Here is a 72,089-nt window from a genome sequence, read left to right on the forward strand (position 1 = left end):
GCCTACGTTTGTACACATGTACAGTTGACCGGTCAAAGTTAGGTATTTTTCTAAATAAGTTCAAATGTCATCATTTATCTAATTAAGTTTTAAAAAATGGGTAAAAACCTAAATGTCCCTTGCAAAAAAACCCTCCAACTACCTTCTCGCAGAAGTACCTCAAAGGCATCTTCCCTAGAATTTTATGGGACTCATCTATGCAATCTCCCTGTGTCTTCCCATGTCGTCCCCTCTTACTCAATCCAACAATGCTTACCTTTCCACTTGCTTTTCTCAAATCCTCCTCTGGTTTGCTTTCTTCTTCTTCTTCTTCTTCTTCTTTCTTCTTCTTCTTCTTCTTCTTCTTCTTCTTCTTCTTCTTCTTCTTCTTCTTCTTCTTCTTCTTCTTCTTCTTCTGCTTGTGACTCTCCGCCACCTCTTCTTTCTCCTTCCGAACTTCGTCTTTTTTCTTGTTGTTGGTTCCTTACATCTCCCCAATCCTTCACCCTCTTACCGTCCACATGTACCAAGCCCGCCCCTGTCCTCTCCGCAACCATGAAGTTCATCAGACTGGTAATTCCTCTTCCTATCCACCAGCTCCCTCATCTTACACATCTTGTCTCCACCGCCACCGCTGTACCTCTATAGATACTTCAGCTCATGATACAAAACTTGGTCAGCACGATCGAGTACTTCTCCTGATCAACCATCAGATCTCAGGAAGAATCCCACCAGTCGATGGAGCTGGGTGTTGAACACTGAAAAAGCGAAAGAGAGTGTTGAGCTTCAGGGATGCAAAGAGCCGTTGAGCTCAAGCTGTCGAAGAGGCAAAGCCTAGAAGCAAAAACAAAAAGGGTTTCTTCTTTCTTACCATTTCGAAGTTACAGAAGCTGATATAATATCAGAAAAGGAAAAGGAAATAAATACATTACAGCTGTACATGACACGTGTACAAAATATAAAATAATAAGCATTGTTTACACTCTAATACTCCCCCTCAAGGTGGCTTGTAAATGTCCTTGACAATCATCTTGGACAACAAAGAAAAAAGCTGAGTAGAAGGAAGAGGTTTAGTGAACATGTCTGTTAACTGGTATTGAGATCGAATGGGAAGTAACTCTTTCACGAACAAAATGATAATCTATCTCAATATGTTTAGTACGTTCATGAAAGGTGGGATTAGAAGCAATAGGTATCACCGCTTGATTATCACAATATTACAATGCAGGAGATTCAACCTTGACTTGAAAATCTTGAAGAAGTTGCTGCAACCAAATAAGCTCACTGGTAGTAGAAGAAAGAGCTCTATACTCAGCCTTTGCTGAGGAGCGAGAGGCGGTGGTCTGCTTTTTGCTCCTCCAAGAGACTAAAGAATCACCAATAAAGATGCAAAAACTTGTAGTAGATCGGCGAGAATCAAGGCATGATCCCCAATCAGCATCAGAAAAAGCCCACAAACAAACTGGAGCACAAGCATCAGAGTAAGCTCTCAGCTGCAAGGAAGAAGTAGAAGAAAACAACAACCCTGGACCAGGACTGTTCTTGAGATAACGAAGCAGGTGATGCACTACCTTGAGATGAGGAAGTCGGGGTTGAGCCACGAATTGAGTGAGCTTGTGAAGGGCAAAAGTAATATCTGGGCGAGATAAAGTGAGATAAAGAAGTTTCCCAACAAGCCGCCGATAGTGTACTATATTGGGAAGCAGGTCACCTTCAGTGGTAGTTAAATGAAGTTTTGGATCCATTGGAATAGTAGTTGGTTTACAAGCCAAGTAACCTGTGTCTTCAAGTAATTGTAAGGTGTAATGGTGTTGAGAAAGCACAATACCTTGCTTGGACTGAGTAATCTCAAGACCAAGGGAGTGCATGAGACAACCAAGATCCTTTAGCTTAAACTGAGTATGCAGAAACTGTTTGAACTCAGCAATAGCATGAGATGAAGGACTAATAAGGATGATATCATCCACATAAACCAATAGTGCAACAAAAGAGGATCCATAAGCTTTTGTGAAGAGAGAGTAATCAGATTTCGATTGAAGAAAGCCAAAATTGATCAAAACTTGAGAAAATTTTGAATACCATTGTCGTAAAGCTTGTTTGAGACCATAAAGTGACTTGTGAAGCTTGCAAACTAGTTTGTTGTGAGATGAAGAGGACTCCCCCTGTTGAAGATAGCCAAGAGGAAGATCCATATAGATTTCCTCAAAAATATCACCATTTAAAAAGGCATTGTTGACATCAAGTTGAGCTAGATGCCAATTATGTGAGGCAGCAAGATCAAGGAGAACCTCCACAGTTACTAATTTTGCCATTGGAGAAAAAGTGTCAACAAAGTCCAAACCTTCTTGTTGTGTATAGCCTTTAGCTACCAAACGAGCCTTATGTCGCTCAATAAAACCATCTGATTTAAGCTTGATTTTATAAATCCATTTGCAACCAATGGTATGCTTATAAAGAGGCAGAGAAATGACGGTCCAGGTGTTGTTTGCTTCCAGAGCTTTCAACTCATCACACATAGCCAACCTCCATTCAGGACACTTCACTGCTTGGTGATAGTATTGAGGTTCAACCTGAGAAGATACACTGAGCACAAACTGTTTGTGTGAATCAGAAAGGGCATAATAAGATATGTAGTTAGAGATCGGATAAGACGTAGAAGGTGAAGCAGATGTAGAAGAACCAGTAAGTAAATTGCAATGATAATCCTGCAAGTAATGAGGTGGATGAGTCTTCCTGGTAGATTTTTGAAGAATAGCATCATCAGAGGTGGAAGGAACAATAGCTGGAATATCATTAGTTGGAATATCATCAGTTGGAATATCATCAACTGGAACATCAGAAGTAACAGGTGAATCATGAATCTGTAAAGAATCAAGTTCTGGAATTGAATGAGCTTGTATGGAGGAGTGGGGCAGAACCAAATCAGGAAAGAGATCAATAACTTGTAATAGTATGAAAAGGGAAAACTTCCTCATGGAACACTGCATCTCTTGAAATAAAAACCTGTTTTGTCCCCACATCATAGAACTTATAACCTTCACACCAGCCGGATAACCAAGAAACACACAAACCCAAACATGAGGGTGAAACTTGGTTCGATGAGCAGTTTAGGTGGAACCAAAAGCTAAACAACCAAAGACTCGAAAAAGAGGATAATCAGGAGCTGTGTTTTATAACAAATGAAAAGGTGTGTTGTATCGCAAAAGAGAAGAATGAGTTCAGTTAATCAAGAAAACCGTAGTAAGAATACAATCTGTCCAAAAAGAGATTGAAATTTTGGATTGAAAAAACAATGACCGAGCCACATTCAAGAGGTGTTGATGTTTTCTTTCACAACCGAGTTTTGCTGAGGCCTTTCTACACATGAAAACTGATGCAAAACTTCTTTATCTTGAAAAAACTCAACAAAAGATAACTCATGGGCATTATCAGATTGAAAAACCTTGATTTTGGCAATAAACTGAGTAAAAACCATATTAAAAAACTTCGGTATCATAGAAACAGCATTAGAGTTAGTCTTCAACAGATAAATCCATGTAAATCTAGTTCAATCATCAACAAGAGTTAAGAAAAAAATGATGACCAATATAAGAAACAGTTTGATATGGTCCCCAAATATCACAGTGCACAAGATCAAAAAGAAATTTTGACAAATGATTATGGGATTCAAAAGACAGCCTACGTTGTTTAGCAAGAGGACAAATATAACAAGGATCTGACTTATGTAATTTAGTTACATCACATTTCAACTGATCTTTCAAGGAATCAAGTTTCTTAAAAGAAATGTGTCCTAGCATATTATGCCAAACATGAGCTAAAACATTGTTAACAAAAGCATTGGAAACAGAATTCAAACATTGATCACTAAGAACATAGAGATCTTGGACTTTGTCACCCTTGTCAATCATCCTCTTGGTGGATAGATCCTGGATAACAAAACAATCAGGAAGGAAACTTACTGTAAGGCTAGATTCAGTAACTAAAGCACTAACAAAGATCAAGTTGAATTTGAATTGAGGGACAAACAGTACGTCTTTAAGCATAAGGTTAAAATGTAGTTTAACATCACCAGCAAAATGGACCAAAATTTGAGAATGATTGGGCAAAGTAACTGTAGTGTGAGAAACAGAATGCAAGGAAACAAAAGCATGAGCTTGAGAACAAATATGTCGAGTAGCTCCTGAGTCTACAATCCAGAATTGATGTGAAGAAATTAGAGGATTTAAAGACACAAAAAAAAAATACCTGCCAGGCAGTTGGTTGTAGAAGATTCCAGAGCAGTGGTGACCTTTGCTGAGCTACTCAAATGTGCAAAAAACATTGACATTAGCTGCTGATATTGATTTGAGTTCAAATTTTGAACAAAACTCCCAATAGAATTAGAACCTTGACTATCATCAGTATTAGAAACTTGATGAGCAGCAGCATTAGAATTGTTGTTGGTTTTGGATTTAGATCCAGGCGGATAGCCATGGAGCTTGTAGCAATGATCTATAGTATGTCCAGGATTCTGGCAATGAGTACAATAAAACTTGTCCTTTTTTTTATTCTTGGAAGCACTGTAATTGGAATGAAATTTTTAAGAGTTTTGAGAACCAAATTTAGCAACTTCTGTTTTAACCGCAAATGTCATTGTACCAGTTGGAGTGTTCGAATCAGAGGCATGAGTAGTCTTCCTTTGCTGTTCTTTTTGAACAATCAGAGAAAAAACACGATTAATAGGAGGCATCGGATCCATGATAAGCAACTAACCATGAACTTGGGAGAAAGAATCATCAAGTCTCATTAAGAAGGATATAATATACTTTATATGATGATAATCAATAAGGTTTTTAATTCCACCACAAGAGCACTTTCCACAAGAGCAATTAGGATGGTAATTACTCAGTTCTTCCCAAATAGTTTTCAGCTTTGTGAAATAAATGCTAACGGAATTCTGGTCTTGACGCAAGTTTATCAATTCTCGTTTAAGCTGAAAAATAAGAGGTCTATTTCTCTGTTGAAAACAATCCTGAAGGTCTAGCCAAATCTCTCGGTCAGAAGCAACAAAAATAATATTTGCAAAAATTTCTTTGGAAATCGAATTCAAGATCCAAGAGATAACCATAATTTTTATTCTGAATCCAGGAGTTGAGCAAATTAGAATCAATACCTTGAGGTTTAGGAATGGAACTATCAACAAATCCCACTTTGTTCTTCACAGATAAGGTGATCAACATCGCTCAACTCCAATTGATGTAATTTTCATCGGTAAGCAGCTGCGAGACAAGAACTTGCCTAGGTCTATCAGAATGATGAATATAATAGGGATTCAAAGGTTCTTCAATGGCAGAACGAGTCGAACTGGTACGAACACTAGAATCGGAAGCACTCGTTGATGAATAAGTCGCCATTGAGTGATGAAATAACCACGAACCGAGATTTCCAGATGATGTAACCCGATAACAAAATAAAGATGTCCAATTTAGGAAAAATTAATTGATGAACCTTGATAATGGACGACTGTTGAAATCGACAGAAATAAACTCCCCACGAGTCGAGGAGGTATCTGCGACAGAAATGGTCACCAGATAGCTTTAATCACTGAAATAAACTCCCGATAACTTTAATCGCTGAGCCCCTTCCTACCAGAGATAAAAACAGAAACTCCTTTGTCGGAAACGATGAAGGACTCATCGGGAATAGTCGCCGAAATAGGTGAGAGAAACTGAGAAATGTCCATCATCGAAAAAAAATTGTGCAGAGAATGAAGAACCAGAGAAAGAAGAGAAGCATCATGGATGCAAAGAACCATTGAACTCAAGAAGATGAAGAGGCGAAGAGCCATTGAGCTCAAGCCGTCCAAGAAGCAGAGCCAAGAAGCAAAAACACAAAAGGTTTCTTCTTTCTTACCCTTTCGAATTTACATAAGCTGATATAATATCAGAAAAGGAAAAGGAAATAAAAAGATTACATCTATGCAACGTGTACAAAATAATAAAATAATAAACATCGTCTACACTAATAGAGAGCGAGTCGCAAGGTATCTCAATGTCGTCGTCGGCGATGGCGACGGAGCGGGGGTTAGGGAAGTGGAAGGGTTTCAATGGACGGGAAATGGATGGAGCGCTTGGGTTAGTGTACGATTTGGGGTCAGAGGATTCGACCAGAGGATCTGCACGGAGGAAACGATGGGGTGGGTGGAATAGGAGATGGCGAGGGATCGGAGCAAAGGCAGGCATCTGAAAAACCGGAAAGGAGGGCTGTTAGTTTGTTGAATTGCAGGAAATGGGGAAGTGGCAGGAGCTCGGAGTTGCAGAAATCTTCTCCAGCCGGAGAAGCCCTAGCCGACGAGTTGGAGAGAGAAGCTAGGACGAAGAAAACGAAGGTGGCAAGAAACACAGGGATTTGAGCCCGACCCCATTTTTGGGCTGACGAAGACGGGAGAGCTGGAGAAACGGATTAATGTCTGCTTTTTAACTTTCTTACGATTTGGTCTTGTTCTGTTCACTAATTAACTAGGTTTGGTTAATCACGTCCTGTCAGCAAGTGGATCAGATAAATGAACATTCCGTACCTTCATTCCGTTTTTTATTATTTCAAACAACAGCCAGATGCATTCTCGAGAGCCACACCTTTCTCTCTCTCAACATCGTCCACTCGCTTATAGAGTCTAACCACACCTGCTCTGCCCTCTGAAACTCTAATGGCGATCTCTGTGCCCAGCAAACTCAATCTCTCTTCATTTCCGTCGGCTTTTTCGGCGAAAAAACGCGCTTTGCTTGTCGCTCGTTGTACACCGCTCCAACAATCTATTGAAGAGGTACTTCGTCCACTTACTAGAATCTTCTGCCCATTTCATTCTGCTTTTCTTATCTACTTTGATTCTGATAAAACATTCTTATTGTTGCCCGAAACTTATGCAGTTAATTATCTGTCCCATTTCAGAAAGAATCATGATATTTTAATTCTTGGATCTATGATATGAAATCATGAGATTTACGTTTCTGTATCTACAACATGAGTTTCAGATGATGACTTTCCTCAATTCAACATAATGTACTTAATAGTATTTCTTTTTGTTCATTATGTTTTATTACCAAGTCAGTCAGAGGCAAGGAGATTGTGGCCAGAATGGTTGATACTCAAAAAGTGATTCTAGCTTTGTCTCTTGTTTTTTACTTTTGGTGTTTTTTTCTTTAGATAAATATTTCATGTTTCTATGCGAAAACAGATATAAGTATGACCTGATTTTTGGAGAAGACAAATTCTGATTCATTGCGACGAGTAATTATAAATGTTCATTAAGAATATATTTCTATTTGTATTTTGTTATCTTTAGATTGGAATCTTTAAAATAGAGGGAATATTTTAATTTTATTTCTATTTTGTTATCTTTCGAAAATAGGTCTTTTGAAACTTCCAATGAGAGAAAAAGAAAACCTTAGTTTTCTGGTCTTTGGTCTCTTGATACGAAAACTTGAATATTTTTTAATAATGTTAAGCAATTGGCAATCAATTCGCTGATTGGTCAAAACTCAGTTAAACTAAAAGTTCCATTAGAGAGCATGAGGCAGACAGCACAGCTTTTTGTTAGGTCTACGGCGATAATTCTCAATCAGAAGTCACTGTAACATTCAAAGCACTTGATGTTCTATACATGGGATACTAGATCATTCATAGCGCAGGTAGTTTGCTTTCATGGTTGTCTCCAATAAAAATATGTGGACAACCGTATTATAGGAAAATGGTTCAACAACTTCAACTTGAAATGTACATCAAATCAAGACGTCAAGTATACATGTTGTTCTGTTTTGTTTCAACTTTGCTGACTATGTTTTGTTATGGAGAAAAAAGGGTTCTAGTTCAAAGAGCAACTGTTTTTTTTTTTTTTGGGGGGGGGCAAGAACATTCAGACTTCGGTCAAGCAATCTGTGCTACAAACTAGTTTTCATGTGGTAGGTACAGTTTACTCACCAATCATATTTTTTTTCTGAATTTTCATCCTTGGTCTTCCTTTCTTATATATAAACCTGTATCAATTTTAGTGGTTTTATCAATTCTTTATATTTTAATTAGGTTGATCCGGACCAGTGGGGTCCAGATTGGGCTCTACATTTCTGTCCCATTTATTGCACAAGTCAAGTTTGATTGACCCACTTAACTACAGATTTAGTTCAACTAAAGCAAAGAAAGCCCAATTGTCTCTGCTCTCCTCTACCAAATGTATCAAATCTGCTCATTAGCATTAAAAAGTATTAAAAAAATGGTATTAAAAAGTTATAAGGACCATATATACGCTCCACATTTTTAAATATTTCAAACCAGATCGGTTTGGTCTAGTTCTTACTATTTTGGTCAATTGAATCAGGACCCATCACATCCTGGTGTCATACCTGAAGCTGACCTGGTTATTAATTAGATCAGGTAGATGAACACGAACTTGACCCATTTATAACTAGGGCTGAGCGGGTCAAATAAAAGGTCTGGTTACTGAGGTGGATCGGATTTTGCTTCCCCTCGTGCTAGCAATCAAAAACCTTTCCCCTTTGGGTCCTTGCCCTGCTCTGTCCTCGGCATTTGTATTTTCCTCCATTTTTTACTAGATTTAAATGGAGGAATTGGCAGGGCTTTCTGAAACTGTCTGAATGGGTTTCTGCTCCAGCAGTTGGTTCCTGAACTCAGGTAATCATTATGTCTCCAGTTCTTCTTACTTCATTTTGTTTCTCTCTCCTGTTCTTGATTTTAGGTTGATCTTAGTCTTTACTTTTTCTTTCAACTGTTCCAAAATTTGAGGCTCTACAAATAGCAATTCGTGCAAGTAATGGGTGATAAGAATTTCAGCAGCCAATATCTGCTTCAGCTTACTTTCTACAATGTTTGTCTTCTGGCTACTGCATTCTGGATACATGGCATTCTTCCATGAACTTTACTGGAATTATTAACCTTTAAGAAAACTTTAGGGTTGTAGAAGATAGTATACTGCTTTTTTGTTCAGTAATTAGTCGTATTGATTGCCAGATGTTATCCATTGATAGTCCAAAAAAATAATCATTTCAATTTCACAACCTGGTTAGAAAGTGGATCTTTTTGGCCGGGACTAATCATCCAGCCTGTTGCCTCGTCTGCTGGATTGTGGAGATAATTTGGCAATGGGAGCCACAACGAAGAGGAGCTGGAATGCCCATACATGTTGAACTTACCCGACTAATATCTTTTCCGGGTAAACATAAGATGCCTGGGTTAGCTCATCAACTTTTCCTTGAGATTCAATCTGAAGGAGTGGAACCTAGGTGTGATACTTTGTCAGCTTTGATGGTCTGCTACATCTATAATGATTTCTTCTCCCAATCGCGGGCCATTTGGGATGAAATTTTGAATAGCTCTTATGTGCCCGGGCTTGAAGTGATTCAGCATTTAATTGATTCTTATGGGAAGGTGGATCGGTTTCATGAGATGTCCCAAGTCCTGCATGAAGTCACAAGCAGATACCCTGAACTATGTTGTATGGTTTACCCGTTGACCATCTTGTGCTTTGGAGAATGTGGGCAGCTTAAATTCGTGGAATATGCAATGAAAGAGATGATTTCAAGTGGTTTCAAAGTCAATTCCACCACTGGAAATGCATTTGTTAGGTACAATTCTCTTTTTGGGTCTATTACTGAGATGGAGGCTGCTTACTTTCGGTTGAAGAGGTCCTGAATCCTTATAGAGAAAGAGGCAATTAAGGCTATGACAATTGCCTACATTAAGGAAAGGAGAGTTTATAAGTTAGGGGAGTTTTTAAGAGATGCTAGTCTTGGTAGGAAGAACACTGGAAATCGCCTGTGGAATCTCCTTTTGCTCTCCTATGCTGCTAACTTCAAAATGAGGTGCTTGCAAAGAGAATTTTTTAATATTGTTGGAAGTGGATTTTCACCTGATCTTACTACATTCAATAAACGGGCATTGGCATTTTCCAGGATGTCCATGTTCTGGGATCTCCACTTAAGCCTCGAGCACATGAGACATGAGAAGGTGACCCCTAATCTCGTCACATATGGTTGTGTGGTTCATGCTTACTTGGAAAGAAGACTGGGAAGAAATCTGTCCTTTGCTTTGGACAGAATGGATCCAAATGCTGTTCTAGTCATCTCGACTGATCCCATAGTCTTTGAAGTTTTTGGTAAGGGGGACTTTCATTCAACCTCCGAGGTTCTTTTGGAGTCCAAAGTTAAGAAGGAATGAACTTACTCCAAGCTGGTAACGATATATCTCAAGAAGCAATTCAGGGCTAACCAGATCTTTTGGAACTACTAAATAGTTGTCAAAGAATCCTGGTGGGGTGTACATTTGAAGGCTTTGGTAATTTGGTCTGTCCCATTTCGGCTACACAATTTGTTCTCTGCGCAATTGTGGATAATAATGGAGATACAACTACTGTAGTTATGAATCATTTAGAAATGGTGACCCTCTATGTTCTTCAACAAACTAGAAAAGGATTTAAAAAACAAAAACAAATGTAGTTATTGATTGAGGTAGGAGTTTCAGTACCAATATTTCTTGTAAGATTTGAGTCTCTTTTGTATTCGTAAATCCATAGACTTTTGTCCCATGTCATGTTCATATGCAGGTCAAAGAAATCAGCCCAATATGCTCCCTTTTATATAAGTTTTTGGTTTGGGATTTTTGTAAATTAACCCCTTTTTCTAGTTGTTAGTTCTAAAATATTACTGGAAGATGATAACAGAATTTTATGGAATGTTCTTTGCTTTCATGCTAGTCTCCCATAGAGAAACTTCTTGGCAATCATATAATGAAATGGTAAAAATGGCTTCAAGTGCAAAGTCACATCTTGTCAACTATTCATTTAGTTCAGAGTTCTGTTTTCTTATAACTTACATTTCTGCTGATCTGAGTATGTTCTATTGAAAAAGGGATTGGGAATTCTGTGTGAACCATGCAATGGCAAAGGATGGTTGCTCTGTAGTTTTTGTCAAGGACAGAAGACCAATGTGAAGGCTGACAACAACCGCATTTACCGCAGATGCCCATCTTGCAAAGCTGTAAGCCTTGTTTTTTCATTTGGATAGAACTCGTAATGGTGAGAGATGGATAATTGAGTTTTGATCAATTATTTGATCTCTTTCAAATTCTTTTTTCACAGTCATTCAGGCTTTCATCGAATATCTCTTTGCAGATTGGGTACGTATTATGTGCAAACTGCAAAGTCTTCAAGTGTGTCACCTTTCCAGACTTTGACGATGGTGAACTCTGATTCATTTCAATTCAGACCTTCCTCGTCAATCTTAAAAACCATCCCCACAGAGGCTTGGTCAGTTTTTCCGTGTAATTAGAAGAATACCATTGAAGGTTTTCTTTCTTAAAGATTTATTCTAACATGCTCTGAACATGAAGAAATCAACGATTAGCATCGAAGGCTTGCATTCGAATCGGGTTTTTAATGCCCTCCTGTCCTCATCTATACTCGGCAAATCGAATCATTTTTTTTCTTCAAAATTTCCCCTTCTCTGCCAAACACAATTCTCCGAAATTGAGGTTCTGTCAGAGATGAGAGAACTGTAAAACCACCCTAGGTGTCTCTTTCACCACTGTTCTGATTATCTTTGTAGCTTGAAAACATCAGCCGCCATATAGTGCGGGTTTATTACTTGTTTTAGCTGCTTCACGCTTCAAAACCCTCCCATTAGGGTTTCTCTATTACGGACTCCAGAACGATCCCGTCGCTCGCGCTACCCCCGGGAGAGGGCAAATGGAAAAACCAGCAATACCGATCGCGGCTCCTCCGACCCCGTCGGCGTCTCCATTGCCTGGGACGAAACCAACGACAGAAGTGCAGAGCAGAAATGCCCCCACCGCCGAAGAAGTGATCGCGCACTATGAGGCCCAAGGCGTGGACTCCAAGGAAGCTCCATTGAAGGCAATTGAAGACTTGCAGAACGTTCTAATCAAGGTGTTGGGGTCTGGTAGGGGAAGAAAGGATAAGTTCATGGGCGATACGATGCGGAAGCTGGACAACGTGAACACACGACTAGCCATACTGGAGATGAAGATGGAATCCAAGCCAGGGTACGGCGAAAGCGTCGCCATTGGGGTCGCCTCTGGGTTGGCTGCTCGAGGGATTGGGAACGTAATGCCCCAGGTTCTGGGGGCATTGGGGCAGATGTGGGATTCTGTGAAGAGCTCGACAAGGTCGACATGAATCTCTCCTGAGCTCCGCCTCCGTTCATCCTTTTCCCTGCTACATGAGTTACTCTTGTGCTGGTGCGAACGCAGGTGGGTCAGTTTCCTCGTTCTTCTGAAGTTTGCTCGATCTTTTCTTCCCCAGGAAGCTCTGTAAGTCTGTTTCCTCGTTCTTCTGAGGATTTTTTCTTGCTATTCTCAGGTTAATTTCCCCAGATTATCATTTAAAGTATCAATTGGTATCGAAGTGGCCATTCCTCGGCTGTGATAGGACGACTAGGGTTTAGGGTGTAGGGTGTAGGCTTTAGGGACCAAAAACAAAAGAGACGAAGAGAAGAGACTGAGAGAGGGAGGGTGCGGGAGAGACCAAAATTGCGCCGGATTCCCGAAAATAAATTGTGGTGATGATTTTTGGGTTCATTTGATTCATCCACATGAATCAGACATTGGTGCTCCACTAATGATGTGAGTAATGTGGTTAAAGTTTATCTCTTGCATCAAGTTGACTAACTCACCCTTTCTCTTTCACTTTCTCTTGAAACCCTATACCTCCTCAATGATGGGGTCTGGTTTCGTCTGCTAATGGACGCCCGTGTAAGCGACTAAACCTTGTTTGAATTATATTAAACAATCTAAACGCTAAACCCAAACCGAGAACCCTAAAAACATTAAAGATAACCTTAAACCCTAATCCCTATTAGCCCTAATTCTAGAACCTAAACCTTATTAACCCTAATTCTAGAACCTAAACCCTATTAACCCTAATTCTAGAACCTAAACCCTAAACCCTAGACCTTAAAAGCCCCAAACCTTAAACCCAAAACCCTATCACCCCAAAATTGATAACCCTAAATTTTTTTGAAAAAAACCCTAACCCTACATCCAAAACCTAAACCCTAAACCTTAGACCTTAAAAACCCTAAAAGCCTCAATCCCCATACCCTATCACCCCAAAAACTGAGAACCCTAATTTTTTTTTAAAAAAACCCTAAACCCTAAAAGTATCATAAACCCTTAAATACCGAGCACTAAACCCTAAATACATGAAACCCTAACCTTAATCCCGAAATTAAACCCTATAAAGACGAAATTGAACCATAAATACCATAAACCCTAACCCTAAATCCTACAATTATGCAATAATCAATACAAGTTATGCATAGAAATTAAAATTAAATCAAATACAACACTAAATTAATCGGAAAAAATTAGGGTTTAGGCTTTTCTTCTGAAATTTGTGGAAAACTGAAGCCCTAGGGTGAAATCGAAGCCAAATTGAAGTAGAATAGAAGAAATCAACGACAAAATATAAAAAATTGAAATAAATCGGGAGGTATTTTGGGAGAAAAAAGAGTAGCGACAAGGAGAAGGGAGTGGGAGGCAGAGAGGGAGAAGATAGGGATGTCGAGAGGGATAAGAGAGGGAGAAGCGAGTGCAAGGGGGAGAGGGGGAGGTCGAGAGGACGTTTGCAGCAAGAGGGAGAAGGGAAAGGGAGGTTGAAAGGGAGAAGGGAGAAGCGAGATGGAGGCCGAGAGAGAGGAAAAAAATTTGAAGGAAGAAGAGACGAGAGGAGGAGACCGAGAGAGGGAGGGTGCGGGAGAGAGACCCAAAAAAAGGAAGAAGAGACGAGAGGAGGAGACCAAGAGAGGAAGGGTGCAGGAGGGAGACCGAAAAAAATCGATGAGGGTTCAAAGCGTCGCGTCCGCTTCATCCGGATGATTCGCAATATACTACGGAATCCGAATTCCCAAAATTAAACTGTGGAGATGATTTTTGTGTTCATTTGATTCATCAACATGAATCGGATGTTGGTGCTCCAATAATAAAATCAGGAGATGAATTGAGTAATGTAATTGAAGTTCATCTCATGCATCAAGTTGACCCCCCCCCCCCCATTTTTCTCTCTAACTTTCTCTCCAAACTTCCCGTCCCTTCTCCTCTCTTTGAAATTTTTTAAATTACCAAATGCCCTTGTGAATTTAATTTTTCCCTCTCATATCTTGTAAGTTATAAAATCAATCCCCCGTAAAAAGAAGAATTTAGTCCTCTAAGTTTGATTAAGGTATACCTTATTCCTTGAAAAGATCGGGATAATACTTCTTCATCTCCTCCTTGGATTCCCATGTAGCCTCTTCCACTTAGTGGTTTTGCGAGTTTAATTTGGGTATACCTTATTCCTTCTTAGAAAGCACAAGACATTGAAACCAATGAAAGAAGATAATAAATGAAGAACAGTATTATGTCCAACGCAAAACCAAGTAAGGATAAAATAAAAATATTGCTCTATTGGTTCTCCAACCATTAGTGATTGGAAGCATGCAACCAAAAGAGAATTCCAATCACTAGACCTGGTGGAGTAAAGAAATAAAGAGAAAAAAAACAGAAAGGAGGGACGTTAAATACTCTGACCAATAATATCCAAATGACAGTCATAATCTCTGCCCAATAACATCATCACTGACAATAATGCTCTGCCCAATAATATCATCATTGACAAGTTCGAAGAACAGAGAGCAGATAGCAAGTTTATTGATAAATGACACTTGAAGTGAAGACAATATTTTAATAACTACCGCACCCTGAAGACAATATGAAACACTCTGTCAAATTACAGAAACACACCTTGTGAAGACAATAAATACAGAAACACTGTTTCCGAACTCAGTGGAGGCAAGCAATCAAACAGTGTAAAGAATTAAAGAACTGAAAGAAATCGTCCGATGATGCCACGGCAGTAGTAGGGAACATCCAGCGGCGGCAGGTCATCAAAGAAATCGTCCGATGATGCCGAAGCTTCGGACGAGGACATTCTGTCAAATTCGGAGGACGAAATTCCTTCTTGATCTGTGGCTATCAGAGTCCTCTCAAACTCATGAACTCGTCGTGTAAGTGAAACTCCGTCGACTTCCGATTCTGGCGAAATTCCTTCTTGATCGTTCACCATCAGAGTCTCAATATCAAGAAGGCATTGTTGTGTCTGGTGCCACTCCGTCAACTGCTCTCTAGAGGCCGCATTGGCTTCTTGTTCCTCTCGATTGGCGACGATGCTGTATTGCTCCAAGTCGATCTCGTGGAGGCAGAAATGTTCGTCTTCCACCGTCTTCGGAATCATGTTCGTCTCGCCTTGGAGGTAACGGTGGATCAAACCCTCGTCTCCGAAGGAAAAGGGTCTGCCGGCAGGAGAGAAGGCCACGACAAGGAGTTGAACGCCGGTACGAAGGGAGAATTCCTGAGCTTTCTTGAACAGTCCCTTCTTCCGCTTGGAAAAGGTGGCTTGCAGAACTTGTCGATCCTCGATCCTTTTCATATCCACCTTCCTCTTCCCCATTGCCTTTCTTTTGTTGCTCTCGCGTTACGCTGCTCTGCTCTCCTCTCGCGCCAAAAGTTGGCGCATAAGAAATAAAATGAGATTTCCGTTCGGATATGCGAAGCTTTATAGATACATAACAACGGGAAAAACGTGTTACTTAATCCGTGTTAACCCGGTGTCAAGAGACTCGACTGAGCCATTGGAGTTGACTCAACGCATGTTATTCTAAATGGAGTCTTTTAGTTATATTGAAAATTAGTCAATAATTGATTGTTATGCACTTGTTATTTTCTTTTATGTATTCTATATTGATTACAATGATTAATTAAATAATTATTTATTACATTAAATGGGTTAATTGGTTGATTAATCCAAGAGTTATTTAATTACATAATTAGACTATAGCATGTGAATTGGTTAATTAATTAATAATTAGTAAATAATTTATTCAGTTAACTAATTATTAGTTACATTAAATATTTTTTTATTTGTGTATATTTATTTATAATATTTAAAGTATAAAAATTTTTAGACTTGTGAAATACTTAATCATAATTTAATTTTAGTATATTTTTTAGATTTAATTATATTTTATATTTATATTTTATACTATTATTCTTTTTAAAAAAGATTTTTTTTCCATTGGAGGGTTTTCCCGCTTTTGTTAATAGGAAAAAGTTATCTAGGAGAATCAAAAAAATTTGTAGGTATTATTGTTCAATCTTGGTAGTTAAAAAGAGAAAAAAAAATATAATGAAAATAAAGAAGAGAAATTTGAGAAGAAATATAGAGGAAATAAATAATAATAAATTAAAATTAAAATAGAAAGGCTAAAAGAATCAGAAAAAAAGAAGGAAAAAGGAAAAAAAAAAAAAAAGACATAAACTTTTCCCTTCAATGCAAATCAATGTCACTACTTAGTTACCTAGTTACTAAAACCATATGGAGAGCTTATAACATTGATGTTTTCAGTGAATGTCCTTCCTGCGACTTTTTTTGCTTAAGTTGATATTTGATAACACTTCCTTTGGCTTTGGAATCTCAATCGGGACCTGAGAAAGCTTTTACCGATTAAAGTAAAAATGAATTACTTTTTCATGTAAGTGTGCTCAAAGGAAAGTGCAATAGAAAATGTTTTCTTATGTTAGTGTGCACAATAAAAAATGTAGTGGAAACAAGAGAATGAGTTTATTCATAAAATACACTGATAAATTTAACGTTGATATTTAAAATTTTAATTAACAAAATAAAAAAAATTAATAATTAAAAATAAATATTAGTTTAATTAAATATAAAAAATAATTTACCTAAAAAACATAGTTACTTTTAAAATATATATACTTAATCAAATAGGGCATTGTAAGCAAATTCTTATTTTTTACAATATCTTAATTTAGTAATTTAGCATAATATTAAAAGTCATTAATATAATAAGTAATTAAATAGGGTATTTTATTAATAAATTAATTTTTATTTTAGTTTAGTTTAAATTAATACAATAATTACAATTTAAAATAAAACTATTAATTTAATTAATATTAAAATAATGAATGCTTAAAGAAAAATGTTTACTTTAATTAATGTCTAGATACTTGATCAAATTCTTACTTTTAAAATATCTTAATTATCACTCTTAAATTAGAAATTTAATATAGTATTAAAAGGTGATAATAGGTCCATAAAATAGGACCCGCAATGGGCAGAGAGGAAGCACCCACTATCAGGTTCCTATAACGTATCAAAATTTAAACAATTATACGAACCTGATAGTATCAAAATTTAATTTTTTTTCTTCCTGCTCGTTGTTATTGTTGTCTTGCGTCCACTAGTATCTTTGCTCGTCACTGTCTCTGTTGTCGGACTCGGTCATCAATCTTTATGCTTTGTTAAGGTCCTCGTAGTAGCATAGGTATTGATAAAAAAAAGTTGTCATCTCCTTAATACGGACGAGAAGAACTCCTTAAGAAAAGAGTCCATGGACGTCACTCCAACTGAGATACCAATATCATAACCGAAGATGAGATCACCGGAAGAGGCGACAATACAGGCCCAAAAGACGTAGGAAGTCATCTTCTCTAGGTAGCGCTTCTGCTGGCCATTGGGAGCAATTACGACAGAGCCCGCCATCAGAGAAGGCTAGAGAACACTCAATGCTGCTGGTGTCAGTGAGGAGAAGAGGACACGACTTGATTCTTATAGAGAAGACATATCTCTCGGTTGCTTGGGTCTTCCTTGGTCTTATGAGTTTTGCCCCATCTTCTAATACACTTGGATATGTCATTCTTCTTTGGTCATGTGGGCTTGGGCCCTATCTTCCAACACTCCCCCTCAAGCTGGGGGTGAAAGAATAACATGAACTCCCAGCTTGCTGCAAATGATGTATAAAATCTTTGTATAAATTGGCACATCTTCCAATATGCCTTCACCTTCGAACAATGTAATGAAATATTCTAGATTATTGATTTCCTGATTTTGCTTCTATATTTATTTATTTTACCCTTTTAAACAACAAGTGAAGAATTTTATTGAGAAGCCTTATAATGATCATATTCCCTTAATTGAAGTAAGCAAGTTTGAAGTTTAGTTTTTTTATTTTTTCTGCTTGGGGACTCCTAAAAGATTATCCACATCATCCACTCACATAAAAATAATTCACGCCAATAGCGGTATTCAAAAATGGTTATACTATCCCCTTGGTTTAATTTTCTTCACTTCAATTTCCTTTTTCGCCATAATCCAGTTGGCCTCTCTTTACACACCATACACTTCGTCACCCATCTCTTTGTGACTTAACCCAATTAAGATTCCATGTGTTTGGATGATAAAAGACACAATTATGTAGTTCGGAGAAGCAACAGCAAGGAGAGCACTTGAACAACTCTTATTAGTAAACTTTGCATCTTTGGGGTCAGCCTCTAACCTTTGAGAGACATGAAGGCCTATTGTCAAGATATGATGCACCTTAGATGCCTTGGAAGAGGCGAATTTCTTTATAAATTGCTCCTAAGAGCCTCCATTGACAGGTTCCTTTAGATAGTACACACTCAAGGTGCAGGTGAAGAAGAAATTGGGTTCTATGCAATATTTTCCGTCAGTAAGGCAGCCTCACTCGAAGGGGAAATGAGAAGAATCTTCATGCACGAATAAGCAATAAGATTAGACCGAGTTGTATAAATGTGTTTTTGCTAGGTATCCGATTGGTCTCCTCAGTGTTTGCCCATTTCTAGACTCTCTTAAAGGATTGTTTAGGCTTTGAAACAAAATGATGACTCCAAAGCACTTTGGCTCACCTTTCCTGCACGGTCTACCATTTGTAACCCTCTCTTCGCCTCAAAATTCTACTAGCCCATAGCAACTTAAAAAAACAAACAGTAGAATTTTGGACAAGTGGAAGTTCAACCCTACTAGTCCGTAACAACCTAAGAGGTGGAGTAACAATTACAAGAATGCCGACAAACTAAAACTTCACCCATAAACTAATTGTAACAAAAAAAACCTGGAAACCTATTATACCTCTACTATTACTTATTGAAAATGAAACATGAAATTTTAGAACTTATAACATTTTAGAACTTAAAACAATTCTATTTTAATTCACACCCTTTGTTCAAAAAATCAAAGTTGAATTCAAAATTAAACATGCATAAACAAAAGTAAAACATGAAATTTTCCCAATTTAAATCTAAAAATAAATTTTAAAAATCAAAGCTCAACACACGACCTTTCATGTCTAATCCAAAAAGAAACATAAAATTTCAGAAACCTAGTGGCTTAAATCCGACCTCAAAACATCCTTTTCTTCACTAAATTTTCATTAATCTATAAAACGAACCAAAAAAAAAGTAACACTGCAGATCAAACAAACCAACAAGAGAAAACAAGAAAATAGGAAGTGGCGATTTCAGATTCGACCTTACCTCTTCCTCCTTTTCTCCCTTTCTCCTTCCCTATAGTTTCTTCCTCTCTCCTCCCTCGTTGTTTTCCCGTCTTTCTCCTATTTTCTTCCTCCTCGGGGCCTCCTCTTTCTTTTGGGGGGTTAGTCAACAAAGGGGGGGTTAGTGCACATGACTCAGGACATGATATTCATGCGCATTACGCAATTCATGTCCTGATGTCGTTAGGGAGCACCGAAATTCATGTCATGTACATGAATATACATAACTCAAGAGTTCATGTCTCAATACACTTTCCGCCCGATTTTGAGAATCATCTACATGACTCTCACGCGGGCTCTCTCTGGCTCAGACCGTCTCGCTCATTTCTCCTCATTTCGTTCCCGCGGCCCCTCTGTCGTCTCCCTGAACCCCGAGCTCTCTGCTCCCTCTCTCGTCTCAGTTGTCCCTCTCCGGTCTCCCTCCCTCGCTGCAAACGTACTTCCGGCGTCCTTCTCCTTCTCGGACTCGCTCTCCCTCTGAACCTCCCGCTCGCTTCTCCCTCTCTCTTATCTTTCTGTCTCTTCTCCCTCTCTTCTCCCTTTCGGCATCTCACTCCCTTCTCCCTCACGCTATTATTTTTTCCCCCAAAAGACTTTCCAATTTCTTGAGATTTCCCCTGTTTCAGTTTCGATTTTCTTCAATTTTGACATTTGGGCTTCTCGGCCTTCCTCTCTGCGTACCGTCGGAGCGCCGCCTCTATCGGCGTTGCCTGCCGCCGTCGCCATTGCCCACTGGCCCGTCGCCGTTGCCGTTGCCCGCTGGCTCGCCCCTGAGGAAGACGACGATAGTTTAAAACTATCGCCATCAAAATCATTAATTTATCAAATTTATTTATAAAATAATTATTTTTATTTATTTAATACATTTGTTTTATAATTATTATATTAAAAATAGTGATTTAATAGTCATAATTAAAATATTTTTAAAATAAATATTTGATAAATTATTTTGGCATAATTATCCAATTGCTATAGTTAATTAAATCAATGGTTTTAAATTTTGTGATAATATATTATTAATTAATAATACATAAAATATATTATGTACAAATATATAGTGTGTTAAATTTATGATTAGATCAATTTTTTCTCTTAAATTATTCATTTTTAGGTTAAAGTATATCATATGTTATTAATAACTCCACGTGTTACTTTAATTTTTTTATTTATAACGTTATTTATTTATTATTTTTAATTAATCATGTACGTATTTCTTTGGCTCATGTAATTACCATATTAATACATAATAAAATATCTAATTCAAGTAATAAATATATTAATATATTTAATTATACATTAAATAATTTATTCGTGTAGTAATAATGGTTGTTTTACCTAATTAGGTTTAGAGATTCTCTTGTTTTTTATGTTTTTTTCATGTTGGGGCACTAACATTAGAAACTGTTTTCCAGTGCACATGAAGTCGTCGACACTAACACCAAGTGCGAATATGATCTTCATGTACATGACTGACATGAACTTGATCTTCATGTACCCCGCAAAATGAAAATTTGAAGTTCAACTTCATCTCCTGCTTCAAATTTATTTCATTCATCTACATGAATTTTATCTTCAAACTTGATGTTAGTGCAAACGAGTTCATGTGCACTGGAAAACAGTTTCCAGAGTTAGTGCCCCAACATGAGAAAAATATAAAAAACAAGAGAATTAGTACATTGTAACAGTATACTTAATTAAAATATAATACTTTAGGTCAAACAAACATGATTACTACACGAATAAATAATTTAATGTATAATTAAAATATTTTAATATACTAATTAATTAAATTAGATATTATATTATTTAATGAATGCAGTTTATTGTACATTAATACAGTAATTACGTGAGCCAATTAACTATACACATGATTAACTATAAAAAATAAACAAATAACGTTAAAAATAACATAAACGAATGTAATAAGTTCAGTTATTAATTTATTAATAACATATGACATACTTTAACCTAAAAACGAATGATTAAACAAGAAAAATTGATCAAATCATAACTTTCACACAATATATATATTTACATATTATTAATTAATAATATGTTTCCGTTAAATTTAAAATCATTGATTTTATTAATTAAAAAATAGGTTAATTAAACCAAAATAATTGATCAAATGCTTGATTTAAAAATATTTTAATTACCACTATTAAATCACTAATATATATAGTAATTGAAATATATATATAATAAATAAATATATTTATTTTAGTAATAACACAAGATGGATTTTTTACTTGGTATTAATTAATAATATATTTCCACAAAATTAAAAATAATTAATTAATAAAATACATATTGTAACTATATTTTATTTACCAAACTTAAATATCTAGTTTAATATAGTAATAACATTTAATAAATAATAAATAAAAAATATACAACTTTATTGATAACCTAAAAAAGATTATTCTAATAACGAATTCGTGCCTTTAATATTAAAATCATCAAATTACAAGTTTAGTACACAACAATCATATAAAATAAAAATATTAACCATAGCAATAAGTCTTGCAACGTCATAATTCAAACATCGTCATTAATACATAACAATCTTCCCAAAGAAGATAGTGTACTTAAAACGCATTACAAATATTTTCTTGCACAATATTTAAGCCACCCAACCCGCTCTTCCACTGTCAACTCCATAAACATAACCTTCTTACTTGGCTTTTCCAACCATTCAAGAGTGCAATACTTTACGTCGTCTGACAAGTCTAGGATTTCCCTGAGGGCTTTGATCCAATCTCTTTCGATATTGCCCTCTTTAGGCTTCTTAACATCATTCAATGTCTGAGCAATACAGTTAACTGCATTAATGAATCTACCAGTGTCATCAGTGGACACTTCGCGTCTCTTTCTATGACGACTTGAAGATGATGGGTTACGTCTTCAAGATTGCTCAGCTGTCTCCATTTCTGCTAATGAATGACGATGGAGTTTCCCTAACTACATCGACATCCTCGAGCTCGTCCATTGGGACAAGATCCGACACACGGAGGAGTTCATCGTCCAGATCTATAGGAGTTATACTAGTTGTCCCCATGGCTACTGAGTTTCCCACTACCAAAGCCAACTTGCCGTAAAGGGGGCAGCCTTCACTTCTATATTTTTCAGCATCTCTAATCTCCTACAAGAATAAAACATCCTTTATTGGAATAGTGTTCTAGTAATGCGAAAAACATACAAAATATTTTATAGTACATCATGATTTACTGACCTTTATATAGTTTTACCATACAAAATGACATGCAGTAAGTCGTTGTGTGGTTGCATCTCAACCAAACCAACTAGTGTTGAGACAACTCGTTACCGTTTGGTATGTTTTCTCCCATTATCTTGTTCTATTCTTGAGTTGTTCAACAGTTTTTTTATTGATTGCGTCTTCATTGAACTTATTGACACAGTTCATATATACCTCATGCTTCCAAACCCCATTGGGTAACTTGTTCCCTATATTAACCTGCTCGACCAAGTGATCGACCATTTTGCTGTCTTCTTCGAATGTCCAAATGTCATATGATCGAGCAGTTGGTTGTCTTCTTACAACCATTTATAATCTAAATCTGAGATGGTCCTCATGGAAAAAACTTTATCAGATAACCATTACCCGTCACGAAAACACAAACCACAAAAAATAAAATACTATGTGGTGGATATTTATATTACTCAAATCTCCTCACCACATGGCAAAATCATTCCATAGCACTTCAAAATTTTTCAACAACAGTCTAAAACATTTCAAAATTAATCAAACTATTTCCATTGCAAAAAAAACACATACATCAAGTCCAAATTCACAAAACACCACTAGTAGAGCGCCATATGACTTCGCAGTCACTACGAACTATACCTCCTCAATAATGGAGGTCTGGTTTCGTTAGCAAATGGACGCCTGTGTAGGCGACTAAGCCTTGTTTGAACTAGTCTAAACACCCCAAACTCTAAACCCTAACCGAGAACCCTAAAAACATTAAAGAGAACCCTAAACCCTAAACCTTAAAACCCACCCCTAAAAGCCCCAAACCCTAAACCCTATCACCCAAAACTGAGAAATCTAATTTTTTTTGAAAAAAAGAACCTAACCCAAAATCCAAAACCAAAACCCTAAACCCTAGACCTTAAAAACCCTAAAAGCCTCAAACCCCAAGCCCTAAACCCTATCACCCCAAAAATCGAGAACCTAAATTTTTTTTAAAAAACCCTAAACCCTAAAAATACCATAAACCCTTATATACCAAGCACTAAACCCTAAATACATTAAACCCTAACCCAAATCCTGAAATTAAACCCTATAAAGACGAAATTGAACCATAAATACCATAAACCCTAACCATGAATCCCACAATTATGCAACAATCAATACAAATTATGCACAAAAATTAAAATTAAATAAAATACAACACTAAGTTAATAGGAAAAAAATTAGGGTTTAGGCTTACCTTTTGAAATTTGGGGAAAACCAAAGCCCAAGGGTGAAATCAAAGCCGAATGTGGAAATCGAAGCCGAATCGAAGTGGAATAGAAGAAATCGATGACGGAATATCAAAAATCGAAATTGAAATAGGGGAAATCGAACGAAATTGGGAGGTATTTTGGGGAAAAGGTGTGTAGCAACTTGGAGAAGGGAGTGGGAGGCTGAGAAGGAGAAGAGAGGGACAAGAAAGCGAGGCCAAGAGATATAAGAGAGAGGGAGAAATGAGCGGGAGGCCGAGAGGGAGAGCAAGTGCAAGGGAGAGAGAAGGAGGCCGAGAGGACATTTGCAGCGAGAGGGAGTAGCGAAAGGGAGGCTGAAAGGGAGAAGGGAGAAGGGAGAAGGGAGATGGAGGCCAAGAGAGGAAAAAAATTCGAAGGAAGAAGAGACGAGAGGAGACCGAGAGAGGGTGGGTGCGGGAGAGAGCCAAAAAAAAGGAAGAAAAGACGAGAGGAGGAAACTTAGAGAGGGAGGGAGCAGGAGAGAGACCGAAAAAAAATTGATGAGGGTACGAAGCGTTGTGCCCGCTTCATTCAGATGATTCACAATATACTTCGGAATCCGAATTCCCGAAATTAAACCGTGAAGATGATTTTTGGGTTCATCTGATTCATCAATATGAATCAAACATACGTACTCTACTAATGACGTCAGGAGATGAATTGAGTAATACGGTTAAAATTCATCTCCTACATCAAGTTGACTAACCCCACCTTAGTGTCAACCGCATAAAACGAGTGAAAGTGAGGCTTCACCCTATAATTTCACTTTTACTCTCTTTCTATCCACACACGACCCTCACTTCAATTACCCCTTTTAACTTTTTATAAAGAGAATATATGAATTATGTATTTTTATATTTATATATAATAAAATACCTTGTTTATTTATTTATATAAATTCATGACTTTTAATACTATAATTAATTGCTAATTTCAGAGTGAGAATTTAGACATTGTAAAAGTATCAATTTGATCATTCATATAGATATTATTAAAGTTATCATTTTAATTTTTAATATTTAATTAACTTATTTTTTTATTAATTTAAATAAATCTAAAATCTATCTTATTTTATTAATAAAAATTTCAAATAAAACTATCTTATAAATTTTAAATCTATTAAAGTATTTTTATATAATAAAATACCATCTTTATTTATTTACTAATTTAAGAGTGAGAATTTATATATTATAAAAGTAACAATTTGATTAAGCATCTAGACATTAAAAAAATAAACAATTTTTGTTTAAGTATTGTATTTTTATATTTAATTTAATTAATATATTTATCTTATTTCCTACTTATTTATCTTATTTTATTAATAATAAATAAATAAAATTATCTTATTAAGGTTAAATTAATCAGAGGGTGCCCTGCGTCATCTACATCTTTTATACCTTTGCCAATTTCTTTAGAGGTGTAAACGCTTTTCCATATTTCTTCTCCCAGAAGGTCAGAGGTGTTCAGCTCTCCCATGGATTTGTGCCGCTTCTCTCAATAGTTCAGATTATTCTTTTCTATAATAAACTTCATTAAAGCACAACTAAATTAAACTATTATTAATGGCAATATTAGTTTAATCGGATTGACTGTACCAGATCCGGCGTGCGTTGCCGATTGATAATCTGTAAATCATAATCGCCGTCCTCAGCGTCTTCGTCTTCCCCTCGGCAAGATGGAAAACCTCCGTGAAAGATGGAAGCCGAACTCTGCATCTCCCACGCTCAGTCTCTCTCTCGAACCTGGAAATCACCTGGCAGTAAGGTCTACCCCGTTCAAATGAGATTCCCTGCAACAAAGGCCAATTCTGATCCTAACTAGCCAAATCATATATAACCAATGATTTTAAAGAACTAAGCGCACTGAGTAAAACCTTACAGAAACTATGTACAACTGATATGAATATATCTAATCTGTTTCCGGACACAATAATAAAATAATAGACGAATAGCTTAGCATGGGATATAAGTTGGCGTTCAAGAAGTGCCCATATTGTTGAATGGCAATGTTCCTCTCAGGAGTATCTTCAGACATAAAATCATACGGTGCAGTCTTGCTGGTATCAACCAATGGCTCCCAACGGTTTCCAGAGCGTTCAGGCAGTGTTATGGTGAGAGGGAGGTGGCTTGTGTTGAAGGCAACATAAATTTCTCCCTTGATGGAATCAACCTGCTTCAATCAAGCATCGCAAAGATGGTAACGAGTTTCAACTCTCACAGAAGTGCAAAAAACCTTTTACGCTTTTTTTCTCTCTAATGGCGTTATCATAGATTGTAATACAGGCAACAGAACATAAGTGATGTCCTAATAATGCTGCTTCTGGTAATGAATGCATCTATTAGGGTGTCCTGTTAAGATGAGGTTCTGGTTAGGGTTCACAGAACTACTTGGTTAGATAAGTACCCCACTCTCTGCTCGTTCTTGATTATGGAAAACCTACAATATGCATGAAAAGGCATGAGGAAATGAATGAAGAGAACCGACTCTAAAAGAACAGGACCATGAGTTGAGGTTTGGAACTTCAAGCATCATCAAGAAGTAATTAGACAAAAAGCCGCCTGCCAAGTGCTGTTTATCTAAGCCACGTGAAAGTGAAAGATTAAATGGAGAGGAATATAGACAACTTTACCAATGAAAATGCCACAAATCTACTGGTTTCAGACCAGTCTGGCACGCCAGGCATATGACCATGCCACTGCAGACGTTCTGCAGTAAGGAAATCATCTTGACCAAGTGATTGACATTCTCTGTTTGTCATAGTAAGAGATACAACATCAAAGATAAGATATAGTATCAAACAAGAATAAAAGCAAACCCAGTGTTTCAAAAGTAGTGAGCAGCTTTCATTTGAAGGAGTGCCTCATTATTTGAAATGTCAGTTTGCCATATCCTTGCCACCCAAGTCCTTTATATCCTCATGCATTTCGGCTCTTTCCCTTTCTTTCTAAGGGATGCGAGAGATCAAGCAATTCAATTAATGAAAACAGATCTACAAGCTTATAAGACATCATCTTTGTTCTATTAAACTCAAGATCGTAATCCCAAATCAAAGATGTAATTATCTTACACAAATATATGGTTACAATTATCCCTTTTTTTTCAGTGGTTTCTCGGTGGTAGATCTACTTGATAATATCATAAACATCAGTGCACTTTCCAATTACTTTACTACTATTAGTGGAAATTCATTTCAAAATGTACTTCTTTATTTTGTTAAATTTTGAACTTTGGTGAAATTGCAGTGTTTTACATTATTGAATAATATTTCCCAGATCAATCATTGATGCTTATACAAATTACTTTCAATTTTCTATACACCTTTCATAACAGTGAGTTCTTTACAAAGTAGGTACTTACTGACGGAATTTTATCATGAGGCGGCAAAACCTGAAAAAGTCTGCTGAAGTTTCTTCCTTCTTATCCCATCTGAAATAATTTATCTGCAATGCAATGCTAAACTCAACTTAAGGAGATGGTTCCAAACATGTTTTCCATTTATCCACTATGTAGGATTGGGTAAGGATCAGGGAATCACATAGTTGTCATGACAATATGTATTGTTGTTGCCTCCTTTTGTATGACCATATTCATCGCCCATGTATATCATTGGAACACCCTAGGCACAAAAGGGATCAACATCAGAGAAGAAAAATCATTAGTCAATGGAAGTTATTGGAAATTGATTTCCTGGTATTTATGGAGGGATTAGAAAAAGAGTTGTACAAAATAAATCCTATAAGAAAGATAGAGGCAATTTAATAAATGAATACAGTTGTGCTTCAGAAAAAAAAAAAAGTCAATGTATTTGATATGCTACAATGTAGATGCTTACTTGGGAAACCATAAGGCAGAGAAAAAAATTTCGCATTTGCCTCTTCCTCAATCTCTTGACAAGCAGGCTTGCAAACTCTCCTTCCTGTGTACGGAAGAAAGACAAGAAACTAATGAAAGGAAATGCATAACTGGATATATGTGTTAGAGAGAAACTCATCACCATCAGTGCCTTATCAGAGACGATGTTGGACCAGCTAAAAGATCTACCTCCATTCTGCTCTATATGCTTTGCTAGTTCTAGCACTACTTTGACCTCTTCAAATCTTATCACCAGTCTCATCAATTTAATTTACTACCTTCCCCTATATCTAATGACCCTGAACTAAGTGTTTCCAATACTATAACTAGAACATGTTATTTTGAATCCCAGCTTCTTGGGTAACTTTAACTTCCTAAATACATATCCTTTTTTGTAGAACCCATTGAAAAATTTTGAAAATGAGAAACTCGTATTTCAGGGTGTGATTCTTTCAAACAAACTCCATGCAGGCAGAAATTAACATGTAACTTCTATAGAAGCAAGAGAACTACAGTGGATGTACTAGACTATTTCATCGCCCTTAATCATGATCAGTCAGAGTGCCTTTGGTCAAAGGAAAGACAAACGAGGTAGCTTAAGACCAAAAACATAATTGTTCTGCCTCCAAAAACATAATCATCGTGTATTTAAATTACTTCACCCAATAGCAGGTGTCAACACATTCCATTGCATATGCAGTGAAAACCAGACATTGACTCATCCATGCAGCCCACATTTGACAACTAGAAGATGGCACAGGAAAAACAACAAATGTAGTATGTGGCAAACAGAAAAGAACTTAATCAACTCTGGGGTGCAAAGCATATCCCTGCTCTTTTGTCAGAAACAACAAATCCTAATCTCAAGTTGGTTAATGGTCATTTTCAAAAAGTGGAGGATCGTCAGTTGATCCTCTGCCCAGATGAGCTCGCCAAAGATGCTCGCAAGGCATTCTAGGGTATGTCTGCATCGAATCTCCATAGGAATGCCTCAAACAGCCACCCACTGTCCTGAGAGGGGAGTTGTGAGATCGGGGCTCCAGTCGTCCCTGCTTAGGATAGGGGATCCCACTTCGTTCTTTAGTTTATGCAATTTTTGTCGGTCTTCTGCTGAGTTGAAGATGATAAGCCACTGTCTGTCTTGAATTCGGATGATGGTTTGGACTTCAATTGATGGTGCTCTTCTATGAATCCAGTGTCTTATTTGTTGGCCTGAGTAGTTTGCTGGATGGACATAGATGACTGCGGCCAGGGATAGTTTGCGAACTCCTTCAGTCACAGCTTGGGCTGGGAGGGTAAGAGAGTGCTTTTCATGTTGCAAGATCTGAGGGGGTGGTGGTGGTGGTAGTGGAGGACTGATATTTGGGCTGAAATTCGGTTGGGGGGCGGGGGGGGGGGGGTGAAGATATGGCCGTCTGTGTGGAATTGGTAGTTTTCTGGCATGGGGTATCAGGTTGGGAGGGGTTGTTTGAGTTTTGAGGATTCGAAGTAGAGTTTGGTGGAAAATTTTCCAGGCAAGGAAGAGAATCATACCCATTATCAACGAATCACGGCATTGGGTGATGGCGCATTCAAGAAGGCCACCGTGGTACTGGGTATGAAGCTGGAATTCCAGATCGCCCGTGAAAAGGGATCGTCCGAAGTTTCTTCCTGTCTTGCCTGTCTGGATCTTGTTGAAAATGGCCAAGAAAGTGTCCATGGCCCTGATCGGGAGAGAGACGTAAGATTTCTTTGCTCCAGATCGTGAGAGGTGCACAAAGCGCCCGTCCTACCTCATGGAGCCAGCATTTTTCCAGCACCCAAATCTTCTATTGTGGGAAATTATTACTTGTATACAATCTGCGTATATGGTTAATCATGTCGAAGGTTATAGATTTACCTTAAAATAGAGAAATGGGAATGGGGATCTTGATGGACAAAATATTACAAGACAAGATAGGAACATGTAAGATAGATTGTAGTATTAGATTCTTAAAAAGAAAAATAAAATCCTTTCCTGCATCTAGAGATAAAGACCCATCTGCAATACGCACTTTAAGATTAGCAGGACAAGGAGTATAGGACAAGAACAAAAGAGATAGCACATGAATCAACTATCCATAGTGTGTGTGATCAAGAGAAGAGTTAAGGGTGACAGAAAAATTACCTTTTTGAGCAAGTGAACTAGTAGGAGAGGTTTTGTGATTAGATTTGGATTGATTATATAATCCATATAGATGCTCTAACTATTCCTTACTGCATAAAGGTGTCTTGGAACTACTGGGATGAACTACTCCTAGACTTTGTGTAGCTACCTGCATACCTTTACCATTTTTGTTCTTCCAGTTAGGAGGTTTGTCATGTAAGCTCCAGCATAATTCCCTAGTATGTTTGGCTTATTGCAATAGTCACGCCTCCTTTTATCTCTCTCAACCACTTTCTCATTATCAACACTATTGGAACCAGACTTAGTTCCCACCAACACTAAGTTTTCCACATGTCAATTAATTTCTCCAAGACGAAGGTAATAAACAGAGATCAATTTTCATTTTTTGATCCCCTCATTTCTTCCCGATGCACATATATAAACGCTTAAGTTATATGTTACAGAAAATTACAATAATACCCTTATAGGTCATAAATACAAATATACGATAACATCCCCCCTCAAATTGATGCTGGTAAGTCAACCAATAACAATTTGCCAACCAAAAATTGATGTCGCTGCCAAGTCATTGCTTCGGTGAAGACATCAGCCACTTGGAGATCCGAAGAAATGTAAGGAAGAGATATCACCTGACTATCCAAGGTATCTCGGATAGAATGACAATCAACCTCAATGTGCTTGGTGCATTCATGGAAAACAGGGTTGGTGGCAATCTGAATAGCACTAGTGTTATCAGCATGAAAAGGGGTAGAAGTAGTCTGAGGGAACTCAAGCTCCTCAAAAAGACCGTGTAGCCATACAATCTCAGAACAAGCAGTAGACATGGCACGATACTTGGCCTCAGGAGAGGATTTAGAAACACTATCTTGTTTCTTACATCTCTAAGAAATTAAGGCATCACCTAAAAACATACACCAACCCGTAGTAGATTGACGTGTATCCGAACACCCCAGCCCAATCAACATCACTATAAGCAATAAGTTGAAGAGAGGAGCCTGTAGGAAAGAATAACCCACGAGTAGGAGAACCTCGAAGATAGCGGATGATGCGTCGAATTGCAGCAATATGGAGATAACGAGGAAACGACATAAACTGACTGACCTGATGAACGGCATAGGAGATATCAGGGAGAGTATTGGTCAAGTAGATGAGACTCCCAACCAGGTGCCGATAGAGAGTAGGGTCATCTAGAAGGTCCCCTTCATCTTTCCTGTATTCGACATTTACCTCCGTAGGAGTATCAACAGAAGAAGTGTCCTCTAAACCAGCCCAGGTAATAATATCTTGAATATACTTATATTGGTTTAAGAAAATACCATTGACTACAGTCCTAAGAAGTATGTGAGTTGGCCAAGATCTTTCATATGGAAAGTGGCATGCAACAACTGCTGAACCTTAGTAATCAAACCACAGTCAGTGCCAGCAATGATAATATCATCCACATAAACCAAGATAAGGACTATACCCAATGTCGACTTGTGGAAGAAGAGAAGAATCATACTGACTTTGTGTAAAGCTGAAGGTAAGAAGCGTATTGCGAAACTTCTCAAACCAAGCCCGGGGAGCTTGCTTGAGTCCATATAGAGAATGCCTTATCTTACAGACATCATGAGGAGAAAAAGTAGTCATACCACAAGGAAGCTTCATGTAGATCTCTTCTTAAAGATCACCGTGAAGAAACACGTTTTTCAGATCCATCTGATGCAGTTGTCACGACTAGGAAGCAGCAATAGCTAAGATAGTACGAATTGTGGTCATTTTGGCAACAAGAGCAAATGCATCCTCATAATTAATCCCATATTCCTGTTTGTTGCCCAGAGCTACTAGGCGAGCTTTGTACCGATCCAAAGAGCCATCTGAGCAAAGTTTTACAAAGAAAACCCATTTACTCCCAAGAGGCTTAAATGTAGGGGGGCAAGGAACAATATCCCAAGTATGATTCTCCTCAAGTGCTCAAAGTTCTGTTTGCATTGCATTCTGCCAACACTCATGTTCCATGGCCTGTTTGTAACAAGTGGGAATGAAAATAGAGGATAAAGTAGTCACAGGAGAGACAGTGGAGGAGAAACCATACCGATTAGGGGGCCGAGAAGGGCGAGTAGACCGGCGAAGAGTGGTGGAAGCTGGAGCAGGAGTAAGAACAAGCGCCAGGGCAAGATCGTGAGGGGGCACAGAGGAAGTGGAACCAGACTCATGTCTACTACGTCTTCCATACACAAAACCAGGTTTGAACCTTTCCACAATTGTCAGAGAATCATAAAAGATAGGCAGAAGAGATAAAGATGCAGATGGCAACTCAACATGAGATGGAAAGAAATATTGATTTTCAAAGAAAACCACATTCCTAGAAACACATATACGACGAACATGTGGATCATAACAAACATAACCCTTTTGAGGTATAGCATAACCAAGAAAACCACACACTTAACAAATTGAGTAGTAAGTTTAAGTCGTTCATGAGCAGGGAGATACACAAAACAAACACAACCAAATGTCCGAAGATCAGAATATGAAGGAGAATGGCCAAATAACTTAAAGAAGGGAGAAACATGATGTAATGTAAGAGAAGGTAAGTGATTGATCAAATGAACCGAAGTAGAAAGCGCTTCACACCAAAAACGAGAAGGAACAAATGATTCAAGTAAAAGGGTTCTTACAACATCAAGAAGGTGACGATTTTTTCGCTCAACAACACCATTTTGTTGCGATATCGAAGGACAAGAGCGCTAAGAGACGATCCCTTTGCTTTGAAGAAAGTCCTGAAACTCATTAGACATGTATTCGCCGCCAAAATCAAAATGCAAGACCTTGATGCTGGCAGAGAGCTGAGTCTCAAGAAGTGCAAAAAAATGCTTAAATACTAGAAAAACTTCGGCCTTAGCCTGTAGGAAGTAAACCCAAGTAAAGCGACTACAGTCATCAATAAAAGTAACAAAGTACTTGTAATGCACATGAGAAACAACAAGTGTAATCCCCCAAACATCAGTATGAATAATATCGAAACATTGTAAGGCATAAGATGCATGATGAGGAGGTAGAACTTTACTTATGCCAAGTTTGCATGATGGACATTCAAAAGAAAGATCAAGAGAAGAACATGTTTTATGTCCCAATAAACCAGAATTAAATAACTTACAAAGTACATCAGAGTTTGGATGGCTTAGATGTCTATGCCACATCTTAAGTCCAGAACCAACAACATTACATGCAAAGGAAAGGAAAGGAAAACTAGGACTAATGGTGGAAGGAAAAACATAAAGAGGAAAGAGTCGTCCCACTTTAGGCCTCTTCGAGATCATCGTCCCTAACACTTGATCCTGCACAACACAACTAGATCGAGAGAAATGGACATTACAGTTATTATCAACCAATTGACCAACAAAAATAAGTTTTGTGGAAGTCAGGAGACACAAAAACATCAGTTAAGGAAGAGGAAAGATCACCAACAGCACTGATAGGCAACTGCCATCAGCAGTGTTAATTTTCAGATTTTCATCATAATTTCTGACATTGGAAAGAGAAACGACAGTATTGGTCATATGGTTAGAAGTTCCGAGTCAAAATACCATGGCTTAGAAGAAACTTTGTGATTACCTGAGAGCCCAAAAGTAAAGAAAGCATAAATGATCATATGTTGTACCATCTCAGAAGTGAGTATGTGCGGGTTTGCTGAGGTTGTAGGGGCATAAATAGGAACAACCGGCGAGGCAGCCGACAATGCAGTAAAACTAGAGGCACCAGCGGAGGCATGATAAGCAGTACCCTGCTTCCTTTTAGGTCGAATGGGGCAGGCAGAGATGATATGACCCTATTTCTTGCAGTAGTTACAGAACTTCTTAGGACAATCCCAAGCAATATGGCCAAAAGCTTTACAACTAAAGCACTGAACAACACGCATGTCTCTTCCCTTATTCCTTCCTTGTGTTGCATAAGCTATAGTAACAAGGGCACTAACAGTAGCCCGATGTTCCATGCCAGCCTGAGTTACTATATGCTACTCCTCACGAAGAAGTTCACTGAAACAAGCATCTAGAGATGGAACAGGATGACGATTCATCAGATTAGAATGTGCAATTTCAAAATCGGAACGGATATTCATCAAGAATTGATCTCTCTTGCTTGTTTCATGCATTGGTTGAACAGCAAAGAGAGTTGCAACAGGAACATTAACATAAACAATGTCTGCATAGTCAGCCTAAAGGTTCTAAAAACCAGAAAAATATTCCTCAATGGAGAGTCTTCCTTGTGTGAAATTAGCCATCTCATACTCCAATTGAAAACGCCGAGCCGTGTTGTCTTGACGATAAACCTTGTTGAGGTAATTCCACATGTCAACTGCATTTTTATAAGGCCTCAGATTGAGAACAAAGTGAGGCTCAACGGAGTCAAGGATCCAGGTCATGACCCTAGCATCCTTGACTTTCCACTAGGACAAAGCCTCGACCTCTCGAGGTGCGGGATCACTCCCATCTATATGACCCCATAACTTTTTTCCCATAACAAATAAACGAAACTGAAATTCCCAGGAAGTGTAATTTTTACCCATGAAACGAATAGGGAACGAGTCTAACCTATCAGATGACATGATAAGAAGTTCTTGAGGGAACTGTAGTGAAAGAGTAGCCAACTGTATCGGTACCAACACACTGTATAGCAAACAAGAGGATCAACATCACGACAGAAACTACAACTACCGTATGTAGAGACACAAAGCCCAAAATTCAATCCAACAATTAAAAGACCAACAGCTGCAATAGCTAACCAGCAGCTATGGGCAAAGGAGGGCTTGAAAACAGAGGGGAACAAGGCCAACAGATTGAAGCTATATTCCACAGTCTGGAGTTTTTCATTTTTTATTTTATTTTTTGCATTGTAAACCCTGAACCCTAAACAAAAAAATCCAGGTTTGCTCATGCCCTCTCGCCTGTCCCCACTCTCCTCAAGTCCTAGGCGCCGACCATGGCAGCCTCCATTTCTGTCACTCTCTCTTGTCCCTCGCATCGCCTTCTATCTCCCTACAAATTATCAAGAGCACCTCCGAGATCCACTGCAAAACGAGCCTCTGAAATGAGAACCTCAACAGCAACCAAAAAAAACCCGAGCCTCCAAAATCCACTGTAAACCGAGAACCTAACTCATAGAGGAACCTCCGAAATCCACTACAAGACCCAGATGACGCCGCAAGACCCTTCGAAATCCACTACAAACAGAGAACCTAGATCTGAGATACGATGAACTGAGAAAGAGGGCGACAAAAACTCACCTCTAAGAGCACCGAAAGCGTCGAAGGATTACTTAGATGGCACCGATGATCTACAAACGCAGCTCTGATACCATGTCAATTAATTTCTCCAAGACAAAGGTAATAAATAGAGATCGATTTTCATTTTTCGATCCCCTCATTTCTTCCCGATGCACATATATAAACGCTCAAGTTATATGTTACAGAAAATTACAATAATGCCCTTATAGGTCATAAATACAAATATACGATAACACCACAATCAACTTTTCATGATCAAATTCTTTGTCACCAAATAGCTCTTTTTGATTTTCAACCCCTCAAACAAGAGTAAATGCTTGAGTAAGATCAGGAATAGGGTTTTTTTTACCAAGACACGGTCACATACCTAGTCAAATTCAGGATTGAGTTCCAACAAGAACGGGAACACACTCTCCCTTTCCAATACATCTTTTATTTTTTTGCATTCGTAGCAGATTCCACTTCCGCATGTTGATACATATCTAACTCTGTAAACAACCCTCACAATTTGTTATAGTAGTCTATAACACTTGAGGACCCCTGTTTTGTCTTGTAAACTTGTCACTTGATCTGAAAAATCTGTTAATTACATCCTATCTTGGAGTATGTTTTATGCACAACCACCAAATGTCCCTAGCAGTAGGGAGCAATAGATATGTCCTACTAATCTCAGGTTGCATAGAGTGTAGCAGCCATGACATAACAGTGGCATTGGCAGCCTCCCATGTCTCGTAGAACTTATCATTTTTTTATGGTGACTTTGCAATTCCATCCGCATATTTAAACCTTTCGTGACTCATCAAAAAGATTTTGGCGAATTAACACCACTCCATAAAGTTCCTTCCATTTAGTTTAATTGTAGAAATTTGAAGAGTGGGATTCTCAGGTTGAGTAGGAATTTGCTGGGGAATAGAGGTGATTGTAGAGGAGTCGAAAGTATCAAACATGATGGTTGGATGAGTTCCAAGATGACGGTGGTAGAGAAGCTAGACAGGAAAGAAAAACCTATCACTGCACCAAGGGAAAAACCTATCATTACACGACAATGAAGGCTAGTGAAAGGATTTCAACAAATAGAGATCTATAAAGGGGTGAAAAAAACTTTCCAATAACGAAGACCAGAAACAATAGTAACTGCCGGCAATTAAGGCCAGTGAAAGGATTTCGACAAATAGAAACCTGTAAAGGGGTGAAAAAAACTTTCCAATAATGAAAACCGGAAACAATAGTGACTGCTGGCAATGAAGGCCGGTGAAAAAGAAGAATTTAGAGCCTAGGCTCTAATACCATGATGAAAATGAAGAATAAAAAGTTCTTATTCAATTACAAATGACAACTACAATGGTTACGATATATATAACATAGGATGATGAATAAAAGGAAAGTTAATTATTTCGAACTAATCTTGCCTTTAATATAGAAGAGATTTCGACAAGACAATAAGAGAATAAATCTGGACAATAAGAGAATGAATCTGGACTTATTTCAACAATCACTTATTGTTTTAATTCATATTTACAGTTTTCCATGATTCTGCATCTAGGTCAATCCAGTTGGATCTATTAAGATTGGTGTTTCCTGACTTCAAGAAGGTATACTTTGTGTTAAATAGCTAAGAATTAAGTATATTCAATACCCTGCAATTCAGAATATTGAATCTATAACAAATAACAGAGAAACTAATGGGTTTGGTAGCAATTTGTTCATGAATCATAAAAGAAATCCGATAGACAAACTGACTAAATAAAGTACAAGTGTCAAACACAACAGATGATTGAACTCATCTTATCTATTGCAGTGCATAATGTGCTGAGGCCATATGCAGTACCATGGATGAAAAAAGGAGAAGCTTACTTTTTGAAATAATTTTCTCTGGGAAAAGGTAAAAAGAATGACCTACCTGCCCACAGTTCCAACTGTTATTATGGTTCTCTCCATCATTGTTGTTTTCACCATTTGACAAGTTGTGCTTACTATTATATGTCACTAAATCTGCCAAAGTAAATCCATCATGTGCACAAATGAAGTTGATGCTATTCCACGGTTTTCTTCCTTCCTGATTTGTATTGTCAGCAAGAAGTGTAGGCCTTAGAAAGAATTATACTTAACAGTAAAATTACATGAAGTATGTTATGATATCAGTCTCAAAATAGCTCATTATAAGCAAATATTTCGGGATATATAACCAGTAAAAAACAGCACAGTTCATCTAGTATTAAAGAAAACTGTTTTTATACAAAAATTCAATGAAAATAAATAAAATGATTACCTGGTACAGATTTGGGCTCCCACAAAGACATCGGGCAAAAGCCCCAGAAAATCCATCCATACCCTTGATAAATTGCCTTACTATATCACGATACTGAGTAACAAGAAAAGGCCACGAAAAAATCATAGTTAGAGCAAACAAGAATTTTCTAATCTTCAGACACATAGCAACAACTATTTATGCTTTATCTGACAATAACACACATTGACTCCTAATTTTTTCCCCTTCATGCTCCATAGTTTAAATTTCTCCAGTCAAGTTCGAGTGAGGACCTTCATCATGTTTATCTCATTCAGGAGTATAAATGAGCAAAACCCAGCAGTATGTTTCCTGAATGACAGTCTTAGACTTGTGTAAAGTACACCAGATAGGGTCTTGACAGGACAGTATTCACATCAGATCTGTGTTTTCAACATCAAAATAAAGAGCTATTGACCTTATCACAGCATCAAGAGTTAAGGTAAACGCACAGTGAAGACATTCTTTTCTTGATAAAAGTGATAATTTATTAAAGGAAACCAGAAAACAGCAACGAACTAGAGGAGGTTTCCCTTTACAACAAGGAATTGGAAGGAGGCTCTTTTTTTAGCAAGGCCATCAGCTAAGGAATTAGCTGAGTGGGGAACATGGGTCCAGATACAAGAAAGGTTAGAAGTCAAGTCTGTAATACAGTGGAATACATGCCAATGGCACCATGGAGGGGTCGCAAAAGAAGAGCACCAGTTTATAACAACTGGGGAATCTCCTTCAACAATGAGAGGGCCTTGAAGACGATCTCGAAATATGGCAAATCCATGGTAAAGGGTGAGGAGTTCAGCAGCAGTGGAGTCTGAATTTCCCATTAGCATAGGAGATCAGAATGGAGCCATCCCAATCACGGAATGCACTGCCAAAACCAGCTGACCCGGGGTTTCCACGAGCACTTCCATCCAAGGGATACAAGCAGCAGGGTGATGGTGCCCAGCCAAGTTAGCAATATAGCGCCAGTTGGACAGCAAGGATATCCCAGCAAAATTGTTGAAGTCCTTCCAGGAGTGCAACCAGGAAGATATATGGCCCACTGCCAGATTCGATACTTCATCAATGGTATGGTACTTCTGATTAAAGCGTTGGTTATTCCTTTCCGGCCATAGAATAAACGGAATATAGCCCAGGCATGCAGAAACCAGAATCTTTCCCAACTTGGGGAGAATAGGATCCAAGAGGGCCACACAGACTCCGAGTAAGCTTTTGAGCATACAGAACTACAGGCCGACGAGCTGAAAATTTTTGGCCCAAACACAACCACACAAATGGCAGTGCATGAGGAGATGCTGCAGTCTCATCTCCACACAAATGGCAGTGCATGAGGAGATGCTGCAGTCTCATCTCTCTGATTACAGAAAGGGCAAAGACTGCAAGGGGGGGGGGGCAGAGATCCATGCTTTCGAAGGTTGTCAGCTTTCAGAATGTAATTGTGAAGGGTGCACCATAAAAAAAACTGAACCTTCGAAGAGGGGGGGGGGCAGAGATCCATGCTTTCGAAGGTTGTCAGCTTTCAGAATGTAATTGTGAAGGGTGCACCATAAAAAAAACTGAACCTTCGAAGAGGGGGGGGGGGGGGCAGAGATCCTCCAAGCGATGGCAGCATCATGACTCGGACTGCTGACGAGCCATCCAGTGATGAGCAAGTATGTCGAGGATACGGAGAAGGACCCACTTGCGTCAGGCATCTAGAGAATTTTTTTGTGCTGAGCAGGGGCCAGATGACAGTGACTCAGCATCTGATAGGCCCTGTCTGCAGTGAAAATCCCAGCTACCCTGGGAGGACCAAAAGTCAGCAACAGTACCCTGTCTCTCAGCACTGATGGGGAGCAAGGATGCAAAGGAATTGCACAGCAGCTTCCCGTAGCACCAGTTGTCAAACAAGAATCTAATAGATTTCCCGTTTCTAGTGAAGAAACTGGTACCCTCATGGAAAGTGCTGAGAAGAGGAAAGTAAGACCGCCAAATTGCATTGTGCACATGATTAAACCTCCAGAACAACTTTAGCAGGCAGGTAATTTTCATGTTTTTGGTTAACCAAAGACCCAGCCCACTGAATTTCTAGGGTCTGCGGACCTCCACCCAGCTAACCAGATGGTATTTGAAGGTGTTGCTGGAACCCTTCCAAAGGAAACACTTCCGGAGACGATCAATTTGATTGCAGACTGCCGCTGGACAATGGATGAAGGAGAGGAAGTAGGTAGGTATGCCATCAATTGCTGCCTGCAGCAGCGTGAGTCTACTGTCAAACGCCTAGGCTCTGACATCTACCAGCTGTTGAAAGGAGGCAACCCCGCCAAGTGGCTAACAATCGTTCAAGCTTCTCAATGATCGGGGCCCATAGCTGTTTGAGGGGTCTACAATCAAAAATGGAAAGCCGAAGTTGAGTTATAGGAAGGACGAGGTCATGGCAGAGAGAGTATCGTCGTCAATGTGGTAGCCAAGTATAGATGTTTTGCTCCAATTGACTTTTTCACCCGAGGTGAGCTCAAAGAGAAATGGTATCATCCGCAAATTGAAGTAGGGGGATGTCGAACTCAGGCGAGTTGGAGATCGGTTGTAGCCATCCAGCGGCCTTAGCAGAACGAATCATACTCAATAGGTATTCGGCCAAAATATTAAATAGCATTGGGCATAGAAGATCCCCGTGTCTAATACCCCTAGATCCCTTGAAGTATCCCGAGATAGAGCCACTGAGGATGAGCAAGTAAGATGCTAAAGAGACACAGCTATGAATCCAAAATCGCCATTTAAGGCCGAACCCCATCGTGCCCAAAAGGTCATCCAGGAGTGGCCAGTTAACCCTGTCAAACACCTTCTCCAAGTCCAATTTCAAGGAAAATACATACTCTGGATTTGAGGTTATCAATTTGAATTTAGTATTCAAAACAAGTATCCTGAAAGTAGAAGAGGAAAAAGAGTTTTGGACGAGGAGCAGGTTTGATGCCTTGGAATCCAAGCCAGAAAGGTCTGTCCAACTTCTTTATAATTAGGGTTTAAGTGAAATTTACTAAAGGACAAAATTGCCCCTCAATACTCAAACTTACATATCTCCTAAAATACATGTCTAAATTGAATGAAAACATAACTAGAGATAACACAAGACATTCTCTATCTAATAAACATACCGTAAGAGAAAAATGTAATGTGGAAAATATGGGAAATAACCAAAATACCCCTGAACTTGTATTTTAATACTCCCCCTCAAGCAGGAGAGTAGATATCAAACAATCCTAACTTGTCACTAATGGATACATGTTCACATCTTCCCAAAGACTTGGTAAAATATATGTCCCAACTGGTCTGAAGACTTTACATAAGGAGTTACCACCTTCCCTTGCATAACTGCATCTCTAATGAAGTGGCAGTCAACCTCTATATGTTTCATTCTCTCATAGAACACAAGGTTGCTGACAATAAAAATAGTTGTTTGGTTATCACAATTCATAACTATAGGGTCAGATAACGTAAAACCAAACTCAAGAAGCACGGATTTAATCCACATAAGCTCACTAACTGTATGAGCCATTGCTCGATACTCGGCCTCTGCACTGGACCTAGCCACAACTGTCTGTTTCTTATTTTTCCAGCTTACGAGGTTGCCTCCAACAAAACAACAGTAGTTTGACGGAGAACATCTATACATCTTACTCCCAACATAATCGACATCAGAATACCCAAGTATATCAACTTTCTCATTATGAGTATACAGAAGACCTTTTCGAGGTGCACCCTTCAAGTACTTCAAAATCCTCTGAGTAGCTTCTAAATTAACTTTTTGAGGAATTTCCATGAACTGGCTCACAACTCCCACAACAAATGAGATATCTAACCTGGTAACTATAGCATAGATCAGTTTACCTACTAATCGTCGGTATTGAGTTTTATCCTTGAGTGTATGACCCTAGGTGTCATGTAGATTATGATTAACTTCCATAAGGGTGTCTATGGGTTTAACACCTAATAAACCATACTCTTGTAACATATCCAATATATATTTTCTCTGAGAAAGAACAATATCTTGTTTTCTACAAGCAACTTCAATGCCAAGGAAGTATTTGAGAGAGCCCAAACCCTTTGTCTAAAAATGTGTGGCCAAATATTGTTTAACTTCTGTAGTACCATCAAGATCATCACCAGATAACACAATGTCATCTAAATGGACAAACAAAACCACCATATCAGTCTTCTTTTTCAGTAGGAACATGTAATGATCACAATGGCTCCTATAGAATCCAAACAGTAGTACCACATCACTAAACTTTTCAAACTAGGCCTGTGGACTTTATTTAAGTCCATAATAGTCTTCTCCAGCTTACTTCTCCTGTCTCCCCCTGAACAACATAACTAGGAGAGCGTTCCATATACACTCCCACATGTAGATCACCATATAGAAAGACATTCTTCATATCGAGCTGAAAGAGATGCCAACTCTTATTAACAGCCACAGATATTAAGATACATAACGAAGAAAGTCGGGCTACAGGAGAGAATGTCTCAAAGACATCAACTCCAAAAGTCTACGTATACCCCTTCGCTACTACAATGAACACCTTTCCTATCCCCCTGATCATTTCGGCCACAGCCACGGGTAGAGTAAGAGCGACCTGTACCTCCATTATTACCACCATGAAACTAACCATCAGGCTTACCACTAGAAAACTGAAGTTAAGAACAGCTACTTCTAAGAGCTCCACCTGACTCATTCTTATTTACAATTGCACCTTCAGCTTGAAGAACTCTGCTAAAGGCTTGCTCAAAGGTGGTCACATCCTAAATGACCAATAGCTGGACTCTAATAGCATCATACTCAGGCCCCAAACCATCCAAAAATCGGGTTACTTGAATCTGTTTTTCTTTCTTATGAATGTCTTCAACATTCATAGTAAAATTATGGAATGTACTAATCTCCTGTAGTACTCCCCTCATCTTATTGAAATAATTTGTCACTGTACCTATATGCTTCATATTAAATAACTTCACATATAACTCATAGATCTTTGACAAATTACTTTCTTGAGACAAAATGGAAGCCAAGGTAGTCCACATTGCCTTAGTAGTACTACAACTCAAAATCTAGTAACTAAATCTTGATTCCATACTATTAACCAACCAGGTCATTACTAAATTACCTTCTGCCACCCAATCTTTAGTAACAGGCACCGGGGGATCATCGGTTATATATTTTGCCATTCTCTGGCCCTCAAATACATCAAAACTGATTTGAACCAGTTTACATAATTCGATCCATTCAACCCGATCATAGTTATCTACATAGACTGAGAAAATTTCACATGTAAACTCTCAGCAGTCCTCTAGACAGCAACTCGTGTGCTGGAATCAGCCATTAAATATAATCGAACACCACAATTTAGTACACTAGAGTGTCAATTAACCAAAGGAAACACTTTCCCCAAATTTCTATGTTTGCGCAGTCAAGTGGGCCCCACACCGAATTCAAATAGGGCAATTCAGCACCCAATTCATTCAATTTTGAACCAATAGTGATCAATTTCAGCAATTGAGACCATAGATCGATGAAAGAATGACCTAATTGCAAGAAACCAGATGACACGGGCTATATGGATGATGACGCAAGCACTAGGTTGATGATGCAGGCAGATTTGAGAAATTTCCTTAGATTAGGATCATCAAACACTTCTAAATCCCAACAATCAATCAAATAGAAACAGCAATCATTAGCCAATAGGGTAAGATAGGCAGAAAAAAGGAAAAATTGAATTTTTTTTACACTATAAATCCAGAAATTTGGGAATACCCTTCAAGGAGCTTACTGAAAATGGAGAGGAGATCCAAAAAATCGAAAGAAACCCGCCCAAGACTTGTGTTACTGCTCTAATACCATGAAAAATATGTGATTTAGGAGAAAATAGAAGAGAAAAAAAGAGTTCTGGAAGAGGAGCAGCTTTGCTGCCTTGGAATACGAGCCAGAAAGACCCGTCCAACTTCTTTATAATCAAGGTTTAAGTGAAAATTTACAAAAGGACAAAAATGCCCCTCAATACTTAAAATTACATATCTCCTAAAATACATGTATAAATTAAATGAAAATCTAACTAGAGATAAAATAAGACATTCTCTATCTAATAGCCATACTATAAGAGAAAAATGTAACGTGGAAAATATACCAAAATACCCCTGGACTTGTATTTTAACAATAATAATGAATGTTTTAGTAGCTGGTAAGAATTTGTTATGTTTGTGTAATACAAATAAAGGGACAAGAATGTGGTTTTGGAATTAGATGTGGTAGGCACCAAATACGGGTAAATTATTCAATCAGTGTACAGTAGCTGCGAGTCAGGCTAGGCAGTCAGCCATGATTATAACACTACTAACAGATTTTGAAGCTGCTCTTCATAAATTCAGACATTTTGAGACTCTGAGGCTTTATATTCTTCAGCTACCCTCAACTCTTCATATTGTTTTAACATCTGTTAGAGAATAATATTAACCTGAAATAAAATAAATTAAGACAGAATACACCAGGTGCAAAACAACCTTTCCATTCCATTCTGACCAAATACCCCAATGAGGAAAACTACTGACTTGGTAAAGCCCTCCTGCATCCCACGCCTCAGCAATAAGCTGTTACCAGGAAATTACAGAACTTCAGTTTGCTTCTTGCAAAGAAAAATCTTAAAACCACTGAAGATTTTGGTGTTAATTCCTCAAATGTGGCACCAAATTATTCAAAACACGTTTCAGGGATAAAGCAGTAAAAAACAGTAAGTTTTATTGCTGAGGGCCAAGAGTTGCAACGAAAGACATCATGACAGAGGTACCTTAACACCTCGAAGGATTGGATCATTACTAATCATATCTAATAATGGTGGGCTACTTAGTGGGGTCCCAGTAGTCAGCAGATCACCTTCAGTTGGATTACCATATACATTAACTGCATCCAGTAGACTTCAACAAGAAGCATAATTAGCAATATCCTGTGTAGTAGAAAGAGGAATTGCTGTAGAAAACACAGAAATTGAACCTGCTACTCCGGGTCATGATAGAAGCCAGATCAAATCGAAAGCCATCCACATGAACTTCTGTTACCCAATATCTGTTTCAAGGGAAAGTTGTAAAATATCAATGAACCCCATTCTAAGCAAAAGAAAGAGATGATAGAACTAGCAGAAGCTGAAAAGGTTCATAAAGATAAATGTCACCTTTCAATGAAACACCACACATAAATTGAGAGAAAATGTTTAGTATATAGTCCAGACACATTGCTAAGTCCTATGTCTTTATATGAAAAAGGAATAATATTGAACATTAGAGAGAGAGAAAGTGAGGGAGAGAAGAAGGAGAGAAAAAGAATGAGAGAAGAGAGTCTGAAATAGGTTCCTTGGGGGTCGACCCATCTTCTTTTATTCACTTAAGTAAAAGACAATTAAAAATATGCCCATAATCAATTACACTTCACTAAAACACTTATATCTCTCAATATACATACTTAAATTACACAAATTTGAACTAGAGGTAGATCGAAACATGTTGAACAATATACTATCTACTCTGGAGATTACAGCTAATGTAAAATGACGAAGCTACGGTTCAATTGATCTTCTAACACTCCCCCTCAAGCTGGAGTATATGTATCCCTAAGTCCTAACTTGCCACATAAAAATTCAAACTCAAGTTTACCCAATGATTTAGGAAACACATCTGCCATTTGGTCACCAGAAGATAAGTCACATAACATCCAAGCGCTTCTGTCTAGAAGAGCCTCCATCTCAACATCCATGACCAACTTCTACTAAGGGAATAAGAGAGCATCTTGAACAGAAGAAGGAATAGTGCAAGAAGACAGTAACAAAACAAACTGGTTGTACTGGTCTAATGGTGAATCAAAGGAAACAAAATTAGATAGGAGATTTTGTGTGCCTTTACGCACATCTTTCCGAAGCACAATAGAAAGGTGTAAATCACTTACCTTCAGATTAGAAAGTAGGGAGATTCATGGCCCGGTGTGAGAGAAAGAACTGAAGTCAAGTGTTGAGTTCTATGAGATACCTGTAGTGGTTTCTCATAGTGGCATCATACAAAGGAATAGGAACAACCTCCACAAAAGGGGGAACAACTAACTCTGCACCTATAGTAAATGGAGACACATCTACGGTGAGTGAAGCAAAGAATAGAGTATGGTGGGGCTGCTAGTATGCCCATTGGGCCCCGATGGATCCACCAATTATGGTCAAAATTATTTTTATTTTATCTTTCCTAATTTTACTGGATTTGATCAAATAGTGATCTTATCTATTTTGAATTTTGAATTTTAAATTTCAATTCAAATTTTAGTTTATCTTTTCCAATTTTATTGGATTTGATCATATAGAGATCTTATCTATTTTTAATTTTAATTTTAATTTTAGTTATTTAAAGACTGTAACAAGATGTTGAATTCAGCTTTAATAATGAATTTTTGAAACCTCCCTGTTTCGGGTCTCTCCCTCCCCTTTTTCCTTCTTTTTCCCCTTCTTCTTCTTTCTTCTCTATTCTCCTTCTTCTAAATTATTCTTCTCTATTCTCCTATTTCTGATTCTGATACCTTTCCAATATGACATTATCTCATTTTGCATATGACAATTAAATCTATGCTTCGTTACATATTCATCCCGCATTAGTTTGGTATCAAAGCGAACGATTCCATCCATTTTTGTTGCTCCTCTCTTCATCTTCCTCCTCTTTTGTCTTTGTTTATGAGCAGTGTCGCTAAACGTTCTAGAAAGAATCATTGTTGTTTGAACTACCCAACTTCCCTACCTTCGATTTACTCTCACCACCGGACGAAGCATAAAAAAAGCTCTAAGACGTCGTCACTAAGCTAACCAGACCATCCCAACGACATCGTTGACCGAGCTGTGAGCCGTGAGCTCCCCGTCGCCACCCCACCCCTGCCCTCTTCCCGCTGTCATTTCCAACCCTGGCAGCCATCGTCATTATCTTCCTTCTAGCCATCATCACAGCACTGCCACTAGTTGTTCGCCACCGTCGTCAACCTCCATCCACTCTCCTTCAGTGTCGTCTCTCGTAGAAATCTTCGTCCAACTGATCGTTGGCTGCACCAGAGACGTTATCCAGATTTTGCCGTTGCCGCAGACCACTCACGTTGTCACCGATCGACATGTTCGAACCATTCGCCGTCGCCGACTAGTCTTTTCGCCCCTTCCACCATCGCTCAACCTCCAACCCTGTTGTCGGCTCGTTGAACTCCAATCAGCGCAGCCGATCTTTACATTGTCACCAAAATCCCCTTTTTTTCGTTATCACCACCATCGGTCAACCTCGTCGAGCCAACGCCGCCGCCATCACAGTTCATCTTCTCCATCTATAGAGTAGTTAGGGGGAAAAATAAAGATCACCAACACCCCCCCCCCCCCCCCCCCCCTTCCCACACACACACACGTTTGCATGTGCAAGTCCACACGTACAAAGAAAAAAAATTCCAAAGAAAAAAAAAAATCTCCCCCATTTGCGAATTTTGGGTTGCATACGAATAAATTTGGACCTCATTTGTTGAGGTATTATCCACACCCTCACACCAAACTCGACGGAGTCAATTTCTCCAATAGTGGGAGAATTGGTGGGGACACCAGTATGCCCATTGGGCCCCAGTGGACCCACCAATTATGGTTAAAATTATTTTTATTATATCTTTCTTGATTTTATTGGATTTGATCAAATAGTGATTTTATCTATTTTGAATTTTAAATTTCAATTCGAATTTTATCTTTTTTTATTTTACTGGATTTGATCAAATAGTGATCTTATCTATTTTGAATTTTAAATTTTAATTTTAGTTATTTAAAGACTGTAACAAGATGTTGAATTCAGCTTCGATAATCAATTTTTGAAACCTCCCTGTTTTGGGTCTCTCCCTCTCCTTTTTCCTTCTTCTTCCCCTTCTTCTTCTTTCTTCTCTATTCACCTTCTTTTAAATTATTCTTCTCTATTCTCCTATTTCTCCTTCCGATACACCATTCCGATACGACATTCTCTCATTTCTCATACGACAATTAAATCCACACTTCATTATGTATTCGTCCCGCATCAGTTTGGTATCAGAGCAAACGATTCCATCCATTTCTACTCCTCTCTTCTTCTTCCTCCTCTTTTGCCTTTGTTTTGGAGCAACATCGCCAAATGTTCTAGAAAGAATCGCTGCCGTTCGAGCTACCCAACTTCCCTGCCTCCGATTTACTCTCACCATCAAACGAAGCAAAAAAAAAAAAAAAAAAACTCTGAGACATCGTCGCTAAGCCAGCCAGACCATCCCAACGTCGTCATTGACTGTACTATGAGTCGTGACCCCCCCTTCCCGTAGTCATTTCCGACCCTGGCTGACATCGTCATCAATTTCCTTCCAGCCATCGTTGCAGCACCTCACTGAACAATCGCAGCACCGCAATTAGCTGTTCGCCGCCATCGTTGTCAACCTCAATCCACTCTCCTTCGGTGTTGTCTCCCGTAGAAATCTCCGTCCAACTGATCGTTGGCCGCCCTAGAGACACTATCCAGATTTCACCGTTGCCGCAAACCCTTCACATTGTCACCAATCGACATGTTCGAACCATTTGCCGCCGCCGACTAGTCTTTCTGACCCTTCCACCTTTGCTCAACCTCCACCTGTTGTCGGCTCGCCATAGCCCAATCAGCACTTCCACCTCTACCTCTAGATGATTTTGAGGAGCCCACAGTATAGAGTGTAGATACAAGAACACTAGTCACATCTTACTTAATTGGGATATAATAGCAGACTCTATGGGCAAGATTCTACTAAAGGCTATAGACAAAGACTAAACATCCTTTGAGGCTAATAGTTGTGCCCTGATAGCATAAAATTTTGGCCCCAGGCCATCTAGAAATTTTGCAATATGTACCTGTCCATGTTGTTTCCTAGATTCCCTTTCATCAATAGTAAAGAGATGGAAAACATTTACCTCTTGTAGTATACCAATCAAGTCATTGTTGTACTCTGTAACAGACATCTAACCTCTCTTTGAGGCTAAACAGTCTAGCATGTAGCTCATACACTCATGAAAAGTTTCTCTCCTAAGCATAAATATATTCTAAGGATACCCACATCTCTTTAGCAATGTCACAATTCATTACCTGATTCCTCAACTTGGAATTAATGTTGTTAATCAGCCAGGTCATCACCTCACTATCCTCAACTTCTCAATCATCATTTAACAGGATAAGAGGGTCTTACCTAATGAATTTGAACTTACTCTTAGCCTTCAAGTATATCCTAATTGACTTTGACCAGCTAAGATAGTTCTAGCCATTTCGTATTTTATAAGTAATTAGGATTGTATCATTTCCCTCGAAACTTCCAGATTCCTTTGAAGGAGTGATTACTTGACAAGAATCAGCCATAAGTATCACCAACAATGACAATTAAGCAAACAAAGCTTCAATCACAAGATAGGTGCGCAGGGTAGTCGTGCCCCACTTCTCAGAAATTAGGGTTTTTATGCACATTTTTGCAAAAACAAAAAAAAAAAAAACAAATTCATTCCAATATCAACCAACTAATATTGCAAATCGACGAAAACTAGGGCTGACATCACCTTACCAGTGGATGATGCACCCAGAAAAGCCCAGTATTTGGCTGTTTCCCAAGTCAAAAATCCCTCTAGGACTCTATCTCAATATTAGACTGCACCCAAATGCAGTAGATGCCTAAAGTTATGGCAAAAAAAAAAAATGAGAAAAGGCCCGTTTTAGTCAACTAGTCACGCACAAACCTCAAAAAATCCCCTTTCTTGAATTTGCAAGCTTCAATGAAGAAAGAAGATGGAAGATGAAGGCTTGTATCCAAGATCTACTGAACTGATACAATGAAAAAGGAGTAATATTGACAATTATAGAGAGAGAAAGTGAGGGAGAGAAGAAGGGGAAAAGAATGAGAGATCAGAGTCTGAAATTTCTCTCCTTAGGGGTAGTGCTCGACCCTATCTTCTTTTATTCACTTAAGTAAATAAATTACAAATATGCCCCCTACTCACTTACACTTCACTTAAACCCTTATATCTCCCAATATACAAACTCAAATTACACAAAATTTGAACTAGAGGTAGATCTAAACATGCTGAACAATATAATGTCTACTCTGGAGATTACAGAGAGAGTTAAATGACGAAACTACCCTTCAGCTGATCATCTAACACTATATATAAGATGTTGGTATCCCATGCACAGAAATGTAAGTGTAATAATCGCCCAAGATCCAAGTTTTTACAAGTAAATTTACAACCAAAGTTACTTAAGTTGAAACCATGATAGCCTCAGTTTCTGAAGTTTCCATAAAATATGGTATTGTTCTACATATCATGCCTCTAGCTCAGAGTATTGAAGATTTTTACTGTTCCTCGCCTTTGACCTGTTTTTAGTCCAGTATGTATTCATGGCAGATAATGTGAATTTATCTTGACCTAATGACTACTTGAATGATAAAAGCTAATCAAAAGAGAACAAGTTGAGCATTCACGTTGTATATGTTAATATGGCTCCATAGTTAACTCTTACAAGCCCAAGAATCTTACAGATAATTAATGCCTTAGACTTCTCTCATTGGAGAAACACTGGCCACGATCTTGCTAGGTTCAAGAGGTATGACCTACAATGATCTTAATATTTTTCAAGGAAATAAAGCTCTCATCCCACTCTTGCCAGATTCAAGAACAATGAAGAGAAGATAGGACACAAACTATTAGAAGTTCTTAGTGAGGTTCTTGCCTTTTCTCCCTTGGTGACACCACAAGATGACAATGTATGAAATCAACAAGCAAAAAGCAATAGGAAATGTAAAACTTTATGGTGCTCTAAGATGCCACACTTTTTCCATCGTTAACTATAGAAATTATGCTTCATTTTCTTCAGTCATTCTGCAAGTCATTCAGTTTTTGACTGCATCTAAGATGAGTTTGTTGACTCACTGAGACACATATCCATGTGAAGGTCAAATATAGAAAATTATGAAAATCAAATGAAATTTTCAAATGATTTAGCAGTAGTTCTATATATAATAATTGTTACGGCAAAGTACTGGAAATAACAAGGATAAAAGAAGTGAAGCATGGAAAATATCAAATGACAGATTCCTATTGATTTAGTAGTACTACATAATAATGATTATTATGAAATGGTAAAGATAAAAAGGATAGAAACAGTGAAAAGGGTTTTTTACAAGGCAACTTGACGAAAGAGGTTGAGGACTGCAGAACGGAGGATTCAAGTAGCTGAGCCAATATAGTTTATGCTTAAAGCTACGATAAGACGAAGATTAAACATCTTTTTCTTAGTAGTTGTTAAAGTTGGTTCCAGGTACTACCTGAAGTTTGGAGGCCTATTCCCTGCCAATATCCACAGGATTTTTCATAACATTAATCTATGTGGGATTATTCCCCCCTACAAGCATTTTTAAGCAAAAGTAGTATTTATGTAATTATCTTCTTTTATTGATTATTACAGACAAATGTCAATATAAGATATGAACTTGATTTTTCTCCTCTCAATATTGATCTCTCACTTTATTGTTCTTCACTTGCCTCCTTTCTTTCTTTCTTTTCAAATTCATGAAACTCTAATTATTTATTTTGATAGCTGCACTACAAAAAACACCAATAACTATCTGTCCATTAGGAAAATGGTAATCAATTTGTTGAAAATGGTTAGGAGACTTTGCATTCAGCTACATCTTTTAGTAGGCTTGGAGAGCTACCCATATCTTCCACTAACTAACTAAGGATAAAAGAATTATCAAAAAAAGATGATCAAGGAAAAAGATGTTACCCTAAAAAGTTTTAAGTTTCTTTTTTCACCAATTGTGTAGTGAAGTGCAATAATCTTAAAAGCCCTCCGTTGAAGTTGGTTACACAAATCTTTTCCCCCATTTGAGCATAAATATGCTAAATCCACGATAAAGTTACACTGTTTTTAAGTCTTTTGTAAAAAGTAAGAGAAGGGAGAACGAGATAGAAAGAGAGAAGGAAGGGAGAAAGGCTCAAGAATGAGCTGCGCTGGGGGTCGTGCACGACACCCAACCTATTTAATTAAGGAGACTATCCGAATTACAAAATTGCCCCTCTTAAGTGAAACCCTAATCTCCTTATATCTCCTATTTTATATGTCCTATGTACATGAAATTTGGCGTATAGACATAATTCAACATAGAGAACAAGATTACATAAAAATATGAATATGATAAGTTAAAATGACCAAAAAGCCCATGTACTAGTTTTTCAACATTTCTTCACACATCTCATCTATTTCATGGATTACTACACTTTCTTATCCAATACTATACAGAGGATTTACTATAGTAGTAACATAATGAGAAAGTTTGCAATGACAAATTATCTAAAAATACCTTAGGCAATCCACTATGAATTGGCGTACAACAGGGTGATTGCAATTGAAGGTGTTTCCACAGCCAGAATAGTTATAGAACTCTCCCTACAGGGAAGTATGGTATTCCTTTAGTCCAATTTCTAAAGTTAACTTATAGGACATGAAATATGACACCATAATAAGGTAAATAATTATAATTATGTTAGATTTTGGTTTGTCTCCACCTTTGCCAAATACAACAGATTTAATTCACCAAGTAAGATGAAAGGTACCTTAGGAGCAAGCATATAATAGACACAATTGTCCACACCTCTGAATGATAATATAGGACCTTGCTCATTCCCTTCAGCTGTATGGTTAAAAACCACATCCATGAGGACCTGGGAAAACAAATTGAGGTTGAGGCCATTTCATATCTAAAAGGAATCTAAAGAGAGGACCCAATGCAAGATTAGTATTCACCTCAATGCCGCGTTGATGAGATTCTCTTATGAGAAACTTCACTTCATTTAAGGCATCACGACCACAGTTACGCATACCAACAGATGAATATCTTATCATTGGTGAAAAATAATTAACTGTCGAATATCCCCAAAAGTTCAGCCTGGATCAACAAATCAAGAGTCTTCACACTACTTTACTTCAGACAGCACTCCCTCCAACAAATCCAGTTATGGAAACTGATCTGGAAAGGGCTATTCATTTTATGCTTAAAAAGGGCCACTAAATTGCTAAGAAAATATATGCAAGGAACATGAAGACAAGATAATAAGAGGAAGGTCTAGTTATACCTGCCCCTAAAAAATTAGAAATTACATTCACACACTGAAATATCCTAAAGTACACTGATTCCCCTGCTTTCGAATTTCATTACCCTAGCACCCTTTTTCTGTTAGAAAAGACAAAAATACTCTATTAAAGGTCACTGCATCCTTCCCACCATATGGGTTTATGGCCCCACAGTTTAATGTGGGATAGTGGGACGACTGGTATTCTACCTTAAAATATAAGTCCACTGACCCACTCGGGCATGCACTGCTGAAGGACCAAAATTAAAATTGTTGTGTTCATTAGAAAGGTCCCACAATAAAGTGCTGCCCACATAGAAAAATGGGCCTACTGATTTGGAAGTAGGATTTAATAGGTTGGTCCTACATAATATCCATGGTCCCACATTAAGCTGATGAGAACATAAGCCCATAATTTGTAAAGACAAAAAGACCTTCTAAGGAGCGCACTTTGTCCTTTTGCTTACAGAAAAAGAAGGTAAGGGATGAGTGTGAGTTTGTAAATTTTCAAGGGGTGAGTGTAATGCCATAAATGAAAAACAGACTTTCACACTTTTGAGGAAAGATGGAATATGGAAAGAGGTAAGGAAGATAAGAAACACAACTATAAAAATGAAATGGCTGGCTTCCATCTAGAAAACTTTCAAGGTGTGCAACCACAATCACTTGAAGTGCACAGCAACTTATATCAATCACTTTTGCATATAGTTGGGTCAATCTTACTGCAGCAGAGAAATCCACATACTTATAATCTCCCAGGACAGAATTATAAGAATAGTACTCCAGCTCATTGAATTCTTGAAAAGGCATTAGCTCTATACAGTTGACTCCAAGTTCCTGTAAAGAGTGAAAAAAACAAAATTAAATGAGAAAAACTTGCCAACTGCTAAAACAGAAACCCATAATCTATGGACAACTATTAGTATTCAATGCTAGCTAATGAGGAACAGACTATAGAATAGTCTCAAGTATCTCTTGAGCCATGAGCCATTACTACACCCTGCACTCAATACAAAATAAATACAAGCATCCACAGTGAGACAATAGATTAAATACAAGAACCTAAACAAAGTATTTTGAAGTCAGGGGGTATATAGAAGTGTGTGAGACATCCATACCTTCAAATAATCAAGTTTCTCCACGATGCCAAGGTATGTTCCAGGGTGATTAGTATTACTAGATTCATGCCTTGTAAACCCACGGACATGCATCTCATAAATTATAAGGTCATTTTGGGGATAGTGCAGAGGTACATCTCCTTCCCAATCAAACTGGAAAAATCAGGATCGTAAAGCACAGCTGAAAGTTGGACAATACAACAAAAACAGAAAGTAATGCATAAAGCTTGAAATGAATGTCAACATGCAAAACTAATAGTTGCATATGTGTGTGTGTGTAACCGTGCAATGTTGGGAGGGGGAGGCTTTGCATGCATTACAGAGAAAGAGAGAGAGAGAGATCAAAAGAAAATATCAAGTTAAGAATAACAAAAAAACAGTAATAATTAAGCTATCTGTAGCAAAGAAACATGCCTACCCTGTACTTTCAGTAAATCCCAAAGTAAAGGTGCTTAAGATAATATATACTCTAGCTTGTGCAGCATTCCTTTTTTTTTTTTTGTTTTGAGTATCAGCTTGTGCAGCATTTCTAGCAATATGAATGGAATGATAGATACAGGCAATGTTTGGTAAACAAAATGACATTTACCAGAATAAGCAAACAGAAACAAGAAATGAAATGGGAAACAAAAATGTGGTGTAAACAAAACTAAAAGAAACAAAAAGATAAGAAATAGCAAAAGACCATTTTCACAACCTGTAAGAGCCATTCGGAGATGCTATAAGAAATTATTTAAATAGTGTGTTAAAAATTAATCATTTAAATAGTTTATAATAAATTCTTAATGACAGTAATTATCCAACAAATGTATAAATATCTGTTATTCATAATAAATTTGACTTAGTTAACCAAATTATTAGAATTTTAATATGTTTTTAGCCTTTTTTCCAATTCAAACTCTCAAAGAAGTTTGCACTGGTATTAGGGAAAGCAAGTTTAGCAAACATTTCTTAGAAGTTTCTCTAACTGGTAGGCCTCTTATAAAAATCTGTTTCAGATTCCAAAATGGTTTTTGGTAGAAACAGGTTTCATGCCCCACAGAGGAATTCTGAATGTTTGACATACCTAGAACGAACCAATGCATAATAAGCTCTATACATGGAAACCCGAACCTAAGGGCAAAGGGCCTAGTTGATTTCATGTGAAACTCAAAAATTAGAGAGAGATGTTACCCAATTCAAGCCAAAGGGAGAATTTACAAAAACCACCAAGAAGATTACAAAAAGACTTCATCAACTTCCAGTCTCAAAGACACAATATTCATGGTTCTTAAAAATATGCAAAGATACTTTTAGTTTCCTTACTCTTAGTTACCTCATCATCTGGTGAGGGCACCATGCCAGCCATTTGAGGCCAACAATTGCCCCCAGGTCCCAAGGTGCCATACTCCCCTCTGCTCACAACTGCCTACATAAAGAAAAAAAAAAGATTTAGTATAATAGCTGCAAGCACAAAAAGTGTAAGAGAAGTTGAAAGATTCCCAAACTCTTAACAGAAAGGAAAGAAAAGAAAAGAAAAAGAAAACACTGGAAGAGCTTTTATAAAGATTAGCACAAAAAGGGGTTCACGACAAAAGCGTCATAGTCTTGAGGCAAGAAAGGGACCTCCTTCCAGACTAAGATGATGAAATGAAATTAAAAAGCTATGAAAAAAAGAGGACCTTAGCATAAGGGTCCAACAAGATTCGAGAAGAATCATAGTATTGCCCTTCTTGAGGAGAAAATTTTCCATCGAATCTGTAACCATAGAGCATATCAGAAAAATCCCCTTGGAGAAAGACATGCCAAACACTCCCAGTCTTGTTGGTCTCTGGATCTAGTCGGATCTGCTCAGTCACTTTATTCTGCAAGTCAACAAATGGAAGAGACTCTTAACTATGAGAGAATACTCAGAAGAAAAAAAAAACCTACCCTACAGAATATGAATTAAAGGATAAAGAATGATAGAGATACTACAGGAAACATTACACATGTGAAACTAGAGAACATGAAAAAGGAATTTATTTCTGACATAAAAAATGTTGCTTAAACCTGGCAACAAACTTTTATAGATCAAGGGTCATAAGCCATAAAACTTGCTAACTTGTAAAACAAAGCAAAGTTAGTCACCGAATTTGCCACCTTCACGAGAATCAATCATAGTTCTGTTTTGAATTGTTGGATATAATTCTTAATTAATTCAAAATTAAAAGTACATAAGAAAGGGACAGAATAATTCTCAAGCCCCAAGAGACTATACCTTTCATGCATATAAAGTCTAGTCCATCATTTTTTAATAAAATTTTTTAAAAATGTTTTAATAATATTGCAGTAAAAAATTATGGGTTGCATACAACAAACCTTGGATCTGCACAGATAAGTCATCCCACCAATGTCGCCTATGAGTTTCCTAATTTTTTTGTATTCTTAGAGACATACCTACTTTGTAGAAGTGTACCACTCAGATGTTTCCCATTTCATACATATCTTTTCGTTGCTATTTCAGGTGTCTTTTCTGGATTTTTTTCTAATAGTTTTTTTCCTCAGTTAAAACTTCCTACTTTATTTAGGTGTCTTTTTGTTAGTAAGATTATCTTATGTTATTAGTAGTTTCTAAAAGCCATTTCATTCATGGATTGGGCCTTTTATCTATTTTGGGGAAGTGTACTACACAGATGTTTCCCATTCCATACATGTCTTAATGTCAATAGGAATTAACTATTTCAGGAGGTGTCTTTTCTGGGAGATTTTTTATTTCTACTGTTTTAAGTTGGCCAAAAAATTTGTAATTTTTTTCAAGAGCTCTATATGTATACTTAACTCTGTTTTTTTCTCAAATGCTTCCTATGTCTGCAATAATAAGTGGTATTGATCTGTCCAACAACATCATATATACTTTAGCCAGAAACTTGAAAACTTATAGTAGATTTGACCAATACTAAGAGGCATTTTTACATGGCCATGTACATGCTACTTATCAGCTACTTATCAACTCAACTTTCAACACTATGGATACAGCAGAGGGTTTTCACTCAAAACTACATTCCACAGGCTTCTGATTGCAATGTCCCACCAATGATTATTACCCATATGATGTGCATATTAAAGTTGTGTTGCTGATAAGGTAACGTGTTAATATAAATAACTGAACCAGTAGCTAACTCAATTGTTTATAAGAAAGATAGAAACACTCAAACATTTCAAACATGCATCAGCCGGAACCAATGATCTATGGTAAAATAATTCCCTAGAGACCTTGATGGCTTTAAAGAGATAAGTAACAGTTAACGGATTCCAGAGGCTAGCTTAAAGAATTCATCAATAAAACTAGCATAGTAGCAACACCTGCATGATGAATGAGAAAGTTCTATTACGACAAATTCATGTGATGGCTCAACCAAACATCATTGAAACTCATGCACATAAAGACTAATCTTTTTTTTTTTTAATGAAGATGTATAAGACATAAAGACTAATCTTAAAAGCTAAAATTTGTAACAGGCAGTTATTGAACAAGAAGAAACTGCAAATGGAATTTATTTCTTTAAGAAAGAAAAAGGAAAGAGTGGTTTTAGTAACGACTCTTTTTTAAATAAGAATAATATAAGAAAATCAATTACCTCTTGTAAATCCGACAAACTTATCAAACAAAGAGTGGCGGACAAAGCATTGCTAGAGAAAACAGCAAAATTGACACCACCGTCGCAAGCTGTAGCCCCAAAAGGCATTGGGGTTCCTGCAAATACTTTAAACTCTTGCAACCTTGGTTTCACTACAACAGCTGTTTCCACCTCTCGGCCCCCATCGCTTGCACGGACAATAATTGACCTTTTTTCTACAAGATAGTCAGAAATTTTCCCAATCATCCGTCCACCTTGTGCTCTTTTACTCCAGTCATGACTTCCCTTAAGTTTTGGCGGCAACTTTGATGGAATGTGAACATTTCCCCAAAGTCCCTTTCCACGACTAGAATTACGAGCGTCAAGCAAGTATGAACTGCTTCGCGCCAACTCCATGACTTAAAAAGCTTCGAGGTGAAAGGTCTCTTCACTTAACTATCAGAGACTAATCATAAGCTACATATAGAACTGTAAATGACAGATAAGGGAGTAATTCAATGCATTGAAGCATAAAATCCAAAAGCAGAGTTTCAGAGCTAAAGAAAAAGAAAAAGGGTAATGCAGCAAGTCTGAAAGTTTCACTCAGATCGGTAAATTATTGGAAAATCTCCCAAATGCTGAATCAACAGTTGTGTAAAGGGAATAGAAAAGGGGAAAGCAGGACACTAGAACATTTCAAGTATTTTCAAGACGAATTAACGTAATCTACCACTTGAAGCGTTAACAAAAAAGAAAATTCTGCATAGAGGCAGACATAAACGCATGGGAAATGAAAATTCTAGGGCTGGAGACTAGAAGAAGCTCAGAAAACAACTTGGGAGTGAGAGTGGCTCTATCTGTGACGGCACTAAAAGGACAAGAACACCATTATGGACATTACTGCAGGTGGTTTGAAGATTAAAACACCGTAGAATTCTACAGAAGCAAATGATTAACTGGGAGAAACTAAAAAAGATTCAAAGACGGGAACCCTCTCCCATCAAATTCTGCATCATCGAGTTGTCGCTTCTGTTCCCGCAATTTTGTCACACTTCTTTTCAAATAGCATTTAACTCAGAAAGCATCAGGGTCAGATTCTTAGAAGCCTCGTGGATCACAGGACTTGAGATGGATCCTTTTCTTGAAGCTTCTCTTATGCTTCTCGGTTTAAGATCTGAGCGTGATATTATTTTCTCAAAGTTTGTGCCACTCAAGGTCGAGCACGTGGCGAGGCCGGTCCACAAGTACCCGTTTCTGATAATTGCGCGGAGTTATCGTAGTGAAAATCCCAAGAGGGTTCGTTAACAAATTGGAAATTTGATTTTAATCTTCATCTTCATCTTCATCTTCATCTTCATCTTCATCTTTATCTTTATGTATCTATATGATCTTTTATTTTATCTTCATCTTCATCTTCATCTTTATCTTTATGTATCTATATGATCTTTTATTTTATGTATCTATATGATCTTTATCTTCGAAATGGGTATTAGTTTAGATAATTTCATATTCAAAATCTTCGAAATAGGGTATTAGTGTGGACAAGTTTATCTTCATCTTCATATTCGAAATTTAAAACTATTGATTTTATTAATTATAAAAATAAGTTAATTAAACTAAGTGTTTGAGTTAATAATATTTTAATTACCATAATTAAATTATTAATATAACAGAGTAAATAAAAAATAAATATGATTAATGAATAAAAAGTATTATATTAATAACATAAGATACATTTTTTTCATGGTATTAATTAATAATATATTTTGAAAAAAATTAAAAGTAATTAATTAATCAAATGCATACTTTAATTATATTTTATTTATCATAGACTTAAATATGAAGTTTAATATAGTAATAAAATTGAAAAAATAATAAATAAATACATAGACAACTTTATTAATAACCTAAAAAAATTATTCAAATAACGAGTTCGTGCCTTTAATATTAAAATCCACAAGTTACAAGTTTAGTACATATAAATGACGCATGTTCAAAAGTAATAAGATACAACCATCATTTAACGTTCCACATGGAAGTCGATATGGCATCTCGAAATTGTGCGGTTTTTGTGGATTCTAATATACTCTGCCTCTGAATACTTGTTACTTGGCTACCTACATCCTCAAGATCATCGCAATCGTCGCTGTCTGTATCATCCATTGCACCTAATTGGACCGCATCACCTCTTCTTTCGAGCTCGCCACCCGAATCATCATCTTCAAATATATCATCATAATCTTCTGCACGTATATAATTGTGCAATATGCAACAAGCATGTACAATTTTCACCTGGATCTTAAAAGAAAATGGAGTGTCTTTTAACATTTGAAATTGAGCTTTTAAAGCACCAAAAGTTCGCTCAATAATATTCCATAAAGATGAATGTCTTCGGTTGAATAATTCTTTTTCATTTCTAGGAATATTATCTCCAAATTCTTGCAGATGATATCGGGTTCCTCGATATGGAGCCAAAAATCCCGGAAGATTTGCATAACCAGACTAGATAATATTTACCTATAATAGAAATTATATACCACATAAAATAATTGAAGATAAAATAGATAAAAAATGACTGCATAAAAATATATTACTTACCTTCAGGTACAAAGATTTTATCTTGACGAGTCAATGCGTCCTTCAGTACACGGGAATCAGCTGTTGACCCCTCCCATCCACAAGTACATAAGTGAATTGCATATCAAATGAACATGCTGCCATCACATTTTGTGAGAAATAGTCTTTTTCTATTCCAAAACCTTGGTTGATCTTCAAGTGGAATGTTGGCTTTGATATGAGTTCGATCAATAGCTCTAATACGGTCTTAATTATACATTTTCAATTAATATTGACTAACTTTATATATTAATCTAAAATTATTTAGTTATAGGAAGTGATGTTACCTTGAAGTAGGGATAAAACATTGAATTGGTTAAAATCTTCGAGTGTGTGCATTCTGAAGGCCGTTTGACGTAATCAGAGTGAAGTTTGAGGATTGCATCCAACACCTTGTTGAAATACTTGCTTATGGTCCAGTTTGATCTATCAAATATCTCTGTTGTGACACTATAGGTTTGTCCTTGACCAACAGTTAGGAGGAAATATGCAAGTTGTTCTTCAACTGAGATGGTATTTGTGGGTGATAAAAACCCTTAACTAGTAAGTATATCTGCCAATTTGTGAAATACCAGTTGGTTCATCCTGTAAACTTTCCGAAATTTAACTGGTGATTTGTCTAGTGCCTTTTGCAAATACAATGGACCATTTATCCCACAAGAACGTGGTACACGTCTGTTGCAATGGTACAGATAGTATCTTCCCATGGCGATCAACAAAGTTGTGAATGCAACCATAGTTACAACCTTTTCATCTTCTGTCATAGTATCCATGGAAATTCACAAATTCAATCGCCTAAAAGTCATAAACACAAGTAAACATCAATCTTCAATCATAACTTATTTTCAATCACACGTATAAACAACCATATTCATCTACATTCCCACATCCTACATTCAATCACATCCCTATGCAACCATATTCATTTAATTATCCATATCCATACTCATCTACCATATTCATCCATGCAATATATAAACACAACAACATATCAAATTTAAATACAAACCATACTAATAATTCTTGCAACGTCATAATTCAAATATCATACCTAATACATAATAATATTCCAAAAGAATAGTGTATTTATAACGCATTACAATTAGTTTTCAAAACAAAATTTAAGCCACTCGACCCGCTCTTCCACTGTCATCTCCGTAAACATGGCCTTTTTACTTGGCGTATCCAACCATGAAGGAGTGCGAAACTTCAACTCTGTAGCCAAGTCTGAGATTTCCCTGAAGGCTTTGACCCAATCTCTTTCAATAGCGACTCTCATCATGAAATTCTCAAATGTCTTAGCAATTCGATCTACTGCATCAAAGAATCTTCTAGTGTCATCATCGAGCCTTTCGGTTCTCTTTCTACGACGACTTGAAGATGACCGCCTACTTCTTTCAGATTGATTACCTAGAGACTCATCCATGATTAATAATGGTGATGGAGTATCCTTAACTATATCAACATCCTCTGGCTCATCCATCGAGACATGTTCCGATTCACGGATCACCTCATCGCCCTGATCTACAAAGGTTACACCTCCTGACCCTACCTCTATTGTGTTTCCCACCACCACAGCTAATTTGTCGTATAGGGGGCAGCCGTCATGTCTGTACTTCTCAGCATCTTTATGCTCCTACAAGAGTAAAACATCATTTAGACGTCTTGGAATAGAGTTATATTAACGCGGAAAACATAAAAAAATATTTTATAGTACATCATGATTTACTGACCTTTATGTAGTCGAGCCATACAAAGTTACATGCAGTAACTCGTTGTGTGGTTGCATCCCAACCAAACCCACTAGTGTTGATAGAGTTCGTTACCATTTGGTATGTTTTCTTCATTGCTCTTGTTCAATTATTCACCTACTCAACAGTTTTTTTCATGACTGTGTCTTCATTGAACTTATTTACACAGTCCATGTATATGTCATGCTTCCATACCCCGTTAGGCAACTTGTTCCCTAGATTGACCTGCTCGACCAAGAGATCGAGCATTTTGCTATCATCATCGAATGTCCAAATATCATATGTTCGACCACTTGGTTGTCTTCTTGCAGCCATGTATAATCTAAATCCAAGACGGTCCTCACGAAAAAAACTTTATCAGACAACCTTTACTCGTCACAAAAACACAAACCATAAAAAAAAATACCATGTGGTGGATATCTATAATACCCGAATCTCCTCACCACATGGCAAAAATATTCCATAGCACTTCAAAAATTCTCAATAACATTCTCACACATTTCAAAATTAATTAAATTATTTTCACTACTGCATATGCACTAAACAATGAGAACACACACATATCAAGTCCAAATTCACCGAATACCCCTGGTAGAACCCCATATAACTTCGTAGTCACTATAAATTGTACCTAGTCAGTGATGGGGGTCGTGTTTCGTTGGCTAATGGACGCCCGTGTAGGTGACTCAACCTTGTTTGAATTATCCATCAAACCCTAAAGTGAAACCCTAAAGCCTAAAGCCTAAAGCCTAAAGCCTAAAGCCTGAAGCCTAAACCCAAAACCATATATACCTCATGCTTCCATACCCCGTTAGGCAACTTGTTCCCTAAATTAACCTGCTCGACCAAGAGATCGAGCATTTTTCTACTGTCTTCGAAGTCCAAATGTCATATGGTCGACCACTTGGTTGCCTTCTAGCAACCATGTATAATCTAAATCCGAGACGGTCTTCATGGTAAAAACTTTACCGAAAAACCTTTACCCGTCACGGAAACACAAACCATAAAAAAAACCTAAACCCTATCACCTACTAAACTCTAAACCCTAAACACTAATTCCAGAACTTAATACCTTAAAAGCCCTAAACCCTAAACCCTACACCCTAATTCCAAACCCTAAACCCAAAAAGCCCTAGAGCTTAAAAACACAAAACCCCCCAAAACCTTAAAAACCCTAATCCCTAAAATACCCTAAATCCTTAACCCTAAACCCTAAACTCTAATTACAAGACCCTTAAATACCGAGCAGCAAACCCTAAAAATAATCCATACACGAATCAAGAATTTAGACTATAAACCGTAACCCTAAATCCCACAATAATGCACAAATAACCCCCAATTAGGCACTGAAAATAAATTTAAATCAAATAAAACATTAATTTATTGAAAAAATAGGGTTTAGGCATACCTTCTGAAATTTAGGGAAAACCGAAGCCGAAGGGTGAAATCGATGCCTAATCGAAGTAGAAATTAAGCAATCAATGCCCAAATGTCCAAAATCGAAGAAAATCGAAATGGAAATGGGGAAATCGAACGAAATCGGAAGGTATTTTTGGGGGAAAGGAGAATAGCTAGAGAGAGAAGGGAGTGGGAGGCCAAAAGGGAGAAGAGAGGGAGAAGACAGAGAAGAAAGGGAGGTCAGGAGGGATAAGAGAGAGAGAAGGGAGAGAAAGCGAGTCCGAGAGAAGAGAGGGAGTCACGGAGACGAGAGAGGGGGTGCGAGAGAGAGGGCGAGGCCGAGAGAAGACCGAGAGATGAGGCCTGAGACGAGAGGGAGCTGAGACGGTGGCCGGAGACGAAAATCCGATCGATTTTATGGCAGTAGCGACGTCGGGGGCGCAGGGAGATGAGAGAGGGAGTGCGGGAAAGGAAGAAAAAATGAGAAATGATGACGCGCGAAGGGGGGGGGGGGGGGGGGGGGGGGGGGGGGGGCTGCGAGGAGAGAGGGGAAAAAGCCAGCATCGCGCGTCCTTCAACTCAAAGAAGATCAAACAAGGCGTTCTTCGAGATTATCAAAATTAAACTGTGGAGATGAAGGACCCCTTCATCCCCTGCATTAAGATGAAGCTTCATCTGTGCTCCACTAACAACTTCAAGTTTTGAAGGGCGTTATGCGGTTGAAGATCATCTCGTCCTTCAAGTTGACTAACCCCCCCTTAGAAGTTTCTAGGAGAAAAATAAAATTAAAGAAGTTTCTTGGAAGTATTGCATCGCTTTAGTAATGATACTATTTGTTGGAAGATGGCTCCAACCTATATAACCAAAGAAGACCCATATAACTAGGAATATTATAAGATAGATCATACGACCAAGGAAAGCTCACAAAATGAGCCCAAACTCATAAGAAGTAGGACCCACCATGATTACCATGAGTTGACATCCTTATCACATAAATCGGAAGATCAAGAAGGACTTGCAAAGGCATCTTTATCTTATGGTCACGTCCTAGAAGAGTTATAGTTTGAGTTATGTTTGTTTTTTATCTATATTGAGTTATTTAATTATGTTAGGGCTTATCTTTATGTGTTAGATTTTGGGTGTAATTGGGACAAATGTAGTTTTATTGTAATTGGACTCTACTACTTTCCTCTATTATAAATAGGAGTATATGTCATCTGATTATAATAAGTCAATGAAGTATTTCTCTTTTCCATAAATTCAACATGGTATCAGAGCAGGTTTTGTGAGTTAACTTGGTCAACCCACAAAGATAATGAGATCTTTTTCTCTAAACCCTAAACCCTTAGTCTAGGTTCGTAGTTATTTTTTTTCAGTCCCTACACTTGTTGTTTGCTTTGCATTTTTTACCTCTATATTGAGATTTTCATATTGCAAATTATTTATTTATGAAAAAATATTTGAGTCTAATTTCCAAGGAAAAATGATTTTTTCCAATCAGAGTTATTTAAAAAGAGAAATCGATATTTAAATGAGGAAATGTCAGATTGCGAAAGAGGTTCGAGCAGTAGAAAGCTTCAACTTCCTAGGTATTTTATGCTATCAAGAACGAGACTTTATATAGAGAATTATATATCAAATGAAATATTTTTAAGTATATTTTCTTACCTATTCAACCAATTCTTGATCTGAATTTTTTATAAGGATATATTGATATTAGAAGAGTCAATGGTCATGCTGGAAAAAAAGGAGAAACAATGTTTAGTTCAGCCAGATGACAGAGACTGAAATCTATCAGATTATTTATCTTCTGATAATTATATTTTATGAAGAAAAGTTATACTTGGTTGAAAGTTATTTAAGTCTAGTTTTAGAAAGTTATTTAAGTCTAGTTATTTAAGTCTAATTTCATATCTATATGATCTATATTTAAAGATATATTTTTACTGGAATAATCAAAGGTCATGCTAGTATTCTGTTGCATAGAAAAATCCGAATTTACACCCATTGTTTGCGACACTTTTTGAGTTGATATATCAGAAAATAATTTCACTTCTCCCTGGTTTGAGGGCTTATTTATACATCTTTTTTATTTGGGTTTATTGCTACATCTATGATATTTTGTTCACTCTGGGATCACTGCCATTACCTCCCAGCTTGAGGGGGAGAAGTACAAGAATTATAAGAAAGAGGTATTTTATTCCATGTTATGGATAAGTTTATGTGACCAAAATATTCAAGAAAGGGGGAGCACAAAAGATGAAGCTTATGCATCTAAGAAAAAATATTTATATCAGATTATGATTATTTCATGGGTCCTTTTTACAAGATTTATTATTGTGGTTCGTGTTATTTGTGTTGGAAGATGGTTGTGTTACATTACAGCTGTTGCTATTATGTCTCTTTGGATGAGACATTATTATTGAAGAAGAGGTGGCCTCAGTACCTTTTATCATACCATAATTTATTTGACTCTAAAAAATATCACGGTTGGGATACCATGAGAGTCGGTGTTTGGATTGGGACACCATTATAAATAAACCCACTATCCCCCTTGTAATGACTTTTATTACTCCTACCACTTGAGAGTCATTGTCCTATAGAGGGACATGGTGGTGGACACTTCAAAGCAATACCGATAGACACACTACCTATAGAAGATGGAGTGTACCCTACATCCAGCATTAGGACTGGAGTATGGAGCAATGTCTTACCGGCTAGGTGTGATTTTTACTCTCACTTATATTATGCCAGCAAGGCATCATTGAAGGACGCAATAGCATGAGGGGGAGTGTTGGAAGATGGGCTCCAATCCAAACGACCAAGGAAGACCCACATATCTAAGAGTATTATAAGATGGGTCACACGACCAAGGAAGACCCACAAGATGAGCCCAAACCCATAAAAAGTTGGACCCACCATGATTATCATGAGTTGGCATCCTTATCACATAAGTTGGAAGATCAAGAAGGACTCACAAAGGCATCTTTATCTTATGGTCATGTCCTAGAAGAGTTCTAGTTTGAGTTATGTTTGTCTTTTATCTATATTGAGTTATTTAATTATGCTAGGGCTTATCTTTAAGTGTTAGAGTTTTGGTGAAATTGGGACCAAGGTAGTTTCATTGTAATTGGACTCTACTACTTTCATCTATTATAAATATAGGTTCATGTACTCTGATTATAATAAGTTAATGAAGTATTTATCTCTTTTCATAAATTCAACACTATTTAACCCCTAGAGCAAGTGGCCGACACCACACCTGCTGATTTGACAGATCCACTGAGTTAAGTCCTTCCTCTCCAGTTGTTTTTGGCCCTCAATATGATACTCGTCCTATTGCTGTGAGAAAAGAATCTAGATCATGCACTAGACCTTCTACTTCTCAACCCGTTTCAAAATTTGTGTCTCATCATCACCTCTCACCTCTATAATGTTAGTTTCTTTCTTCTATTTCGTCCATATTTGTTCCACAATCCTATCAGAAGGCTCTACAACATCTAAGGTGGAAGACATCAATGGATGAAGAAATGCAAACACTTAATGGCAATCAGACATAGTCACTGGTTCCTCTTCCCACAGATAAGAAACCCATCGGTTGCAAATGGGTGTATACTGTCAAACATAATCCGGATGGGTCAATAGCACAACTGAAGGCTCGACTTGTGGCTAAAAGTTATACTCAATGCTATGGTATTGATTATAAGAAACCTTCTCTCCAGTGGCAAAAATGAACTCGGTACGTGTATTGTTATCTCTGGCGGCCAATTCGTCATGGCAAATATATCAACTTGATGTGAAAAATATTTTTCTTAATGGGGATATTAAAGAAGAAGTTTATATGCAACAACCACTTGGTCATGTGGTTGAGGGGGAGTCAGTATGTTGACTAAAAAAAATCTTTGTATGGTCTCAAACAGTCCCCTCATGCATGGTTTGATAAATTTAGTCAAACCCTCTTACGGGCTGGATTTTTACTGATGCTTTGGAAATCACTCAGTATTTATTGAAAACAAACCGAGAGGCAAGGTAATTCTTGCAGTATATGTTGATGATATCATTTTAACTGGTAGTGATTCTGAGGGCATCCAGAAAACAAAAGAAAAAATATGTGCTGACTTCAAGACAAAGGATCTTGGACTACTCAAATATTTTCTGGGTAATAAAGTATTACAATCCAGACATGGGATTGTGCTATCTCAAAGGAAGTATGCCCTTAATCTACTAGAGGAGATAGGAATGATGAGATGCAAACCAGCAGAAACTCCTCTGGACTCAAATACAAAATAATGTACAGACACTAGAGAAGATGTAGATATTGGGAAATATCAAAGACTAGTGGGAGCACTTATTTACCTATGTGTAACAAGACTGGATATATCATATGCAGTAAGTGTGGTGAGTCAATACATACACAAACCACAACTTAGTCATTGGCAAGCACTTAAAAGGATATTACGATATCTGAAAAGAGCTCCAGGAAGGGGGCTTCTCTATAAAATCATGGTCACTTCAACATCGAAGGATTCTCAGATGCAAACTGAGCCGGATCCCTGAATGACACGAAATCTAATTCGGAATTTTTTACGATGGTTGGAGGGAATTTGGTTACATGGAGAAGTAAGAAGCACAAATTAGTAGCACGGTCTAATGAAAAAGCAGAATACAGAGCCATGGCACACACTGTTAGTGAACTCCTATGGATAAGATCTCTTCTCACTAATTTGGGATTCTACAAAGAAGCTATGATGGATCTATATTGTGATAATCAAGCAGGAATACACATTACATCAAATCTAGCCTTCCATGAAAAAACAAAGCATATTGATGTGGACTACCATTTTATACGAGAAAAGTTCCAAGCGGGCCTTTATCTCTAAAGCATATATCATCACAAAGTCAAGTGGTAGAAATTCTCACCAAACCAGTCACTCACAAGATTATATCAACCATCTGCAACAAGCTGGGCATCTACGATGTTTTCTCACCCCTAGTTTGAGGGGGAGTGTTACAATGTGGGATCCACCATGGTGCACGAGCTGGTGGGACACACCATGAGGATGTGGGATGCAAAGAAGAGTCCTCACCCAAGCTAGCATCAATGAAGAAATAAGAAGCACAACCTAAAATGAGTTAGAAGACTTAAAGATTAAGTGGAATCCACAAAGATACCATGAGCTGGTAATCTTATCAATATGAGCTGGAAGATCATGTGGGACCCACAAAGATGAGTCCAGGAGCTAGCCTCCTCTCTTATGTCCACGTTATTGAAGAAGAGTTATAGTTCAACTTATATCAAACATCTAGTAGGCCAAAATATAGAAAGAAAGGCAAAATAGAGAAAGAAAGACGAAATATAGAAAGAAATGAGAAATATAGAAAGAAAGGTAAAATATAGAAAGAAAGGCAAAATACAGAAAAGAAAGGTGAAATATAGAAAGAAAAGCGAATATCGAAAGAAAGAAGAAATATAGAAAGAAATCGCTAAATATAGAAAGAAAAATGAAACATAGAAAGAAAGATGAAATATAGAAAGAAAAACGAAATATAGACAAAAATGGAATATAGAAAGAAAGACGAAAGATAGAAAGAATGACGAAAAATAGAAAGAAAGACGAAATCTAGAAAGAAAGGAAAAATAAAGAAAGAAATGTGAAATATAGAAAGAAAGACAAAATATAAATAGGGAAAACTGAAATATAGACAGAAAAATGAAATATCGAAAGAAAGACAAAATATAGAAAGAAATAGCGAAATATATAAAGAAAAATGAAATATAGAAAAAAAATGATAAACAGAGAAAGAAAAAGAAAATATGGAAAGAAAAACAAAATATGTAAAAAAAGACGAAATATAGAAAGAAAGACGAAATATAAAAAGAAAATGAGAAATATAGAAAGAAAGAAAGAATATGGAAAGGAAGGGTGAAGTATAGAAAGAAAGACGAAATATAAAACGAAAGTAGAAATAAATCAAGAAAAACGAGATATAGAAAGAAAGATAAAATATAGAAAAAAAGATGAAATAAAGAAAGAAAGACGAAATATAAAAAAAAGACAAAATATAGAAAGAAATACGATATAAAGAAAGAAAGATAATGTATAAAAAAAGACAAAATATAGAAAGAAAGACAAAATATAGAAAGAAAGATAAAAATATATAAAGAAAAGTGAAATATAAAAGAATGAAAAAATATAGAAAGAATGGTGAAATATAGATAGAAAGAATTACGAAATATAGAAAGAAAGGCAAAATATAAAAAGAATGACTAAATATAGAAAGGAAGATGAAATATAGAATGAAAGTCGAAATATTGCAGCAAATATCAAAGGCAAATAAACAGAGACTAAAGAGAAAATTAGTTTTCTTCAAAAAGTATTTGCCCAAGAAATTTGTAGTGAAATTCCTATAGCTTTTTGGGATCGACATAAATATATTGTGTCTTTACCATATATTGATGAGTTCAATGAAAAAACCATTCCGACAAAAACAAAGCCTAGTCAAATGAAACATGCCTTACTAGACCTTTGCAAAAAGGAAATCCAAAATCTCTTGGATAAGAAATTAATTAGAAAATCCTACTCCCCATAGAGTTGTACTGCTTTTTATGTCAATAAAAATGCAAAGAAGGAACGAGGTGTTCCTAGATTAGTGGTTAATTATAAAGCACTCAATGATTGTTTGAGATGGATTCGCTATCCTATCCCAAACAAAAAAGATTTATTAGATAGATTGTTTCCTGCTAAAATCTTTTCAAAATTTGATTTGAAATCTGGATATTGGCAAATTCAAATCACTTAAAAGGATAAATATAAGACTGCATTCACTGTCCCTTTTGGTCACTTTGAATGGAATGTTATGCCTTTTGGTTTGAAAAATGCACCATCTGAATTTCAGAATATCATGAATGATATTTTTGCTGCTTATTATGAATTTACAATTGTTTATATTGATGATATCCTTATTTATTCAGAATCTCTTGATGCACATTTTAAGCATTTAAATGTTTTCAAAACAGTTATTAGAAAACATGGGTTGGTGATATCAGCACCGAAAATGAAATTGTTTGAGACCTCTGTTCGATTCTTAGGTCAAAATATTCACAAGGGAAAAATAGTTCCCATTGCAAGAAGAATTGAGTTTGCTTCCAAATTTCCTGATGAATTATTGGAGAAAACTCAACTTTAGTGATTTCTAGGAAGTCTCAATTATATTGCTGATTATTATCCTCATATTGCCCAAAATTCAATAATATTACATAAAAGGCTCAGAAAGAATCCTGAGCCATGGACTCCTAAACACACTCAGGCAATCCAACTCATAAAGAGAAAGGTAAGACAACTCCATTGTCTTAACCTGACAAACCCTTCTTATCCGAAGGTTATAGAGACTGATGCCTCCCATATAGGCTATGGTGGCATCCTTAAACAAATTAATCCAGCTGGTAAAGAAAAACTTGTTCGATTTACCTCTGAAAACTGCCATGATGTACAGATTAATTATTCCACAGTTAAACAAAATTTTTTGGCAATAATTAAGTGCATTCATAAATTTCAAGATGATTTATTAAATCAAAAATTTCTTTTAGGAGTTGATTGTTCTACGGCAAAATCGATTCTTAAAAATGATGTGAAGAATCTTACTTCCAAACAAATCTTTGCCAGATGGCAGGCAGAATTAAGCGCCTTTGATTTTGATATTGAACATATCAAAGGAGAATTAAACTCCTTACCTGATTTTCTAACCCGTGAATTTCTGTAGGGTCAAAATCATGTATAACCCCGGAAGGGGCAATCCACTCCCAATCAGAGGACGCGGAAATCAATCCAGAGGCTGAGGCCGAAAAAATCAAGATTGAGGAAATTCCTCAGAGAAGAAAGGCAAAGCCCCAGTGTCGTATAAAGAGACACTTGAAGTTGAACCAAAGTACTTTACTCTTCCTGAAAATGACACAATTTTGATCCTCAATAAAGAGGACTTGGATGGTACCTTGGATTCCTGGGAGATGTTACAGAAATGGCTTGGAGAAGCCTACTGTCCCATTCGTGCAGGAAAACGATGGTATTCATTTGAATCTATTTTTGTTCATCTTAATTCCATAGCAGTACATTATACACTATCTAATGTAGCTAAATGGGATAGCCCAAGAGCGTACAGTAAATGTACGATTCAAAGATTCATGCATCCTTCAACATGGGGAAAATTCAATTTGGCTAAAGCAGCTAATCTTCCTAATGATAAGGAATTCAATTATTGGGACTATATGGATTCTTGGTATAATACTTTTTATTACCAAAATCCCTCCCATAGACATTCATGGTTTTTCCAGTGGAAAAATGATGTTTATAAGAGGTCATTACCTCAACCCAGTTGGGTATATGCATGGTGGAACAAATTTGGGCCACCCTTTCAATCTTACCAGAACCAATCAAGGTTCATTTTGTAAAATGGACTAAATCCAATCCTGAGCTTAAAGCTCTAGGGTTTAACAAACTTCCTCATAGTGATGTCTTCATCTTCTTTATGGTATTTTCGATACCATGGATTTGGAGATGGGATTGCACTACTGGCTTTAATGATAAAGGTCTTCCAGTATTATTACGGACATTCCATGTTCGTTAGTGGAAAAATTTTCCCAATATTGAGACTAAAGTTGCAGAAATTACATCTGCTATAATTCAGAATGAGAATAATCTTAGATTACTTAGAATCCCGGAAGTCCATTATGACTCCACAAAATTTATTTGGCACATTCAAAACTCAATTAAGGAGTATGTTTCCGAATATTTCGGAGAAAGATATTATGAAAAAATTACTGGAATCAATGAAGGATTCTATGGTTCAGTGCAATGAAGGCACATCCTCTCAACCAGTAGAAGACAACATGTCTATTTCAGAACCATCTACTGCAGAAGAAGAAGAAGAAGAAGAAGAAGAAGAAGAAGAAGAAACAGGAGAAAATATCGAAGAGCATGATGATAATGTTAATTAGTCATTACCAGATAGTCAACCTCTAGAAGATGACGAATATCTT

General features: G+C 37.3%; 5 protein-coding genes and 1 pseudogene across 8 annotated transcripts in view; 3 read left to right on the forward strand and 3 right to left on the reverse strand.

Annotated features, from left to right (window-relative positions):
• The window catches only part of LOC137937329 (protein pxr1-like), a 1,144-nt gene extending 455 nt beyond the window's left edge, over window positions 1–689 (reverse strand). The window contains exons 1-4 of the mRNA XM_068782400.1: window positions 663–689; window positions 507–621; window positions 143–462; window positions 1–2 (exon numbers count right to left, since the gene is read on the reverse strand). The exon at window positions 1–2 is cut by the window's left edge and continues 37 nt beyond it. Of these exons, the coding sequence (XP_068638501.1) occupies window positions 1–2; window positions 143–462; window positions 507–621; window positions 663–689 (464 nt within the window). The remainder of the gene's footprint in view (window positions 3–142; window positions 463–506; window positions 622–662) is intronic.
• Window positions 690–4,726: 4,037 nt separating this feature from the next.
• On the reverse strand, window positions 4,727–5,198 carry LOC137937331 (uncharacterized). The gene is made up of 2 exons (XM_068782401.1): window positions 5,132–5,198; window positions 4,727–5,049 (listed from the first exon to the last, which is right to left on the reverse strand). The coding sequence occupies exons 1-2, from the start codon at window positions 5,196–5,198 to the stop codon at window positions 4,727–4,729; spliced, it is 390 nt and encodes a 129-aa protein (XP_068638502.1).
• Window positions 5,199–5,993: 795 nt separating this feature from the next.
• On the forward strand, window positions 5,994–11,325 carry LOC137937736 (uncharacterized). 2 transcript variants are annotated; one of them, XM_068782878.1, is made up of 3 exons: window positions 5,994–6,781; window positions 10,875–11,003; window positions 11,105–11,325. In XM_068782878.1, the coding sequence occupies exons 1-3, from the start codon at window positions 6,665–6,667 to the stop codon at window positions 11,213–11,215; spliced, it is 357 nt and encodes a 118-aa protein (XP_068638979.1). In that variant the 5' UTR covers window positions 5,994–6,664; the 3' UTR covers window positions 11,216–11,325. The 2 variants fall into 2 exon arrangements, with proteins under 2 accessions (XP_068638979.1, XP_068638980.1); XM_068782879.1 differs by having other exon boundaries at window positions 6,000–6,781; window positions 11,138–11,325.
• On the forward strand, window positions 9,139–10,417 carry LOC137936110 (pentatricopeptide repeat-containing protein At3g42630-like; annotated as a pseudogene).
• Window positions 11,326–11,423: 98 nt separating the features above from the next.
• Window positions 11,424–13,093, forward strand: LOC137937735 (uncharacterized). Its single transcript, XM_068782877.1, has one exon. It carries the CDS (start codon window positions 11,711–11,713, stop codon window positions 12,158–12,160), a length of 450 nt encoding a protein of 149 aa, XP_068638978.1. The 5' UTR covers window positions 11,424–11,710; the 3' UTR covers window positions 12,161–13,093.
• A 12,353-nt stretch (window positions 13,094–25,446) lies between these two features.
• On the reverse strand, window positions 25,447–58,300 carry LOC137935986 (isoamylase 1, chloroplastic). Of its 3 annotated transcripts, XM_068780452.1 has the most exons (19): window positions 57,312–58,298; window positions 55,374–55,556; window positions 55,028–55,120; window positions 53,713–53,865; window positions 53,340–53,431; window positions 52,269–52,410; window positions 52,079–52,186; window positions 51,826–51,911; window positions 44,440–44,511; window positions 44,237–44,363; window positions 43,953–44,039; window positions 37,407–37,499; window positions 37,038–37,193; window positions 27,706–27,789; window positions 27,409–27,489; window positions 27,231–27,313; window positions 26,503–26,620; window positions 25,752–26,042; window positions 25,447–25,662 (listed from the first exon to the last, which is right to left on the reverse strand). In XM_068780452.1, the coding sequence occupies exons 1-18, from the start codon at window positions 57,705–57,707 to the stop codon at window positions 25,782–25,784; spliced, it is 2,415 nt and encodes an 804-aa protein (XP_068636553.1). In that variant the 5' UTR covers window positions 57,708–58,298; the 3' UTR covers window positions 25,447–25,662; window positions 25,752–25,781. The 3 variants fall into 3 exon arrangements, with proteins under 3 accessions (XP_068636553.1, XP_068636552.1, XP_068636554.1); XM_068780451.1 differs by lacking the exon at window positions 25,447–25,662 and having other exon boundaries at window positions 25,679–26,042; XM_068780453.1 differs by lacking the exon at window positions 25,447–25,662 and having other exon boundaries at window positions 25,956–26,309; window positions 57,312–58,300.
• Between the last annotated feature and the right edge of the window lie 13,789 nt (window positions 58,301–72,089).

This window comes from Aristolochia californica, unplaced genomic scaffold, assembly GCF_029961685.1.
Source record: "Aristolochia californica isolate CCGP_79_NKW_82.1479 unplaced genomic scaffold, dmAriCali1.0.hap1 SCAF_7, whole genome shotgun sequence".
Taxonomy (NCBI): Eukaryota; Viridiplantae; Streptophyta; class Magnoliopsida; order Piperales; family Aristolochiaceae; genus Aristolochia; species Aristolochia californica.

Bases quoted from the DNA above. Each gene is read 5' to 3' on its own strand.
- LOC137937331 (XM_068782401.1), bottom strand. From the start codon at position 5,198: ATGTTGATCACCTTATCTGTGAAGAACAAAGTGGGATTTGTTGATAGT. The intron at 5,050-5,131 runs GTATTGATTCTA...CGATTTCCAAAG, and splicing joins TTCCATTCCTAAACCTCAAG to AAATTTTTGCAAATATTATT.
- LOC137937736 (XM_068782878.1), top strand. From the start codon at position 6,665: ATGGCGATCTCTGTGCCCAGCAAACTCAATCTCTCTTCATTTCCGTCG. The intron at 6,782-10,874 runs GTACTTCGTCCA...CTATTGAAAAAG, and splicing joins TCCAACAATCTATTGAAGAG to GGATTGGGAATTCTGTGTGA. The intron at 11,004-11,104 runs GTAAGCCTTGTT...CTTTTTTCACAG, and splicing joins GATGCCCATCTTGCAAAGCT to TCATTCAGGCTTTCATCGAA.
- LOC137937735 (XM_068782877.1), top strand. From the start codon at position 11,711: ATGGAAAAACCAGCAATACCGATCGCGGCTCCTCCGACCCCGTCGGCG.
- LOC137935986 (XM_068780452.1), bottom strand. From the start codon at position 57,707: ATGGAGTTGGCGCGAAGCAGTTCATACTTGCTTGACGCTCGTAATTCT. The intron at 53,866-55,027 runs GTAACTAAGAGT...TGATTTTTCCAG, and splicing joins TGCCCTCACCAGATGATGAG to TTTGATTGGGAAGGAGATGT. The intron at 53,432-53,712 runs GTATGGATGTCT...CACTCTTTACAG, and splicing joins AGAAACTTGATTATTTGAAG to GAACTTGGAGTCAACTGTAT.